This window comes from Aethalodelphis obliquidens, unplaced genomic scaffold, assembly GCF_003676395.1.
Source record: "Aethalodelphis obliquidens isolate GAN/ISIS:26980383/991018 unplaced genomic scaffold, ASM367639v1 scaffold72, whole genome shotgun sequence".
NCBI lineage: Eukaryota > Metazoa > Chordata > Mammalia > Artiodactyla > Delphinidae > Aethalodelphis > Aethalodelphis obliquidens.
In genome coordinates, this window is record NW_020838016.1 from 8,310,894 (window position 1) to 8,382,982 (window position 72,089).

A 72,089-nucleotide genomic window follows, 5' to 3' on the forward strand; every position below is an offset into this window, starting at 1 on the left:
AAGGCACCATACAGTGAGCATATGCTCTGAGGCTCAAGGTCTAGTGGAAGTCAACTTGTCTGCCATCTTGGACCCATTTGGTTCTAATCAGTTTATGCCATGTTCTTGGGCTAGTCATTCTTTCAAAGGTTGCACCCTGCCCCCTTCCCTCCTATTTCAGCTGTACCGTTTTGCATTTTCATCAGGAATGAATGACAGTTCCTGTTGATCCACATCCTCATCAACATTTGGAATTGCCAGTGTTTTGGATTTTGACCATTCTAATAGGTGTGTAGTGGTATCTCATTGTTTAATTTGCATTTCCCGGATGACATATGTTGTTGAACATGCTGATCTGCTATCTGTATATCTTCTTTGGTGAAGTGTCTGTTCAGATCTCTTGCCCATGTTTTAATTGGATTGTTCATTTTCTTATTTTTGAGTTTTAAGAGTTCTTTGTATATTTTGGATAACAGTCCTTTATAAGATATGTGTTTTGCAAATATTTTCTCCCAAACTGTGGTTTGTCTTCTCACTCTCTTGACTTGGCCTACCTTTTTGTATTTAAATATATCTGGAATTTAATTTTATCTAAGGAGTGAGATTGGAAGCCCAAGTTTTGTTTGTTGAAAATGGGATAATCTAGTAATCCCAACATGTTTTATCGAATAATTCATTTTTCCCCACTAATCTGCAATGCCACTTTTATACCAAATTCTCATGTGTATTTGGATCTAAAAAACAGAATGGTTTTTAAAGTCTGTGTCTAATGGCTACTTAAAACAAGTAGCCTATATATTACCTAAAACTTCTTCAAATGTGACAAAGTACCTAAGTCATTTTCATGCACGTGTTCACCATTTCCTGTTCTTTATTGGAAACCGTGGTTGTATAAACTACATTGGGCTGGAATTTGCCCAAGGACAAATCAGGGGCTCCCTGAGAACAGAGACCATGAGCCTGGGAGCTCCCTGACCTGTCTGCTTTCTCAGACTGGTCACTACCTAAGGGCAGCAATCCAGTTACCTCCTTTATCAGCAGGTCAAACACAGTAACATGTTTCCTCCTACTTGGGGGAAAAGACCCTTTTGCTACTATTATGATGAGGATGCCTCAAGAAAGAGGCTGTACCATCTCTGAAAATCACTGGATACCCACCCCACATACTGGCCACTCCCTTCTTCTTGTTGACTGTTTATTAGACCTGTTCCTAGCCCTGGGGGCCCCCGAAGAGAAGGTGGCAGTGTGTGCTGTGGGCTGAGTAAAAATAAAGACCACCTCTGTTGGGTGTCCATTGCTGACATTCCTCCCAGCAAGCAGAAAACCACTTGGGGGTGGAGGGTGGCCTAAGCTCAGGTCCACGTCCCCCCTCTCAGTGGTCCACGCTGGAAGAGGAGGTCTTCAGCTTGACCTTGCAATGTCCCATACCCCACCTCCTCCTGGACTGCTGCTCTCCCAGCATTGCCAACTGCCGCCCTTCCCACCCTGGGCTTCTTCTCCCTCCCTTTCTTTCCCTTTGAATATTTTGTTTTCCTTTTCAGAAGAGAGGATCATGAGATAGAGCTCAGCTCGAAAAACATAACTCGGAGGGTGGGGATGAGGGGAGGGCTCAGTATCTCCCTTTTTTTGTGTGTGCGGGATAGTTCCCTGACCAGGGACTGAACTTGCGCCCCCTGCAGTGGAAGCACAGTCTTTTTTTTTTTTTTTTTAACATCTTTATTGGAGTATAATTGCTTTACAATGGTGTGTTAGTTTCTGCTTTATAACAAAGTGAATCAGTTATACATATACATATGTTCCCATATCTCTTCCCCCTTGCATCTCCCTCCCTCCCACACTCCCTATCCCACCCCTCTAGGTGGTCACAAAGCACCGAGCTGATCTCCCTGTGCTATGCGGCTGCTTCCCACTAGCTATCTATTTTATGTTTGGTAGTGTATATATGTCCATGCCACCCTCTCACTTTGTCCCAGCTTACCCTTCCCCCTCCCCATATCCTCAAGTCCATGCTCTAGTAGGTCTGTGTCTTTATTCCCGTCTTACCCCTAGGTTCTTCATGACATTCTTTTTTCTTAGATTCCATATATATGTGTTAGCATACGGTATTTGTCTTTCTCTTTCTGACTTACTTCACTCTGTATGACAGACTCTAGGTCCATCCACCTCACTACAAATAACTCAATTTCGTTTCTTTTTATGGCTGAGTAATATTCCATTGTATATATATGCCACATCTTCTTTATCCATTCATCCAATGATGGGCACTTAGGTTGTTTCCATCTCCTGGCTATTGTAAATAGAGCTGCAATGAACATTTTGGTACATGACTCTTTTTGAATTTCGGTTTTCTCAGGGTATATGCCCAGTAGTGGGATTGCTGGTTCATATGGTAATTCTATTGTAGTTTTTTAAGGAACCTCCATACTGTTCTCCATAGTAGCTGTACCAATTCACATTCCCACCAACAGTGCAAGAGTGTTCCCTTTTCTCCCCACCCTCTCCAGCATTTATTGTTTCTAGATTTTTTGATGATGGCCACTTTGGTGTGAGATGATATCTCATTGTAGTTTTGATTTGCATTTCTCTAATGATTAATGATGTTGAGCATTCTCTCATGTGTTTGTTGGCAATCTGTACATCTTCTTCGGAGAAATGTCTACGTAGGTCTTCTGCCCATTTTTGGATTGGGTTGTTTGTTTTTTTGTTATTGAGCTGCATGAGCTGCTTGTAAATTTTGGAGATTAATCCTTTGTCAGTTGCTTCATTTGCAAATATTTTCTCCAATTCTGAGGGTTGTATTTTGGTCTTGTTTATGGTTTCCTTTGCTGTGCAAAACATTTGAAGTTTCATTAGGTCCCATTTATTTTTGTTTTTATTTCCATTTCTCTAGGAGGTGGGTCAGAAAGGATTTTGCTGTGATTTATGTCATAGAGTGTTCTGCCTATGTTTTCCTCTAAGAGTTTGATAGTTTATGGCCTAACATTTAGGTCTTTAATCCATTTTGAGCTTATTTTTGTGTATGGTGTTAGGGAGTGTTCTAATCTCATACTTTTACATGTACCTGTCCAGTTTTCCCAGCACCACTTATTGAAGAGGCTGTCCTTTCTCCACTGTACATTCCTGCCTCCTTTATCAAAGACAAGGTGACCATATGTGCGTGGGTTTATCTCTGGGCTTTCTATCCTGTTCCATTGACCTATATTTCTGTTTTTGTGCCAGTACCATACTCTCTTGATTACTGAAGCTTTGTAGTATAGTCTGAAGTCAGGGAGCCTGATTCATCCAGCTCTGTTTTTCGTTTTCAAAATTGCTTTGGCTATTCGGGGTCTTTTGTGTTTCCATACAAATTGTTAAATTTTTTGTTCTAGTTCTGTGAAAAATGCCAGTGGTAGTTTGATAGGGATTGCATTGAATCTGTAGATTGCTTTGGGTAGTAGAGTCATTTTCACAATGTTGATTCTTCCAATCCAAGAACATGGTATATCTCTCCATCTATTTGTATCATCTTTAATTTCTTTCATCAGTGTCTTATAATTTTCTGCATACAGGTCTTTTGTCTCCTTAGGTAGGTTTATTCCTAGATATTTTATTCTTTTTGTTGCAATGGTAAATGGGAGTGTTTCCTTAATTTCACTTTCAGATTTTTCATCATTAGTGTATAGGAATGCAAGAGATTCCTGTGCATTAATTTTGTATCCTGCTACTTTACCAAATTCATTGATTAGTTCTAGTAGTTTTCTGGTAACATCTTTAGGATTCTCTATGTATAGTATCATGTCATCTGCAAACAGTGACAGCTTCACTTCTTCTTTTCTGACTTGGATTCCTTTTATTACCTTTTCTTCTCTGATTGCTGTGGCTAAAACTTCCAAAACTATGTTGAATAAGAGTGGTGAAAGTGGGCAACCTTGTCTTGTTCCTAATCTTAGTGGAAATGGTTTCAGTTTTTCACCTTTGAGAATGATGTGGCTGTGGGTTTGTCATATATGGCCTTTATTATGTTGAGGAAAGTTCCCTCTATGCCTACTTTCTGGAGGGTTTTTATCATAAATGGGTGTTGAATTTTGTCGAAAGCTTTTTCTGCATCTATTGAGATGACCATATGGTTTTTCTCCTTCAATTTATTAATATGGTGTATAACATTGATTGATTTGTGTATACTGAAGAATCCTTGCATTCCTGGGATAAACCCCACTTGATCATGGTGTATGATCCTTTTAATGGGCTGTTGGATTCTGTTTGCTAGTATTTGTTGAAGATTTTTGCATCTATGTTCATCAGTGATATTGGCCTGTAGTTTTCTTTCTTTGTGACATCTTTGTCTGGTTTTGGTATCAGGGTGATGGAAGCATAGTCTTAAATACTGGACTGCCATGGACGTCCCAGGTTCAGTACTTTGAAGATTGCCCTAAGTCAAAGTTACTCACTGCTTCCCAAACCTGGTGTTAGCAGGAGCTCATGATTAATATTTCACAGAAAACAAATGAATAAAACATGCTGCTAAATGTTCCTTTTTAGCAGCTCTATCTCATTAAAGGCCTGTGCGGCAGGTCTGTGAGCCTCCCTCTGCTGGCAGATCTGAGACGGGCTCAGCGGCTCAGAGAAGGTAAAGGAGCCAGCAGCCCTCCTCCGAGCCCCACAGTGAGCAGTGAGCAAAGCATCTTGGGAGGGCCCAGAGCAGGGGGAAAACCAGGGTACTGGGAGTTCGAGGGTGCATTTCCAGCTCTGATGCTCACCCGTGGTTTCACTAGAGCTTGTGTTTCCTCATCTCTACAATGATGGTGGTAATTCCCTCAAGGGGTTGTCATGAAGACGAGATGAAACTACACGTAAAGCAAGTATCTATCACATAGTCAAGGCTCAATGAATGGCACCAATCAAATTATCCAAGACTCATTGGAATAACTTTGCTCTATTCGTGGAAAGTGTTCTTAAATTAGCACATCTACTCACCATGATGATGAATCTTGGTTGAAAACTACATTTTAATGAAAGGTATCATGGACTTTCTTCATCCTCCCCATTCCCCTACTCTCCCCCACACCCCAGTCTACTCACTACTGCTGAGAGTGTGCACTCAGTCCAAGCCACCAAGGGCAACAGCCCCCTAAGGCATTTCCTGTTTCCTTTCTTGCCCTCCTTCCACCCAGCCTCCACACATTACCAGAGTGATCTTTTGAAATTGAAAACTGGGTCCCTTAACAGATACACACTACTATATATAAAATAGATAAACAACAAGGACCAAATGTATAGCACATGGAACTATATTCACTATCTTAAAATAACCTATAATAGAAAAGAATCTAAAAAAGAATACATACATATATATATATATGTAACTGAATCACTCTGCTGTACACCTGAAACGAACACAACATTGTACATTAACTATACTTCAATTAAAAAATGATTAAGAGAAAAAAGAGATAAAATACAATTGATGTTTTAAAATAATCTATATAGCTTTCAGTAAGAAAATTATTCAATGTATATTGATTGTGTGCTTAGTTTATGGCAATTACGTTAGGAGGCATAATTGAAATTATCATGATGTAAGGTGAGTATTGATATTTCATTTCTACATTTGAAATAGCTGAATGTCACAGACTGTTAATTAACTTGCTTGATATCACAAAGTGGTAGAAGTATAATTCAAACCCAGATCTTTCTAATTCTGAAGTCTGTATCTTTATTATTTCCCTAACCAAGTGGCTCTATTTGTAAGTTTGCAGGGTGGGGCAATGGGGCAGGGGAAAGTTACATAAAAGAGAGGAAACTGACTATTCCAATAAAATGCAGTATTTGACTCTGAGCCAAAAGAAAGAAAGGAAAAGAAAACTAGGTCCTTGCACTACGGGTGCTTAAAAGCCTCCAGTGGGTTTTCCTCTCACTTAGAATATGCAGACAAAAAATGTCGCCTGCCATATCAGTAAACAAAGGATGTTGCAGCCATCAAGCCAGCAGCCACTACCCCCAATTGTGCACCCTGAGGGGATTCAGGATGGAAAAAAAACAGGATACTGGCCCTAGATAGTTAAGGTGCTTATCAAAGGAATGATTTCAATAAGCCCAGACCCTTGCATCTTCCCATACACAGAAAAGTGCTAAATTAATTAAGATGTCCGGTTTTCTTTAATTAGCAGTAATCTTTTGATGTTTGACTACCTGTTTTTTGTTTGTTTGAACTCCTGCATATCCCGGCCCCTCCCTGATCTTTTCGGAGCAGTTCCTCAGAACTCTCTGAGAGGCTGAATCCCCAGGCTTAAGTCTTCAGTAAGGCTGCTGAATAAAACATAATTCTCAACTTTTAGGTTGTGCTTTTTTTTTTTTTTCTGTCGACAGACCTACAGGTGCCTACATGAGCTGGCCCCTGTCCACCTATCCACCTCCATCTCCAACCTGTCTTCTCTTGCTCACTCTGCTCTGCCCCACTGCCTTCCTTTTTCCTTAAACTCACTTAGAGCCTTTTCACTTGCTATGCCTAGAAATGCACTTCACCCCTGTTACAGGCTGAATTGTGTCCTCCCAAAATCCTTATGTTGAAGTCCTAACCTCCAGTACCTTGGAATGTGACTGGATTTGGAGATAGGGCCTTTGAAGAGGAAACTAAGGTAAAATGAGGTCATGTGGGTGGGCCCTAATCCAATAGGACTGGTGTCCTTATAAGAGGAGATTAGAACAGGGACACACACGGACTGAGAGACATTCATGTGAGGACACGATGAGAAGGTGGCCATCTGCAAGCCAAGGAGACGCCTCAGAAGAAACCAAACCTGCCAAAACCTTGGTCGTGGACTTCGAGCCTCCAGAACTGTGAGAAAATAAATTTCTGTTGTTTAAGCCACGCAGTCTGTGGTATTTCCTTATGGCAGCCCTAGGGAACTAATACAACCCCCATCTTTACACAGCTGGTTCTTTTTTATCCTTCTCAGCAGTCAACGTAAAAGCCATGTCCCCAGAGAGTATGTCCATGACCACTCAGTCTAAACTACATCTTCCCATCACTTAATTTTCTTCATGGTAAAATATTTCCACAGCATGAAATTATTTGATTTGCTGACCAGCGTATTGTCTGTTGTAAGGTAGAATATAAAATCTGTGAGAGCTGTCACCTTGTCCGTCTCGTTGCTCTGCTAGGACAGTACGTGGCACAGGGTAGCCACGTGGAAAATATTTATTTAATTGTTAAATAAAAAATATTTATTTTTTTTAAATATATAAAATAAATAAAATAAATAAATAAAAATATTTATTTAACTTGGCATCCACGATGCCAAGTGCCCAAGAGACTACATAGACAAATATGAAATGGTTCCCAACCTGGGGAAGCGTGGGGCCCGCGGTTGGCCAGGAATCCTGGCTCTCAGGGAGTGCACGAGCCTGCGGGGTGGAAAGGGCACGGTCTGGAGAGGCCAGCACAGAGCTGTGCAAGCACACAGCAGAGGAGGGAGGTGTTGGGACATTTCTGAAAGCCCAGAGGAGTGAAGCGACTGTGTGAATGTGGGCAACGCCAGCAGTTCAGCTGGCTTAGAGGGACCTGCGCTTATAGGAAGGGGTAGGAGAGTAGGGGGGTGGTAGACAGGGACTTCACCATTAAATGCCAAGCTAGGGGAGTTGAACTTTCCTCTCTCTCCTTTCGCCTCTGTCTCACTCTCTTCCTCCTTCTCTGTCTCTCTATCTCTCTGTCTCTCTCCCTCTCACTTTGCCTCTGTCTCTCTCGTTTTTCTGCCTCTTCCTCTTCATCTCCTCTCTCTCTCCCTCTCTCCCCCCTCCCTCCCTCCCTTCCCCTTTTCTTTTTTTTCAATTTTTTTTATTTATTTATTTTTGGCTGCATCGGGTCTTCATTGCTGTACGTGGGCTTCTCATTGTCGTGGCTTCTCTTGTTGCGGAGCACAGGCTCTAGGTGCGTGTGCTTCAGTAGTTGTGGTTCACGGGCTCAATAGTTGCGGCTCGCAGGCCCTAGAGCTCAGGCTCAGTAGTTGTAACGCACAGGCTTAGTTGCTCCGCAGCATGTGGGATCTTCCCAGACCAGGGATCAAACCCGTATCGCCCGCATTGGCAGGCGGATTCTTAACCACTGTGCCACCAGGGAAGTCCCCCCTTTTCTTATAAGTAGAAAAAAATAAAGAAATCCAACCTTATAGGTGTGCTGTGAGAACAGAATGATATAATATATGTGAAAGCATCCACCAACGTGTCAGATCCCTAACTGATAAAAATTTGTTGAATAAAAGTTAGTTGCATAACTGTAATAAATAACTGCATAAACTGTAATAACTATCTAGGGGACCGTACATCCAAAAGCACAGAATGCTTCCAGCTTTTTCCATCCTGAATTCCCCTCAGGGCACACTGGCACTGTGGGGTGTGACTTAATTCTCTTTATAAGGGGATGATGAGCAATGCTCTTTGTTCTTTTTGTTTACAGTTTTATATATATTTTTTGCCTGGATTTTCGTATTTCTGATCCCTGTTACTCCATTTTGTTTGAAAGTGAAAGTCTTACAGAGCCAAAATTATGGAAAAGCTGGGAAAACAACTTTAAGTATTTCCCAATCAATGAAAAGAGGAAAAACAGTTTCGCTGTGGCCAAGAAATTGGATGGCGATAGTTTCACAGACATCCTGAAAGAAGACATTAAGGGATTAATTGAGGAGCAGAGAGAAACATAAAGTAAAAGAAGTTCTTAGTACCTCATACTTCTGGGAGATTTAAAGGCTTTTCCAAGGTAATTCTGACTACAGGCTGTGGGGCTTTCCCCGACACTGATCTTTGACCTAACTCCAAGGTCAGTGAGACTTCCCAGTCCTGTTTTCTGTTTCTCTTCTGTTCACCCAACTACTATGCAGGGTAAGAGGGCATGGCCCGAGGTCAAGGATGGAGAAGGTGGAAAGCTGCTGAAGCAGTTCTGGGGTGGGGCGTGAGGGGGGACCCAGACTCAAGGGAATTGGTCACCTATGAAATAAAACTGTTATCACTCTCTTCGCCACCAAATATTTGCCAAGTGCCGCTTTGCACAGCGTTGCTGCCAAACCAGAAGTCTATCCTTTTAACTTTCGGCCATTGACTCTGGATATTGACCCAGTGCCAACTTCTTGCCAGGTACTGTTCAGGGCAGAAAAAATCAACTATACTTTTTGGCTTTGGGGGCTGAAAGACCCAAACCACCACACGAGAAACCGTTAAAGAACACTCCAAGGGTGAATTCTAGGTTTTCATTTACAGACTTAAAAGGCCCATAGGGTACCCAGCACAATGAATGAACAGACTCCACCACCATCATGGTACTTTGTGGTGAAATTTCCCAAAACCAGGGATAAAAGGAAGATCCTAAAAGGTTAAAATAGCAAAAAAAAAATGTTCTATATAAAGACCAGAGCTACAAATGGAGTCAAGCTTCTCAATATTAGCTCTGGATGCTAGAAACCAATGGGGCAGCGACTTCAAAAGTCAGAGTGGGGCAACTTCCCTGGTGGTGCAGTGGTTAAGAATCCACCTGCCAATGCAGGGGACACAGGTTCGAGCCCTGGTCTGGGAAGATCCCACATGTCGCAGAGCACCTAAGCCCATGCACCACAACTACTGAGCCCGCGCTCTAGAGCCCACGAGCCACAACTACTGAGCCTGTGTGCCACAACTACTGAGCCTGTGCTCTAGAGCCCACGAGCCACAACTACTGAGCCTGTGTGCCACAATTACTGAAGCTTGCATGCCTAGAGCCCCTGCTCCGCAACAAAGGAAGCCACCGCAAATGAGAAGCCCACGCACTGCAACGAAGAGCATCCCCCACTCGCCGCAACTAGAGAAAGCCTGCACGCAGCAACGAGGACCCAACACAGCCAAAAATAAGTAAATTAATTAATTTTTAAAAAGTCGATTAAAAAAAGTCAGAGGGAAAATGATTCTCAATCTAGAATCCCATACTTAGCCAAATTATCAAATATGAAGATAAAATAAAAGCATGCAAAATCTAATAATAACACCTCCTATGCAACTCTTCTCTGGCAGCTGCTGAAGAATGTACTTCAGCAGAATGAAGCCCCAAGTAAAGAAGAAGAACAAAAACCAAAAACCAAAAAACATGAGATCCAGAAAACAGGTAAGGGGATGTAAATCCCAGGATGACAACTGTGCAGTAAGAGAGTAACTATAACTAGTTCAGGTTGGAGCAGGAAGAGGGAAGAATCCAGGAGGGAGGTCTCCAGAGGGAGGCGGAAGAAAAGGGGATTGGCAGACTGATCTTAAAACCTTTAGAAAATAATATTTTTAACCATTGATAGATAGATATGATGTAGTATGTGGAAAAAATTAGGACAGGTAGAGAAAATTAAGCAAATAGAAAAAAAAGGGCAATTGTTAACCAAGAAAAGTAAAAAGCTGTGCAAGAACGGCATGTACACCATTTGGCTTTGCAGTGGACAAAATTTATATAGCCATAAGATGATAAATAATGGTCAATTTAACTAAAAAATCATGATACAACTATTAGGAAGATGAAGCAGGAAAAATGGGGAGTTTAGGAGTGGAGTAAGAAAGATAAATCTGCATCTCTGATAACCTGAAGTGTAATGGATAACATGTGAAATTAATACATCAAGGAAAACAGCATGAATTGCTATAATTGAGAAATCTGGAACTAAAGAAAAAGTAAAAAGTTGAAAGTGGCTACCTCTAGGAGCAAAAATGAGGAGACTGAGGAATCAGTAGGAAGTCTGAAAGTTACTATAACTTTTCTAATACTATATATTTACTTTTTTACAACCATATGCATTGCTTGAAGTATTTTTTTTATTCTGGTAAAATTTCCATAACATAAAGTTTACCATTTTAACCATTTCAGAGTGTACAATTCCATGGCATTAAGTACATTCACATTATTGTTCAACCATCATACTATCCCACTCCAGAACTTTTCCACCATCACAAACTGAAACTTCATACCCACTGAACACTAACTCCCCATTCCTCCCTTCCCCAAACCCCTGGGAACCACTAGTTTACTTTCCTTCTCTATGAATTTGACTATTCTAGACATCTCACATACGTGAAATCCTATCAATATAATTTGTTGTTTATCAGCTTATTTCACTTTAGCATAATGTCTTCAAGATTCATCCATGTTGCAGCATGTGTCAGAATTTCCCTCCTTTTTAAGGCTGAATAAATATTCCATTGTATATAACCATATTTTGTTTATGCATTCATCTGACGATGGACACTTGGGTTGTTTCCACCTTTTGGCTATTTCGAATAGTGCTGCTATGAACATTAATGTGAGTGTATCTGTTTGAGTCTTCGCTTTCAGTTTTTCTGGGTACATACTTAGAGGTGGAATCACTAAATCATGTGGTAATTCTATGTTTAAGTTTTTAAGAACCTGCCATAGAGTTTTTCACAGGAGCTGCACTATTTTACATTCCTACCAGCAATGCACAAGGGTTCCAATTTCTCCACTTCCTGGCCAACACTTGGTATTTTCTGATCTTGTTTGTCTGTTTTGTTTTGTTTTTATAGTAGCCATCCTAATCAGTGTGAAGTAGGATCTCACTGTGATTCTGATTTGCATTTCCCTAATGATTAGTGATGTTGGGCATCTTTTCATACTCTCTGAAGAAATGTCTCTTCAAGTTCTTTGCCCATTTTTTTGAATTGGGTTGTTTGTTTGCCTTTATTACTTTGAGATAAAAACAAAGCATTAATGTTAAAAGCAAAATTCAAATGCCAACAGGCAAGTTGGGTTGCAAAGCAGAGACCCTGGGGCTTCCCTGGTGGCACAGTGGTTGAGAGTCCGCCTGCCAATGCAGGGGACACGGGTTCAAGCCCTGGTCCGGGAGGATCTCACGCGCCATGGAGCAACTAAGCCCATGCGCCATAACTACTGAGCCTGCGCTCTAGAGCCTGTGCTCTGCAACAAGAGAAGCCACCGCAATGAGAAGCCCACGCACCACAACGAAGAGTAGCCCCCACTCATCCCAACTAGAGAAAGCCTGCGTGCAGCAACGAAGACCCAATGCAGCCAAAAACAAATAAATAAAATAAATAAATTTGTTTTTTTAAATGTATGTATGTGTATAACTAAATCACTTTGCTGTACAGCAGAAATTAGTACAACATTGTAAATCAATTATACTTCAATAAAAAAAACAGAAAAAAAAAAAAGCAGGGACCCTTGGTAAGGCCCTTAGATGGTTTCTTAAATGGGAGGCAGGGCACAACTTCTGCATTACCACACACCGTTGAGGTCCCAGGCATTGTCCACACAAAAGTGTGTTACACCCTATCTCAACAAAATCTATGCATTTCTTTGCAAGGTGTCACTACCCTTCTAATACTCCTGTCCTGGAGGGTAGGAAAAGTCGTATTTTGTTTTTTTGGGTTTTTCTCCAAGCCACCTGGGACACATTCCTAAACTGCTCCCTGGTGGACAGTGTTTCCAACAAGATAACTGAATCCTTCTGGGGGAAATCCATTTTCTACCAGCTCCTTATATATTTCCAGAGCAAGCTCTGCTTATCACCTGCGTATCTAAGGAAGGCCTTTAACCATGACTGAATTGAAATGTGACACAGAGTAACTGATGTTGCTGATGGGAGTGGTGGCTCAATGGGACATGAAACCTGCATTTGGGAGCCACTGCCCTCATGACTCCATCTGGGGCTCAGATATAAGCATACATTTCGTCCTCTGGGCACCACATCTCCTTAAGTTCTCTCAAAAGCCCCCTCTCCCCCACCCCATCCCACCCCTTATTTTTAAAACTATAGCTAATATTCTCATTCAACCAATGAACAATTGAGATGGTGTAGAATAGAGGATGAGAGTACAGATTCTGTAGCCCGACTCCCTAGGTTTCCATCCCAACTCAGCTACGTGCTAGTTGAGTCACCTTGACAAATCCTCTAACTTCTCTGTATCTCAGTCTCCTCGTCTATAAAATGTCCTTCATTGGGTTCTCCAGTTAAAATACATGAAAAGTGCTTCCAACAAGGCCTGGCACATGGTGAGTACTGTACACATCTGAAGCTCTTTGAGATGATTACCATCAAGGCATCAAGTACCCAGGAGGACGCTTACCCAACTCTTACCAATGATGTCCCCTGAGGAGTAGGATTTAGGAAGGGAGGCTGAAGTGACGATTTTAATTTCTAACTCATGCACTTCTGTATTGTTTGAATGTATTACTTTTTACTAATAGCAAAATAAGGAAAAAAATTTAATGGCATCTGTCTGAGAATATAAAACAACCTCTCCAACCTCCCACTAAAAGCTAAAAAGACACAAAGATTTTTTTTTTAAATCTTACCCAAATATTTAAAACTAATGTTGCCAATCTAGAACCCATATGAATTTTCTGTACCTACAAGACCAACAAAGGCTAAGTGGGGGGAAAATGGCATCGGTGGTCCATCTGTGCTCCACTTCCCCACAAATAGCTATTAAGAACTTTTCTTCAGCCCATAGCAATTAAAAAAAAATTGTTTTTAGTAGAATTTTACTTTAATATAAAATGGAAAAAACCACAAAAACCCAAAGCCCTAATAGGTTAAAACAAGTCGAACAACCATTCTACACAGATAAAACCTTCACAAAGGTCAACTGAAGTAATCCAGAGCTAAAAGTGAATTGTGCAGATTTCCAAGGAAGTCACCAGTCATGTAACATAAACAAAGTGTTTACACACTTGCAAGCCCTCTAAGAAATGTGCCCCAAGAAGCATTAACTTGGTTTTTTCGTGTGCCATCCTGAAGACCTGCACATTTTATTTTTCAGATAATTTAACATTTTTAATAGAGTGTGTTCTCTACCAAGTGGTAATGCTTTGGTACTATCCATATAGGACTGTTTATCCTAAAGACTTGACATTTCCCCAAGAGGAATTTCCGCTTTAGAAGTTTCATCTAAATTAAAACCTTTATCAAACATCAATATGGAGGGAGGTGACACGGGATGCAACATATACAGTCAAGTTACCTCTGTAGCTTTAGAAATTACTCTTTCAAGATATTCGCACCAGAGAGCTTAGTCTGTCCTGCTTAATATTCAGTAGTACAGGTTTGAATCATCAGAACCTTGGCAAGACCTTAATATTTCAAAGTTATTAACAACTACCTATAGGGGCAAGTCCATGTTTACTGAGTTATGACAAATTTATTATAACGAAGGAAAACAAGTATAGCCAGCCATCTTTAAAAAATGCTCTAACCACTGCTTCTGAATATAGAAAGACTAAAACTACATACATTTATCATAAAACAAATCCCCTCTGTCCCCTGAAATTCCCCTAATTTCATTCATTAGAAGGGGATTTTTTTTTTTAATAAATGTATACTAGGAAAGCCCAAGGGGATTTTTAAAAAAGACTTAAAAGCACTTTACAGCCTCATTCAGCTTTCCTATGAAATACTCAGCATCTGAAATATTGGGTTGGCCAAAAGTTTCGTTTGGGTTTTTCCATGACATCGTACAGAAAAAACCCAAACGAACGTTTTGGCCAACCCGATATTATGTACACTTTTTTTTTTTCTTTTAGTAAGCTAGACACTGGCTTCAGAGTTTGTGGAACTGAAGGAAAAATAACCCACTCAAAACTATCCTAAGGGCCTCCCTGGTGACGGAGTGGTTAAGAATCCGCCTGCCAAGGCAGGGGACAGGGGTTCGAGCCCTGGTCCGGGAAGATTCCGCATGCCGCGGAGCAACTAAGTCCATGCGAGCCTCTGCTCCTCAAGAAGAGAAGCCACTGCAATGAGAAGCCCGCGGACCGCAATGAAGAGTAGACCCCCCTCGCCACAACTAGAGAAAGCCCACGCACAGCAACGAAGACCCAACGCAGCCAAAAATAGATAAATAAAATAAATAAATTTTTTAAAAAACTCTATTAAAAAAAACCAACTATTCTAGAAATCGTCATTTGGCAGAATAGCAGGTATCCAAGTTAAAAATAGGAGGGTCATTTTGTTGCTTTGTTTTCCAAAATTTAAATTGTTTTTTGTTTCCTTTCTACATAAACCTGTCACCACGCAGGAGTGGAGATGGGCAGAGGCTCTGGCCCCTGTGCCTCCGGCTTCTCAGCAGCTGCTTTCTCATTGCTGCAGCAAGACTTGAATAGATGTGTGTCAGATGAGGACTTCCCCAAGACAGCCTTTATAGATAATGCCACAGCATATTTTCTGTCGTATCCAGTATGTGAGATCCAAAATGGAAAACACTGTTAGAGCCAGAAGCCATCCCTGTATCTGAGCCATCATCTGACTGGTTACTATAACAGGGAGATTGAGCTGGAAAAGCACTTGAGGTGGTACTGTGAGCATCAGAATTACCACGTTTAAATCCCTTTGGCAGTTTGCTGATCTGGTTGCTTTTTATCCTGTTTCCAGATAAGAGTTTTCACTTTCTCTGGTTTCAGTGTAGTCTTTAGACTGGGTCCTGCCCTTGCATCTACCACGTGATTCCAGTTGTTTTTTTTTTTGATCCTGATGGTAATTTCTTCCACCTTTTCACAGCAGGACACGGGCATTACAGGTGTCTCCTGATCAAGTCTCATGTAACCGAAAGCAGCTCTGGAAGTCCTTTTCATAGAGTTTACTGTCAGTGAATCGGGAACTGGAGGATTTAGCTCTGCAAATACAGCAGCCCTCTATACTTTGGTATATCTTTGGCTTGTGAAAACCAAACACCTCTTCTTCTGGGCAATACTCTTCTAAAAGCAGCCGATCCACATGCAATAACGTTCCTGAGGTGTGGAGTGCAGGAGTGCATACCAAACCAATTCCCCCCTCCAATCACTCCCTCCTCCTCAACTGCCATGTCTAGAACGATTGTCTCCTGCAGTTCAGCAGCAATTAAAATTTGAGGTTAGTACCAATCAGGAAATAAAGTAGCAGTCCCCTCTACTTCACAATGAGCTTATTTGTTTGTTTTGAGCCAAGTAACCAGTTGTGGCCACCCACAGTTTCCCCATCAGCTTCTCTTTCTACATTCAGTTAAAAACTACAGCTCCCAGAAGACCCCTCAGTAGGACTGGGCGGGGTCTGGAAGAGGTACAGGTGTGCCTGCCACTAAGGCAAGCTCATTTAGCCCCACCCACCCTGCCTTAATATCATTCTGAAAAAGCACCTAGAAGCTTGTTTGTTTAAGGGGCAAGGGCTCAAGAAACCTCATCGTGTGCTGGTCCTGAAGGAATCACTTAAAAGATATTAGCCAACAGCAACGAGGAAGGAAAATTATAAAACAGCTGGCAGATGACACAGTTCAGTGGAACCTCAACAAACATGACAGCCAACTAACCCTGGAATCCCCACAAAAATGAAGGCCTCAGCAACCACACCCCAGTGGGCAGCCCCAGGGGCTACCGGACGGAATGTGCAGGGGGCAGAGTCTCCTTCCACGATGCCATCTGAATGAGGTTCCAAAATGAACGGTCACATTATGAATTGCTATTGCTCTTACAGGAATAATTTACTCCACATAAGAACTTGGGCTCCCTCCTTACCAGCTTCAGAAGCTCCATTAAATGTAATTACCACAGCATTCACTATGCCCAAAACATGGAGCTACAGCCATTGTCTTACAAGAAATACATCTAAAATGGTGCAGGCACTCTGGAAAACAGTCTGGCAGTTACTCCAAAAGTTAAACATTGAATTATCATATGACCCAGCAATGACACTCCCAAGTATATTCCCAAGAGAAGTGAAAACGTATCTGCATCCTAGAACTTGTACACAAATATTCATGGCAGGATTATCCATGACAGCCAAAAAGTGGAAACAATCCAAATGGCCATCCATTGAGAATGGATAAACAAAATGTGATATAGGCATACGACAGACTATTATTCAGTCATGAAAGGGAATGAAGTACTGATGTGTGCTGCAACATGAATGAACCTTGAAAACATTATGCTTAGTGAAAGAAACCAGACACAAAAGGCCACATATTGTATAATTCTATTTATATGAAAAGTCCAGATTAGGCAAATCCATAGAAAGTAGATTAGTGGTTGGCAGAGGATAGGGAGAGAGGAGAATGGGAGTGACTGATAACAAGTGTGGGGTTTCTCTTTGGGTGAGGAAAGTGTTCTGGAATCAGGTAGTGGTGATGGCTCTACAACCATCAGAATATATGAAAAACCACTAAACTGTACACTATACACAGGTGAATTTTATGGCATGTGAAAGATTCCTCAATAAAACTGCTGTAAAAAAAAGATAGAACTAACCCCCCCACCAAAAGTTAATACAAGGGTTTGGGGGAAGTATGGCCAGAGTGTCAATTTTTATTCCTACTTTTTGGAGTTTCGTTTGTTTTTTTTCAAAATTTCCCTCTCTAATGTGCAGCTATTACTTCAGTAACTGAAGCTCTGGGATCAGAGAGATTCTGCTGGATTCAAATCCAATCTCTTTCTGGATGAACTGGATAATCTTGGGCAAGTCAATTATTCTAAATCTCAGTCTCCTCATGAAAAATTGGGGGAATAATATCAATGGCCTCATAGGGCAGTTGTGAGAGTTTAATAAGAGAATGCTGCAGATCAGAGCCTGGCATATTAGTAAGTGCTCAAGCAATATTAGCTGCTGCCAGTTTTGCTATTAAGAATACAATGCAGTAAAATAATATTACTAATTATCATAGGTAGCACTTACATAGCACTCCTGTGGTGCTTTACATAATTTTAAGGTGTTTAGTCCCCACAACTGCCTTGTGAGGTAGGTATTCTTATGCCCATTTTACAGATGAGCATTTACTGTGGAGTAGATGCACACTTGCCAGTGACACGCAGTCTGTACATTTTGTGGGAATTTAGGAGCAGGTAATGAGCATAGAGAGCTAAGGCAACCAGGGAGGACTCCGTGAAGGAAATGGTCTTGGAAGGAAAGGAAGGTGAGCCCTGGATAATCCCACATGGGTGGGAAAGTGTGGTGAGGACCCTGCAGGTGAAATGGAAGTTACCAAACAAAGAGGTGGGAAATATCAACATTTGTTCATTGTGGGTGATGAATACAGATTATATTATATTATTTCCTGCACTTCTGCACCTTAGAAATAATTACTAATTAACAAAAATTTAAAATATTTAATCATGTTGCAGAGGGATAAAACATTTTCTTTCCCTCAGTCTTTGACCTTCTTGTATATACATACAAGAAAAAACTTGCTGGTTAGAAATATGAGTAAATGCCAGTTTCTTTATTCTTTCTAAAATAAAGAATATTTATTCTACACTAATAGTATACTATACTAAGCATTGTTTGTAAACACCGTACTGTTGTTTGTGATCCTGTACGAGTGTCTGTATAAGCCTTTCCATGCACTGAGTGCTACTCTGAGGTAGACACCAGGAAGCATAAATGCTGGGTCATAGACCCAATTATTAAAACGTGAATCAAGCAGGGGCCAATGGGTAATTTCTGTACCTCCCTTTCAATTTTGTTGTGAACGTCAAACAGCTCTAAAAAAAAATAGTCTAAAAAAAGTAAATCATAGACTGGGCAGGCAAGCGTCCCAACTCCGCTTGCTTACCGGGCATCCAGGTCGTTTCTCACGTGGTCGGGGCCGGGAGCGTGAAGTTCGAATCCCCATGTCTGCGCGGGCCCAGGCTGCACCCGGTGCAGCCCTCCGGGAGTGAGGACTAAGTGCGAGGACCTGGTGACCCACTACCCTCCGGGCACGCGCTCTAGCCCCGCCTCCCGGCCCCTTCCATTGAGAAACCCCTTAGCGATCACGTGAAAGAGGCATGCCGGCTGCTTCACGTCACGCAGTGCGGACCAATGGTAGCTTCTGTTTATATCGCGGGGGGGGGCAGGGTCGGAATATTCACGCCCCCGCTGCCGCCGAGTTGCCCTCTAGGGCGAGTGGTGAAACCTAGCCAGGGTGGGAGGCGGCGTGGCTGCAGCGCGCCGGGGAGGGCCGCGCCGGTCGCCTTCTGCAGCCGCGTCTCCGTCAGTTCCCGTCGCCGTCACTGGGGCGCCGTGCGGCTCCAGTCTGGAGCGGAAGCTGCGGCCGTCGCGGCGGCCGGAACCGCGTCCCGCCTCAGCGCCCGGAGGACATGCGGGAGAGAGAATGAGCCAGAGGGACACGCTGGTGCATCTGTTTGCCGGAGGGTACGTCCCAGGAGGGGCTTGCAGACTGGGGCTGAGGGCGCTGGGCTGAGGCCGAGGGCCGTGGCCTGAGACGCGGGCGAGAAGGGAGAAGGGGCTTCAGCCCCGGGAACCGAGTGAGGCCCGGGCGGGGAGGGGTGAGGGGACTGGAGCCGGGGGAGCTGAGGGAGCCCACGGGACTGAGGCCGAGGCGGGGAGGGGTGGGAGGGCGACGCCGTTAGGACGTCAGGCTTTGGGCCCGCGGAACCGGAACGAGGCCTAGAGAGTGGCCGGCGGGGCTGGCGTCCACGCAGGCCCAGTTCACGCGCCGCGGCCTAGCGGACGTCGGGGATGCGGGGCCGTGGAAGGCCAGTAACTGCAGGCCTCACGTAGGTTGCTCGGCCGGGGCGGCGTTGGGGGGGAAAGCGGGAAGTGCGGAGGCCGAGCACAAAATGGGCGCCGGGCCTCCTCCTCCTTCCGTCCCTGGCGCGCGGGCTGTGGGGCTGCCTCACGTCGCTCACGCCCCGCCTCGGATCTCCGGCAGCTGATTTCCGGGCCCTCCTCGGCCCCGGTGGGTCGTCAGGGGGCTTCCGGCGCCAACTGGAAGGCTTTGGGGTTCTGTCGCCCGCAATAGCTGTAGGTTTCTAGGTCTTGGAAAATTTCCTTTCTCCAGGTTGCGAGATGCGCTACAAAGCGACAGTGCTTCTGGGATCGGATTCTGTTCCTGAGAACCAGGCGTCTTGTACACCCGCTGCTTTTCGTCAGCTTAAAAGGAGAAAGTGGGGGGTAGGGGAGAAGTCAGAAGCTTTGGCAGTAGTTACTGTGTGTACAAGATTAAGACTAAACTTAAAGTCTCAGTTCCCTGATTGCCAACTTGAGTACTACAGATCTTTTGTTCACCCAGTTTAGTCTCCTTTTTAGGTGGTTCTTTCCAAATTATTTGGAGAGTCGTAACAATTTTAAATTTAGGAGTTACTTTTTATCTGTAGGATCACAGTCTTATCAAAAATAGCTACGGCGAATTATGCTGAGGCGCTTTGCTGCCATTATGACCATATAAAGTCGCATCCCTTTAAAGCATACAGTTTGTTTTTAAATCGATTACTTTAAGAATATTAAAGTAATACATAGGCGGTTCTATGCACAGTGGCTTGATTGGAGTTAAACGTGTGGACTCTATTGCCAGTGATGACAGTACTTTCCTCGAGTTGGCACATTCATTGAACATTTATTGTACACCAGTTATGGGCCAGGCACTGTTCTGGCATTAAAATACTTTTCATTTAATACTGTTCGTTTAATTCGTGAGACACGGTTTAGGCAGGGTTTGCTTTCTATATTTCTGATACGTAAGAATAATCTCGGCAAATTAAATAATTTTTTAAAAACGATTAGCCATGTAGATGTTCTTGTAAAGATGTGCAAATAATTGGGTTCCCTCCTATAATTAGATCATAAGGTAATTTTTGAAAGTTAGGATACCACGCATCTACTTCTGACCACTATTTTGGGTGAAAAATGGACACGCTTTTTGATTTTAATTCATCTTCATCTGTAAAATGAAGAAGTTGTACTAAGTGATCTCTAAGGCCCTATTCTAGGTCCTAACATTTTTATTGCTCTGCATTCAAGATTCAGATGTCAAGTTTTGTTTAAAATTTACTTGAAATGTTAGCTTGATTGCACTAACTTCCCAGTTTGGATTAGGATCATCAGCCACGTTGTTGTTACTAATGCCTGTCAAGGCCCTTATGGTTAGCGTTTTCTTTAAAAACAGAAATGGGGCATTTTTGCAGCATCTAAACCCAAATAGATTTAGGAGCGCCTCTACCCCCCAAAAAAGAACCTAGCATATGCAGGTTTTTTAGAGTATTAAATGAAGTACTTGTTTATAGGTCCTGACACAAGATAGGTACTCAGCCTTATAAATTTTCTTCTTTTGCATCCCATTTCGATTTCATGTTTATATGTGGTCTCATAAGTCATTTCAGTAAAACTTGGCATACCTTTTTTAGAGAAACAGTAGAACTAGGAAGGATGGTAAAGATCATCTGGTTTTGCCCCTTCAAAATATGGGAAAATACCAAGGTATAAAAAATTTACCCAACATTAAACAGCTTTTCATACATGTAAAATGAGAGTTAAAATAATCTCTGAAGAACCTCCCAGCTCTATATTAAATGAAATCATTTAGAATAGATTTCTGTATGAAATTTCTGTAGAATATTTTGGAAGTCTGTATGCTAAGCATTATGGAAATGCAAACTGAATTGTGGGTAACATTGTTCTTAATTGAAGATGTCTAGTATATCTCAAAGTTGCATATTTAGGCAATCATTTTTTGGACGTTCTTCATAGAAAACTAGATTTCATTTTTTATCATGATAGAATTATGTAAATTAGGAGTTAGGAAACTTATTTTTTTACTTTAATAATAACAAGATAGAGAAAAAGGGAGAGATCTTTTTATTAGCCGTTGTGCAATAACCAATAACCTTTCACAGTGGCATTTAATCTTTAGACAAAAATTGTCTTAAGGTGGAGCCTTTGGATTGTTTTCCTGATGGTTATAATCGTATTTATTCAAATATGTGTTTATCAAGATCTCAGATTTCTAGTAGCCTTATAGATGTATTATTAAATCAGGAAAACTTGAAACAGACTAGCACTGGACCTTGGGTCTGGGTGACCGACTCACATGCATAACTCGTGCTTTCTTTAACACACCCTTTGGTCCCATTATGTTTTTGTCAGGGTTAATATTCAGAGTTTGTAAGGTCATCGGTTAGGTTGATTGAGTTACGGAGGCTACTCACAACTGCCCCAAAAGGGTGTAAATATGATTTAATTTTAGCTATGCTTTTAATAACACTATATGTTTGTGTATGAAGACAAAAGCAGTATGTTTTTAAATTCTTTTATAGATCTACATTGTTTAGTTGTGTGTCAGCTGCGTATGTCCACCAAGAGGCAGTTTGGGTTTTTTTCCATTTGAGAGAGAGATTGCCTCAAATGGGAGGAATAAACCTTCAACATTTAAGTGGATGAATTTCCTTCCTTTGTAGCTCCTGTGACAGCTAGAGCTTAATACATATAGTTAGTAATTTCAGATTATCTAAGAAATGGTTTATTTTTATATCCTGGAATTAATCCATTCATTTATCAAATCATTTATTTTTCATTTATTCAGGAAGAAACTCCATTTGGGTGTCAGATAATGTTGATTCTGTAGAAATTTTGTCATAATATTTGTTAAATTACTTGCACCTGTTTCCTTGTAAAATCAGGGCAGAAGTAAACTACTTAAAAGTATAATGTGGTTTATTTACACTTTGTCTACATTTTTTATTAGCCTTATTTCCATAATTTTTATAAGCTTTTTCTTTTTTTTCTTTTTAAAAATACATTTTAATTCTTACTAATAGATTGCAAGACTAAGGTAATTTGCTTATCCTGATGTATTCTCAAACTTATTTTCCTGTAAGGGGTTTAGTGTAGTATAGCATTGTGGGTCAGGGACGCCTGGGAGTTTCCAAGACCTTTTTGGTGGTCTGGGACATTAAAGCTCTTCTCATAAAAATACTAACACATTATTTGCCTTTTCACTGTGTTGACATTTGGACTGATGGTGCAAAAACAATGACTGGTGAAGCTGCTGTTACCTTAGCATACATCAAGGCAGCATCACCAGACTGTGCTAGTAGTCACTAGCACTTGCAATTTAAAAACACAGGGTCTCTTAATAATGTTCTTGAAGCAGTAAAAATTAATGTTTTAAATCTTGACTCTTGGGATTTCCCTGGTGGTCCTGTGGTTAAGACTCCACGCTTCCACTTCAGGCAACGTGGGTTCAATCCCTGGTCAAGGAACTAAGATCCCACATGCCACATGGCACGGCCCCAAAACAAAAAATCTTGACTCTTGAGTACACATCTTCATTTCATATTCTGTTTGGCAAATGGGAAACATGAGTAAAGCATTTCTACAATTGTTTCATCCTCAAGCTGAACTAGCCTCTTTTTTCATGAGAACCAGTCTTAAAAGAACAATTGATAGAGAGACTATGACAATTCAGACTTGAATATTTGTCAGATATTTTCTCAAAAAATGAAAGAAGTGGGCCTGTTGGTTCAAGAAAAACCACAACAAATAACATTTGTTGCCATATGATAAAATTTGAGTTTTCAAGCAAAAATTAGAATTTTTGAAATCTTTTTATTTTTATCGTTTATTTATTTATTTATGGCTGCGTTGGGTCTTCGTTGCTGCATGCAGGCTTTCTCTAGTTTCAGTGAGCGAGGGCTACTCTTCATTGTGGTGCGCGGGATTCTCATTGAGCGCAGGCTCAGTAGTTGTGGCGCACGGCTTAGTTGCTCTGCAGCATGTGGGATCTTCCGGGACCAGGGCTCAAACCCATGTCCCCTGCATTGGCAGGCGGATTCTTAACCACTGCGCCACCAGGGAAGTCCCTTGAAATCTTGAATAGATAGAAAATGTAATTTTTAAAATATTGTATCACAAAACGTATCTACACTTGGAAGACCTGTGTAATCCAGTGAACCAATATTTTTCAAATAACCAATGCATGATGTTATAAAGTAGTGCATAGGTAAAAGATTCAGAATGTAAAATAAAGCAATGGATTTTAATGTAACAATATGAGAAGTTTATTGGTATAGTTCAGATTCCATATTGCAGCTAATTTCAAGAGCCTACCACATGCCCAGTTTTACTGTAATATTGAAAGATATCCACAGTTATCTGAAAGGGGGCGTTGAATTGTTACACTAAAAGATTTCAGTGCCATGGTTGGGGAAAAAGTGGAGTAGGATAAAGGGGAATAATGGGGGTGCACTGTAGTTCTAAGTAGGAGGATAGTGGAGTCTTTGAGAAGGTGGCTTTTGAACGAAGACCTGGAGAGGAGAGAGTTAACTATTCAGAGGGAACAGGCAGTGAAAAGATCCTAAGTAGGGTAGGAGCACTGAAATGAGGCAAGTATAGCCAGAGTAGTAGGCTATTGTTAGGCCATTGAAGATCTTTGGCTTTTCTGAAATGGGAAGAGTCATTGCAGGAGTTTTAAAGCCAAATTCTGGTCGTACCATGCTTAGAATAGACTGTACATAGGGCAGGGCCAGAAGTAGGGAAACGATTTGGCTACTGGAGTAATCAAAGTGAGAGGTAACGGTTCTTCAGAGAAGGTTGTAATGTACTGTATGTGGTGTGTGAAGAAAAGTCAAGAATAACTCCAAGGTTTTTAGTTTAGGCACCTAGAGGGAGGGAATTGCTGTTAACTGAGATGGGAAGGAAGGTTGTGGATGGAATAAGGTTGGGGGAAGATCAGTATGTAGTTCCATTTAAGACGAAAATTTGAGAAGTAGAGAAGCAAAAAGCCAGTTGTTTAGGTGGCTGGTTGTATTAGGTATCTCCAGGAAGGAGCTCTGGACTAGAGATAACACATTTAATAGTTAGTGGAACATAGATGATGACATGAGCCTAGACGAGGTCAGTAAGTGAGTGAATATAGAGCAGAAGAGAGGAAATTTCAGCAAAAGAGATCAGAAGCAGAGCAGGAACCAGCAAAGTAGACTTAAAAAGTGCCCAAGAAAATGTGTTCTGAAAGTCAAGTGAAGAAACAAATATACAGTATTTAGGAAGGACATATGTTATTGTCCATTAAGATGAGGTCTGAGAGCTATTAATTATTGAATTTAACAATTGTGGAGACCTTTGGTTACCTTGATCAGCAGTTTCCAAGGCAGAGCAGGGGGAGGGAAATCTGATGGGAGCAGGAGAGAAATTAGAGACAGTAAATAGGATTTTGAGATTTGTTACAAAGGGGGATCAAAGAAACAAAACAGTAATTTGGGTGGGCGGTGTTACTTTTACTAAAACTACCACATACCCTCAGCATATTTTGCTTCTGTAGTGAATTTTAGTCATGATATCATTGTTTTTCCTTACGTTGAAAACTGTACATCCACATCTTGGGCTGTATCATAATGGCTTACTTCTGTGTTTCCATGTTTATCAAAGTTGTTGGTTAACATTTTCTTTTTTTTTTCAGTTTATCAGTGTTTTGATTTTGCTTTAGTATTTCAAATAAGCCTAGCTTGTTAATTTTTTTCCTGCATGAGAAACACTACATGTACCCCCCCAGCCAAATACCATTATTTTCAACCACTCTCATATCTGACTTTTCAACCACTCTCATATCTGACTTTTCATAAGTTAGTCTGTCGAGTATGTAGAATATGTCCTTCATTCTTCAAGAACTTGTTTCTTGCCTGAACATTAAAGCTTCAGAAGAAATAACCTCTACAAATATACTATCAGAAAAACAATCTTTAGTAAGACTTTCTAAATGATTTTTATGGAATTTCAGACACAGGCTACATGTTTTGAGATTGCAACTCTATAGCTAACATTTTTTTTTAATTTTTTAAAATATTTATCTAATTTTGGCTGTGTCGTGTCTTAGTTGCAGCAGGAGGGCTCTTCGTTGCTGCACGCGGGCTTCTCTCTTAATTGTGGTGCCCAGTCTCCAGAGCATGTGGGCTCAGTAGTTGTAGCACGCAGCTTAGTTGGCCCATGGCATGTGAGACCTTAGTTCCCTGACCAGGGATTGAACCCTTGTCCCCTGCATTGGAAGGCGGATTCTTAACCACTGGACCACTAGGGAAGTCCCTATAGCTAACATTTTAATGAATCTCTTTCTTAGTGGTATTTCTTAATATGATTAATGCCCTAATTAGGAAATTACAGGGGAGTGTTACCTGCAGCAGAAAAATGACAAAATATTTTAACCTATTCACTTTGCTTTACAAAGCTAGACACTGCAGTTGTCTGACAAAATAGTTTTGTTTAATGTTAACAGAAATATATTTCTAAAGTACCTGCATATACATATATATGTGTGTATATACATACATACACATACACACAAATATTGTGGACCCAATTAGAATAGATTTTGTCCATTTATAAATTAACCTTGCCTATTCAGAACAAGTGTCCTGATCCATACATGCTCAAAAGGTCAGAATCAAAGATATATGTGTAACAGCCACAGTCTTAGAATCCCATTTCTTTTCCTTGACCCATCCTTTCCTTAGCAGAAACCTGGGGCACCTTAAATTCCTCCTTAGGTGTGGCTAGTTAAGTTCTTTAAAGCCAGGGGAACTGAATCTAGTGGTTCAGGCCCTTGGGGCTATCCTGCTGATCAGGTTTTGCATCTGCACTGACCTAGGGATTTATGACTCTTGGCATCATGGCTGAACTGATCTGCTTGTTACTAATATTTACTTAGTGAACAATTTCTTTTTCCCCTTCCCTATCTTCCCCCAACCTCCCACATTTCTGATTCTTGTGTTGCTGTAACTTGGGTGAGGGAGAGTATCTTAGGGCCCTCAGAGTCCTTTCTCTTTCTTAAAGATGTTTTCCCAGATTGTTTCGTTTTGTTTTTTTTTAACCAGTTTCTTGGTTCCATTGTGCCTAGCTTCAAAAAAAAAATTTTTTTTTCCATTCTAAGCAGCTTTTAGCCATTGCTTTACTCAAGGGATCCATAGCCCTTGAGTAGTTAGAACCCCTGGCATGTCAAAAAATTTTATCTTCATTATATACAGTAAACAAGTAGAAGCCACACTTGAAAGTTCTGACACATTTACTCCCAAATTACCATAGGCTAAAAATGTGTCTACATTCCAGTAAATTCCTGGGGTGACTTGATTTACTTATTGTATAATTTCTCAAACATCATGAAAATAGAATAGTTTTAAATGTCTTGTAAAGGTGTTTCGTGATAACCATGTTAAACAATTCTTAAATATTCTCTAAAATCAATGCATAGTTACATGATAACCTGACTCTCACCAAGCAACCTTGGCCTCATATCTTTAAAAGGTATGACATTTGCCTTTGAAACTTTAAAATTGGCATTGATCCAAATAGTTTTACGAAGAACACATAGTTGAGATTTTCTAATGTGGATATACCAAGGGTATAGGGGCATTTTACAGTTTTATTTGATTCATAACCTTAGAAACCCCCTTTCTAGATTTTTTTTTTTTTTTAAATTTTTGGCTGCCTTGAGTCTTCATTGCTATTTGTGGGCTTTCTCTAGTTGTGGCGAGCGGGGGCTACTCTTAGTTGCGGTGCACGGGCTTCTCATTGCAGTGGCTTCTCTTGTTGTGGAGCACGGGCTCTAGGCACATGGGCTTCAGTAGTTGTGGCACGCAGGCTCAGTAGTTGTGGCTCGCGGGCTCAGTAGTTGTGGCTCACCGGCTTAGTTGCTCCACGGCATGTGGGATCTTCCCAGGCCAGGGCTCGAACCCATGTCCCCTGCATTGGCAGGCGGATTCTTAACCACTGCGCCACCAGGGAAGTCCCCTTTCTAGATTTTTGATATTACAGAATAACACATTTATATGGTCTTCTGCTATCAGACTTGGCTGTTCTCTCCTTGGAATTCTTTGCTAATTGAAGCATTTAAAGCAAACGAATGAGAGACTTTGAATTGTAACTTTTTCTTTTAACAGTAAAGCATCCAACTTAATACTTTCGTTAGTAGCAAATTACATTGGTGACACCGTGCAATTGATCTTGACACATTGGCCACATCACTGGATCAGAAGGGACTCAGGACCAGCTAGAAGGCTAGAAATAAAATGAGGCCCTGCTTTAAGGCACTTGCAGTGTGGCTTGTGAGGGGAAATATAAGAGGAAGTTTAGAATGTAGAACGAGTGAGACTTGAGGATAGTCGGATATCAGAAGGCCTCTTTATCCTTTAATCTCCCTTCGAACTGATGATTGTTAGCCTCCAATACCGCAGGAGCATGCTTGGTGTGTTAAACTCTAATAATTAGAATTAGAGCAGAGGCCAGTATGTTTGGAACAGAGTGAGTGAGAAGGTGGATAGTAGATGAGATCAGGAGGAACCAGGGAAGATCAGATTGTGTTAGATCTTGTAGGCCATTGTGAGGACTTTGACTTTTATTCTGAATGACATAGGAAGTCTTTGGAAAGTTTTGAGCAGAGGAGTGACTTAATCTGACAAGATTTTAATACAGTCACTCTTATGTATTGAAGATACATTGGAGGGAGTGGGGTAAGGGTAGAAGAAGAGAGACACTAATTAGGAGGTTAGTCCAGTAACTTCGACAAAATATTGTGGCTTAGACCAGGGTGAAAATGGTGAGAGGTGGTCAAGATTCTGGATTTATTTTGGAGTTCTGAGTCAAAGACACTGGCGCAAATACATCATTTTTTCATGGAGTCCATTGGGTCCCAGAAACATCAACCACATTCTCCAGTTAAAAACCCGTGCTGTTTTTAAAGGATACTTACTGCTAAAATTATGATTAAACATTTATTTAAAAATAAAGAAGTTTATAGGTATAGTTTCAAAAAAAGCTGCTGAAATAAAAACCGTTTCCCTGCCCCCTTCCCCCATGTCTCCTTACCAGCGGGAACTTCTTATTTTATCTGCTTAATAGTTAGGTTTGGCATAGAATTCTAGAATAAGTAACCTTCTGCAGTTGTTGAGTAGTGTGATGCTATTATGACTTTTCCTGTGTTTGCGACCTTTTGTTCTTTCTAGAAATTCATGAGATCTTTGTCTTCAGTATAATGAAAGATTGCAATATTGTAACTTGATGTGGGTTTTTTGCATCCATTGTACCCGCTAAACCTGAGCTCACAGTTTGAGTTCGTGTGCTTCAGAAAATTAGCCTTCTGCCCTGGAATACAGTTTTACCCATGGTGGGGAGGAAGAGAATACCACCTGGGTATCCTAGCTTTGCTACATTACCCGTCAGCCAGTCCTTCTGTTTTAAATTCTTAGCCTTACCTCCATCTTGAGTACTTGGTGCACTTAGTCATTAGGCCTGTTGTAAGGAGTTCAGCAGGGCAAAACTGTTTGCTTCTCTTTGGTATTTGTTTCTGCAAGCCTTTCTTCCTCTTTGCCAAGGCAGTTAATCCTTCCCATTTGATTCATTGCTTGAAATCGTGTTAATTTCTCCTCTTTGTCCTTGTGGCATTTTCCTTTAGACAGTGAGTTTTGACATGGTGAAGAGATAAATCTAATGTAATTAATCCTGCTTTCATACATAGAGATTTTTAAATGTTTATTGACAGCAGTAGTTTTGTTCTCTACATCAATTATGATTTCAGTGTACAAAATAATTACTTTAAAATGACTAAGATAAAAAGCAGCATGAGAAACACTGGAGTGTCACTCCTGTACTACATACCTATTGCATTTTATAATGTAAAACTGCTTCAGGACAGTGTAAGTGCTTGTGTATACACCCACTTACACCGCCCTCCCCCCGCAGCTCTGTACAGTTTAGATCGTCATGTATTTTATTTATTGAAGTGTTTTTTTTAGGAATCATAGTATATATGTCTGTCGTCTGCCATAAAGTATTTGTAATAGTTCTGTTAAAAAATTTAGTTGCTGGGCTTCCCTGGTGGTGCAGTTGTTGAGAGTCCGCCTGCCGATGCAGGGGATACAGGTTCGTGCCCCAGTCCGGGAAGATCCCACATGCCGCGGAGCGGCTGGGCCCGTGAGCCATGGCCACTGAGCCTGCGCGTCCGGAGCCTGTGCTCCGCAACGGGAGAGACCGTAACGGTGAGAGGCCCGCGTACTGCCAAAAAAAAAAAATTTAAAAATTTAGTGGCTATAATCAGTAATAGATGCTGACAACTTCAGTAGCTAATGCTTATTGAGTACTTTCTATGTGTCATGTCATGGGTTATATCGTTATCGTATATTATCCTTACAACAAGCCTGTGAGGCATAGATACTGTTCTTCCCTGGTAGGTTGGTTGGTTGTTTGTGTAATGTGTTTATTCTCTCGGAACCAGGAATGACTGAGTATGATATAGGTAGTCATTCCTGTGAATGTGCTAACTTTGCTTTTTGCTTTTGTTTATTTTAATTATGCAAGTAATTCATGTTCATTGTGAAAACCAAGGACATATTCTTTAGGTTTTACAGAATATAAATTTGCATGTTTATTACAAATTTGGGGTCTATTGGGGTTTATGTTCAATAAGCTTATGTAAATATATTAAACAGCTTTCAAAAAGCTAGGCAAATTTGAATTAAAAACAAATATGAGTTACTATAAATAAATCACTACTGTAGTGTGAATACAGTGTGGTCTACCATGTAGGCTCTCTTGAGTTCTGTAGTATATACTAAAGTGTATACTGTGATGATTCATATCTCTTACTATGTAGCCTCAACAATTAACATAAATAAACTATGGCTTCTGTTTTTAAGATTCTCCTTGGGCCTTATATATAATTAGGGGGTTTTTTTGTTGTTGTTTTTTTAAGAAGATGTTGAGGGTAGGAGTTTATTTATTTATTTTTGCTGGGTCTACTTTTCTGTGCGAGGGCTTTCTTTAGTTGTGGCAAGCGGCGGCCACTCTTCATCGCGGTGTGTGGGCCTCTCACTATCGCGGCCTCTCGTTGCGGAGCACAGGCTCAGTAGTTGTGGCTCACGGACCTAGTTGCTCCGCGGCATGTGGGATCTTCCCAGACCAGGGCTCGAACCCATGTCTCCTGCATTAGCAGGCAGATTCTCAACCACTGCGCCACCAGGGAAGCCCTATAATTAGGTTTTTAAGCCTATTTCATAGCTGCTTAAAAATATCAGTTTCTTATTCATTGAGTGTAGAACTCTCCCTTGGCCTGCTTAATTTTGTTTCAGATCTTTTATGGCCCTACTATTTGCCTAATTGACGCTTGATTTCTGAAAATATAATCATGGTTTTGATCTTTTCTTTGGGGGGATTAAATTTTTTAATTTCCTATTTAAAGTCATAAATGGAATTTTTGAGAAATACTAATTTTTTGGTTTCCCAGTACATAAAAAGGTTTGCTTATACTATACTGTAGTCTATTAAGTGTTCAATAGCATTATGTCTAAAAAAAACAACGTATATACCTTAATTTAAAAATACAGATGACCTGGGGACTTCCCTGGTGGCGCAGTGGTTAAGAATCCGCCTGCCAATGCAGGGGACACAGGTTCGATCCCTGGTCCGGGAAGATCCCACGTGCTGCGAAGCAACTAAGCCCGTGTGCCACAACTACTGAGCCCGAGCACCACAACTACTGAAGCCCGTGCGCCTAGAGCCCGTGCTCCGCAATAAGAGAAGCCACCGCAATAAGAGAAGCCACCGCAGTGAGAAGCCCACACACCACAACACGGGTTTGAACTGCACAGGTTCACTTATAGGCAGATTTTTTTCAGTGAATGCATACCATAGGACTACACAACCCATGGTTGGTTGAATCCACAAATGTGGAGCCACGGATACAGGAGGGCTGACTATATAGTTATACGTGGATTTTTGACTGTACAGAGGATCGGCACCCCTAACACCCAGGTTATTCAAGGATCAAATGTACTTGATTGCTGGGAATTCCCTGGCTGTCCAGTGGTTAGAACTCCGCACTTCCACTGCAGGGGGCATGGGTTTGATCCCTGGTTGGGGAACTAAGATCCTGCAAGCTGCGAGGTGCTGCCAATAAAATAAAATTTTAAAAACCCAAATGTATTGATACTTGATTGCTAAAAAATGCTAACCATCATCTAACAACACAGCTGCCACAGACCTTCAATTTATTAAAAAACGCAATACTTGTGGGACACAATAAAATGATGTATGCCTATACTATAATCAAAACATAGGACATTTCTGTTATCCCAGGAATTTCTCCATGCCCTTTGCGGTCAGTTATTCCCACCTCAGCTGCCTCTTGGTGACCACTGATCTTACTTCTGTTCTAGTTTTTTTGCCTTTTACAGAATGTCATAAAAATGAAAATGTTACAAAATGAAAGCCTTTTGTGCTGTTTTTTTTCAGTTAGCATAATGTTTTTGAGATTCATCCAGGTTGCTGCTTTTTATTACAGAGCAGTAGTCCATTGTATGAATAGACCACAGTCTGTTTATCCTTCATCAGTTGATGGACATTTTGGTTGTTTCCAGTTTTTGGCTATTAAGAGTAAAGCTGCTGTAAACGTTCATGGACAGGTCTTTGTGTGGACATATACAGGCATAGCACGTTTTATTGCACTTTGCTTTATTGTATTTTGAAGATAATGCCTTTTTTTAAAAAAAAAACAAAGGTTTGTGGCAACCCTGTGTTGAGCAAGTCTATCAGAACCATTTTCCCAACAGCATTTTTATTTCTTTGCTCATACCCTTTTTCTGTCCTATCACATTTTCCCACGATTTTCCATTCTTCATCAAACCTAGCATAAAAATGCTCAGTTTTAGCCACTTCTTAGGGTCTTCATTTTCTTATAAAGTTTTACACATAAAACTTAAATAAATTGTATGCTTTTCTCTCTTTTTAAATTGAAGTATAGTTGATTTACAGTGTTGTATTTCTTGTGTTCGGCAAAGTGGTTGTTATTTTTATATATATACTTTTCAGATTCTTTCCCATTACAGTTTATTACAAGATATTGAATATAGTTTCCTGTGCTGTACAGTAGGACCTTGTTGTTTATTTTATATATACTGGTTTGTATCTGCTAATGCCAAACTCTAATTTATCCCTCACTCTCCCTTTCCCCTTTGGTAACCATAAGTTTATTTGTAAGTTCATTTGTAGCATTTTTTTAGATTCCACATAGAAGTGATATCATATATTTGTCTTTTTGTCTGACTTCCTTCACTTAGTATGATAATCTCTAGGTCCATCCAGTGTTGCTGCAGATGGCATTATTTCATTTTTTTTTTTCATGGCTGAGTAACATTCCATTGTGTATATAATACCACATCTTCTTTATCCATTCATCTGTTTATGGACATTTAGGTTGCTTCCATGTCTTAGCTATTGTAAATAGTGCTGCTATGAACATTGGGTGCATGTATCTTTTTGAATTAGAGTTTTCTCCAGATACATGCCCAAGAGTGGGATTGCTAGATCATATGGTAACTCTATTTTTAGTTTTTTAAGAATCTCCATACTGTTCTCCATAGTGGCTGCACCAATTTACATACAACGTAGGAGGATTCCCTTTTCTCCACACCCTCTCCAGCATGTATTATTTGTAGACTTTTTGATGATAGCCATTCTGACTGGTGTAAGGTGATACCTCATGGTAATTTTGATTTGCATTTCTCTGATAAGTAGTGATGTTGAGCTTCTTTTCATGTGCCTGTTGGCCCTCTGTATGTCTTCTTTGGAGAAATGTCTATTTAGGTCTTTTGCCCATTTTTTGATTAGGTTGTTTTTTTTTGATATCGAGTTGTATGAGCTATTTGTACATTTTGGAAATTAATACCTTGTCAGTTGCATCATGTGCAAATATTTTCTCCCATTTCTGTAGGTTGTCTTTTTTTTTTTTTTTTTTTTTTTTTGCCGTATGCGGGCCTCTCACTGTTGTGGCCCCTCCCGTCGCAGAGCGCAGGCTCAGCGGCCATGGCTCACGGACCCAGCCGCTCCGCGGCATGTGGGATCTTCCCGGACCGGGGCATGAACCCGTGTCCCCTGCATCGGCAGGCGGACGGACTCTAAACCACTGCGCCACCAGGGAAGCCCTGTAGGTTGTCTTTTCGTTTTGTTTATGGTTTCCTTCACTGTGCAAAAGCCTTCACTGTGCAAAAGCTTATAAATTTGTTGTTTATAGAATGGATAAACAACAAGGTCCTACTCTTATAGTACAGGAACTGTATTCAATATCCTGTGATAAACCATAATGGAAAAGAATATGAAAAAGAATGTAAATATATATGTATGACTGAATCACTTTGCTGTACAGTAAAAATTAACACAACATTGTAAATCAACTATATGTCAATAAAATAAATTTTAAAAAGAAACTCATCTGTTTTTTCAAAGCAAAAAACTTACAAGTTTGATCAGCATTTTTAAAAATTAAGATGTACTTTTTTTAGACATAATGCTATTATTGCACACTTAATATACTACAGTATAGTGTAAACATAACTTTTATATGCACTAAAAAAGCAAAAAATTCATGTGACTCAATTTATTGTGGTAGTCACTGTATTGGGATGGTCTGGAACTGAATCTACAATCTCTCTAGGTATGCCTGTATGTGTTGATTTTTCCCAGGTCAACACCTTAGGAGTGGGATTGCAGGGATGTACAGCAGTAATATGTTTAACTTTGTAAGAAACCACCAGACTTTTTCTCAAACTGTGACTTTTTTTTTTTCTCCAAAATCTACCATTTTGTGGGAATTCCCTGGTGTTCCAGTGGTTAGGACTCTGCACTTTCACTGCTGGACCGGGGTTCAATACCTGGTTAGGGAACTAAGATCCTGCAAGCCACACAGTGTGGCCCCCCCAGAAAAAAAAATCTACCATTTTGCATTCCCACCAGCAGTGTTTGAGGTTTCTAGTTGTTCTGTATCAACACTTGTTATTGTCAGTCTTTTTAATTTTATCCATTAGTAAGATGTGCAGTGTACCTCACTGAGGTTTTAATTAGCATTTTCCTGATGAAAAATGATTTTGAAAAATCTTTGTTTATTTGTATCCATATATCTTTGTTGAAGTATCTGTTCGTCTTTTTTTAGTTGTTTTTATTTTTGAGTTTTGTTTCTGAATATAAGCACTTACAAGATAAGTGTTTTGCAAATAGTTCTCTCAGACTGTGGTTTGTTTTTTTCATTTTCTTAACAGTTTCTTTCAGAGTGTGGAAATTTTAAACTTTGGTGAAGTCCAGTTTATCAGTTTTTTTCTTTTATGATTCATGTGTTTGCTTTTTGTTGTTCAATCTAAGAAATATGTGCCTAACCCAAAGTCAAAAAGATTTTTCTCCAAATGTTTCCTTCTAGAAGTTTTGTATAGTCCATTTTGAGTTACTTTTTAAAATATGATATGAGGTAAGAATCAAGTTTCATTTTACATGTGGATGTTATCTGTTTTTCATTTGTTGTGTTAATTTTTCACTTTTATTGCATAAAGTTTGTTTCAGTTTTATTTTCTTGATGGCATGTACTGTTAAATTAATATGAAATACTCTTATTAATGATTTCTTGTCCTAACTTTTTTTGGAATGGTATTGTTTTCATGCCTGCTTTCCTTTTATTATATCTTTTGTATATACACATTTTTTAAATTCTATACGTAGAATTGTTTAGTATCTTTGTGTGGTGGGCTGTTTTTCTTCTTGCTCTAATGCCTGTTTTGGAGGTCCAGGTTACTTCTGACTCAGTCTGCTTTTCTCTTTCAATGCAGTAAGAGGTCTCTTGAGTGATTTTCCTCTGGTTAGAAAACAGTTCTCAGAACTCCATTGAGTAGCTATTAATGCTTTAAGAGAAAATTATTTTCCAGTCTTGCATTTAAAAAGAATAAATTACTCAGCCTGTCTCTTATATACTTTCAAAAAGTTTAAATAATATCCTTTAAGAGCTTTTATTTTGTTGTTGTTTTGGTGATCAGTCCTTATATTTAAATTGGATTCTTCTAGCTAAGCCTACCTACTTTGCACAGATTCCCACATGGTGGGCCTAACATTACAGATTTTGAGACTCAAATTCCGTATTTATTTGTAGGTGAAATGCCTCTGAGTATTTGGATATTTAAAATAAGGGGACATGTATGATTATCCATCAGTGGTTTATTTCATATTGCTCTCAAGACCATTTCTTGAATTTTGGAAGATAAGATAGGAGTTTGAGAAATAGGATATACTTCAAATAATGGTCTAGGTTTCAACACAAGTAATATCTGGGCAAGGAGTACCAAATAAAGCCCTAGAACAGTGTTTAAAAGCTATGATGTGACGTACCAGTAAATTTCAGTAGTAACACCCACTGTTTGGAATCTTCAGCTAATTATTCTTGCTAGGTAGATATTAAGCTCAGTTACTTTTAACTACTAAAGGTGTTTGTATACAGTCAAATAAGTGAAACATTTAAAAAATTATTTAGTCTTCTAAAATCAAAAATCGTAAATTTTAGTACCTTCACAAAGCCCCAGTTGTTCATTTGTTTCATAGCTCTGCGCATGTGTACTAATTTGTGAATTAAGTAGATAAGTTTTGTTCTTTGCATTTTTTTGTAGATGTGGTGGTACGGTGGGAGCTATTCTGACATGTCCACTGGAAGTTGTAAAAACACGGCTGCAGTCATCTTCTGTGACACTTTATATCTCTGAAGTTCAGCTGAACACCATGGCTGGAGCCAGTGTCAATCGAGTAGTGTCTCCTGGACCTCTCCATTGTCTAAAGTGAGAGCACAGTATTCATGAATTTTTGTCGGCTTTACCTTAGTGATGCCCATGTTTGTTTATTTATATTCTGCCATATTTAAAAAGGTTTTTACAAACTTAATGACAGAATTACTCCCATAAATTCAGTAGAAACAATAATCCCTAATGGAGAGGAACAGTAAGTTGGATAATATGTACGTTGGATAAAATGTAATATTATTTCCAAATCATGTGTATTTGGAGTATTTTTCTACATTTATCCAGTGGATTTATTTTCTCAAGACATTATAGGTATTTTGTTTTGTTTAAATAAATTCATTTATTTTTGAAATGTGATCATGTTAAATGCTAACTCTTTATGTGTATTTTTAATTTTCAAAGTGCTCACACAAGTAAGTACATCCAATTAATGTCAGTCTGATTTTTATATGACCTAAATATAACTAAGGTTTAAAGCAGAGTTCTACTGATTTTAAAATGTACTTCAGTGATCGGCATTTCTTAATGGTTTGAAAAAGATGTGTTTTTACATTTTACCATACTTCATTGTGTTACAAATTAGATTTGAAATTTCAAAACTATTGAAATTGAGTTTTATATGTTTAAACTTAGATATGTAACTGAATGCCCTGGGCGTCTGTCTTATCAGCTCAGTTGGGACATAATCTATTTGAGCTTAGTTCAGTAGTGTTTATTTTGTAGTAGCAAGTAAACTCATACTGTGTGTTTTTCACTACCAAAAGATTTCATCACTCTTTTCTTTTTTCAAATTTACTTAAGTACATGAGTAGGTAGAATAAAATTGTTAACAATTTGGGGTTAAAATGCCATTGTTGTAGATATATACTTCTATCTGCTTAATAATAGAGTATTTTAATATCATGATTTTGACAGTTATTACCGAATGTAATGCTCCTCTTCTTAAAATTCTTCCTTTGACCTTTGTGACAATACTATATTTTTTAAATTCTATTTTTCAGTGGTTTTGCCTTCTCTGACTTTCCTCAGAGGAACTGTAGGAATCCCTCTGGGCTCTGTTTTAATTTCTCATTTAAGAGTCAGTTTAATATTTCACCTGTCATCGGTGTCCAGATGGCTTCCGACTCTGCATTCTCTTGCCTTAAACTCTCTTGACTCTTATTCCCATTTTTTCCCTATTTTGGGGCTCTGTCCTAATCAATCTGTTTCATGGTTTCTTCCTTTGGTTTTTAATTTCCCAACATCTCTTGAGAGATAATTTACATACCATAAAATTCACCCATTTAAAGTGTACAATTCAATTGTTTTTAGTATATTCAGAGTTGTTCAAACCATCACCATACTCTAAATTTAGAACATATTCATCACCACCACAAAAAGAAGCCCTTTCCTGTTAGCAGTCACTCCTGTTTTCTCCTCTTCCTCTCCCCCTAGTCCTAGGCAACAACTACTAATCTACTTTCTGTCATTATAGATTTGCATATTCAGGACACTTTACATAAATGAAATTATATAGTATGTGGTCTTTCACTGGTTTCTTTCATTTAGTGTGTTTTCAAGGTTCATCTACGTTGTAACAAATATCTTTCTGTTGCCAAATATTCCATTGTATAGGTACGTACCACATTTTATTTATCCACCCATTGGTTGATGAACATTTGCATTGTCTCCCCTTTTGGAGTATTACGAGTAATGCCATTATAGGAACACGTTTTATTTTTCTGGGGGATATACTGGTAGTGGAATTGCTGGGTTGTATGGTAACTATATTTAACACTTTAGGGAACTGCCAAACTGTTTTCCAAAGCGGATACATCATTTTACATTCCCACCACCAATGAATGAGATTTCCAGTTCCTTGCCAAAAAATAAAATAAAGTGTAAAATAAAATTCCTCACCAACCTTTGTTTTACTCCATCTGTCTTTCTGATTATAGCCATCCTAGTGGCTATGAAGTGTTTCATGGCTTCTTAACCTGGAACTTTAGGAATTCCCCCCAGGCTTTGTCAATTTCTTAGGGGCTCTTGGATGAGCTTCAAGAGGTCTGTAAATTAGGTGAAATTGTATGCAAAATTGTGAGTGTTTGCAAATGTGTTTTTTTTAAAAGGACACTTACCTTTCTTTTACTTCTCAAAGGGATTATTAACAGAAAGGGCTAGCAAACATGGAAATTTTCAAAATGTGCTCTACAATTTGTCATTCTTAATTCTGCTTCTGTCTAATCTAGTTTTATCAAAAGTGCTTCTGGGGACTTCCCTGGTGGTCCTCTGCACTCCCAATGCAGGGGGCCTGGGTTTGATCCCTGGTCAGGGAACTAGATCCCACATGCATGCTGCAGTGAAGATCCTGTGTGCTGCAACTAACACCTGGCACAGCCAAATAAATTTTCTTTCTTTCTTTCTTTCTTTTTTAAGTGCTTCTGTATCACCTGTGTCAGTCATCTGGTGGCATGGTAAAAATGTAGATTGCTGGGCACTGTCCTGTACCTACTGAATTAAGAATACTTTGAGGGTGGGATCTAAGAAATTTGCATTTTCAACAAATGCTCCAGTAATAATGATAATAGTAAGAGTTATCAAGTGCTTACTGTGAGCCAGGTACTCTTTTAAGCTCTTTTTTTTTTTTAATTTATTTATTTTTGGCTGCGTTGGGTCTTCGTTGCTGCATGCGGGCTTTCTCTAGTTGCGACGAGCAGGGGCTACTCTTCATTGCGGTGCGCAGGCTTCTCATTGCGATGGCTTGTTGCGGAGCACGGGCTCTGGGCACATGGGCTTCAGTAGTTGTGGTGCTCGGGCTCAGTAATTGTGGCCCATGGGCTCTAGAGCGCAGGCTCAGTAGTTGTGGTGCGCGGTCTTAGTTGCTCCATGGCATGTGGGATCTTCCCGGACCAGGGCTCAAACCCATGTCACCTGCATTGGCAGGCGGAGTCTTAACCACTGTGCCGCCAGGGAAGTCTTAAGCTGTTTTTTTTAATTAACTTATTTATTCCTTATAGTAACCACCACCCTACCTGCCCCCTTCCCCCAAAAGTACTGTTTTTCTCTGTTTACTGCTGATGAAAATAAGGATAAAAGTCATTACTTACCAAAATTGAGCTCTTTATATTGGGAAGTCAGGCCCCACAGTTCAGGCCCTTAATTAACCATTCTGCTCAGCTGCCTTTCAAGAGATCATTCTTAAGTGTACAGGTGCTTCAGAACCACTGGCGCAGTCTGTTAAGTCTGAATTAAAATACCTACTCTTCCTCAATCTTTCTTTCTTACTCCAAAACTTCATTTAGTAACTCACCTTCAGAAAGCCTTCCATGACTTGGACGTGACTCTGTTCCTTTTCCTACTGGGCATATATATCTAGCTTGTATAGTATTTGCTTATTGATATGGTCTGTTAAATTATTTATTTCAATGTAATTCTTTTTTCCACGACTGGGTAGCAAACTTCTCAGTGGCAGGGGCCTTACCCTCTTTTCTGTCTCCTTACTCTGCTTAGTCTTTATACAGTACCTATTCAATATAGTAAATGTTAACTAAGTAGAGGAAGGAATAGTAGCAGACTAACCATTTTAGTACCCTAAAGGATGTTAGGGTGATAAATTTTGCCATGGCATTTCACTGGAATGGTTGGATAAGATAATGCTGCAGTATGAGGGAGTTGTCCAATATCAAGGAAAGGACCTCAAATACTAGGAGGGAACTACATTTCTAATTGGGAATTGAATTTGCTGGTAAAGGTAGTAAAATGGAGGAGATTGAAGATAAGAGTAGCATCATATGAAAATAAATGTAGAAATCTATATTGATAATTATGTCTTGAAAACTTTTAGGAAAGAATCTGAAAGGAGTTCTTTTTATTATTGCTACTAAATCTGTTATCAATCATTATTAATTTATACTTTGTCAAGAAAAACAGATTTTTATAAGTGAGCAACACTGACAAGAGTATAACATATTATAGTGCAAACATGGGGAATTTAGACTCTACATTTGCTATATAAATAAAGTACCACACTTTGAAGGACATTTCTTTCTAAATAATATTTTTCTCTTTCAGGGTGATCTTGGAAAAAGAAGGGCCTCGTTCCCTGTTTAGAGGATTAGGCCCCAATTTAGTGGGGGTGGCCCCTTCCAGGTAAAAAAAATACATTTAAGTTAATCAAATTGTGGTAGTCTTTCTTGTTTCAAGCTTCATGAGGGGGGATCCTGAAAAGAAATCAAGATAAAGCACTATGGTATAACAAATGGGTATCAGTAGCCATCTAAAAGGATAGGCAGATTGTATCGTGTGCAGGTGCAGAGGACCTCTTAGTGAGATCACTGTGAAGCAGTTTTTGCACCACGTTCAAAAAACCAAGAAGGCCTTAATATGATGAAAGGCCAAAAGGCCTTTCTCTATGATTTCTTTTTATCTTAGATTGACTTCTTCCATGATAGAACACTGCAGAGTTCACATGATAGAACACTGCAGAGTTCACATTCAGAGTGAAAATGTGTACCCAGCTCTCTGTATTCAAACAGTGTAGTAGATCCATATCTTATTTATTGGGTTTCAACTTTTTATGGGCTCTTTCTTGTTTAAAAATGATCCAAAATTTCATTCTTACTGTAAAGACTAAAAAAAGTGTAGTGTAAAGCTTGACATATTACCTTAAACCCATCACCTCTCACCGTGTGCACCTTTCCACAGTTACTCCTCTTCCCTCCCCATACATAACCACCATTGATAAGCAGTTGGTTATAGTCTTCCATTAATTTTTCTGGCTTATGCACATAAAATGCATAATATGTAGACTTATTATTATTTACGTAAATTGAATCATGTTTCACCAAATTTGTTTTGAAGCTTTCTCCATGAAAATAAGTGAAGCTTTTAAAAATTGTATAGTATGACTGATCCCTTATTGATAACCCTTTAGATTTATTTCCAGATTTTTGCTGTTAAAAACAATGGTTTTGTGAACATAGCTGTACCTTTATCCTTGAGTATTTAAGCAAGCATTTTTCTTTAGGATAGTTACCGAAAAGTAGAATTTCTGGATAAAAGGGCGTATGAACATTTAAACTTAGTGAACATTGCTCAATTGCCTTCTGAAAAGGCATGCCATCTTTTTATTCTCAGATAGGGAATTAGTTGCTCTTTATCCACATTTTACCAGGGTTGGCTACTATCCGTGTCTTTTAATACTTGTCAAATAGACTAAACATGATTTTTCACTGTTTTTTTAAAAATATACATTTGTTTTATTTTGTTGCTTTCATGTCCTCCTTCTTGTAATTATTTGTCATTTGTATCTCCTGTGAATTACCTATGTATATTCCTTGCCCATTTTCTCATTAGGATGCTTTCTTTTCTTATTCATTTCTAGTAATGCATTATTTATTCCCCTTGCTAATTTGGTATCATTCAATGTATCCTTTTTTTTTTTTCTTTTTCGTGAAGTAGAATGTTTCATTTTCAGTCATATTAACTTCCTTTTTTTCTTAAGCACATTAAAAAAGCACAGCAGTGATACTCTCCCCATTTTTACTTGTTTGTTTACTCTTCCCCTTATTGGACAGATAATCAGGATTGTTGGGCAATAGCAGGATATTTGATACAGCAAGCAACTCATGCCTGGAAAGCTCAACAGTGAGGAGGTAGTTGGGATGCATGAAGTCACAGTCAATGAGTTAACAGGGAAAATATTTACGAATTTAATGGGATGTTTACAAATGTTAGGAAACAAGATCTGACCTGATGGGACTGATTTCTTTTGCAATTGTTCTTTTAAAGGGTGCTGTGAACTACTCTTTGTGTAGTATAGATTGGTATATAGCACAGTATCTCAAAATTGTTTAACATATACTTTGATCACTTGAGTCAGTTCTACCTTCCTCTCTTCAAAAAAACATAAAGTACTCATATCACGTTTACTTAACTCAGTGTATTTAACTTAGCCTTATTAACATTACATAGGCCTGCCAAAGTCTTACACTTTTTCAGTTAGTTGCTGTCGGATTATTGGGGTAGGACTATCTGAGGATGCTTTATCTTTAATGAGTTGATACAAAAAGTACTTCATGGTCTTCATGAAGAAATATGTATGTGATGTTACATGAGAATGTAAATAAAAACTAAGGCATTATGTTTTTAGATTTCTGGAATAATAAAGATCAATTTATATGTCTTTTAAATCTTAAATCTTAAATCAACATGCTTATTGACAAAATTTAAATCTTTATTTTAGAGCAATATACTTTGCTGCTTATTCAAACTGCAAGGAAAAGTTGAATGGTTTATTTGATCCTGATTCTACCCAGGTACACATGATTTCAGCTGCAATGGCAGGTATGAATATATGATATTAAAAGACAAAAAATTTTCTGACACCTAGAGACTTAATATTGAATTTTGATGAATTTAACCTTGTAAAGTTAAGGCAGTTAATGTGCTTTTCATTGATTAGCATCTGTAAACATGATTTTTACATTTATTAGTATACAATAAATTTGATTAGGTGGTATATGTAAAATCTTGTCAGTTGGCATTTTGGTATTTAGGAGTTTGTGATAGCATGCAGGTAATATAATATTTACATTGTTTTGTGTAGTACACTGAATATTTAGTGATCACTTTTAACAGTTTTAAGAATCCAACCATAATTACACTTACAAGTTACAGAGCTGTAATTTACTCTTTTCTCCTCAATTTCTGTTAGTGCCTTTTCCCTTTTTGCTGCATGTTTTGGCTTCTGTCTGAAATGTGCCGGCAGTTCTTGGTAAAGTATTCATTTTGTCCTGTGCTCAAATGCTGAAATTTTTGTGAGTGATATATTATTGATAATTCAGAGTTATTGCAACGTATGTATTGAAAAATATGTTTATCATTCCACATAAATCGCACTAAGATAACACTCAAAATGTAGGTACCAGATATGTGTACATGCTTGCTCTAGAAATGTTTCCAGGAACTCTTCTATCATCATTGATGAGACTATATGATTCTGAATTAAAACAACTAGTCGTGGGCCTCTGCACTGCCTTAAAGATAAACTGGAAGATTGGTTTGACTAGTGTGGTTCTGGAATCATTTGCTGCCCTGCATGTTAGACAAAGCCATGACCTTTGGTTCTCATTAGAAAAATTCTGTATAGTTTTCTGAGATTTGTTCTATATTTAACCATGTCTCATATTTCCAAAATATGCTGTGACTTTATAAAGCAAATTATAACTACTTTTGTCAACTGTTGATCAGTATATTGAGTTTCAATTAGATGCTTAATAATGAGTGCCTTAAACTGTTAACCATTTTCTGTTTAGAAATAAATTGGATCAATTTCAACCACATACTTAATGAACTAAGAGTAAGTTTGAAATACTAATTTCTGAAAGGTCAATAGCCATATAATAAATAGCATGTACCTTAAAAATTATTTTCATGGCTTTTTATATTTAGTAATTGTTGACTGACTCATTGAAGTTTTAAAGCTGGAAGGTAAAGCTTTAAAGATCAAGGTGGTGAAATACTCTTTACCAATGAAGAGAGATCTTGGGCAAGTTAGATAATTTATGTGAATCTCCATTACCTTATTCTTGTAATGAGTGGGTTGCTCTACATAGGTTTATGTTCTGAGAATTAGTTCTTTAATACCACAGAGATCATCTAGTTACAACTAGAATTTTTTTTAATGTACTTTTACAGATGTTGAATACAACTAGATATGATTTTTCCCTCTATAAATTTGAGTGTAAAGTTAGTGGCTAATTTCAAACTACATAACCACTGTATTAGGGTCTTTAAGAATATATTTCTGGATTACCAGTGTTCATGTTTTTGTTTCTTAACCCCAGAAAATTGTAAAGAAATGTTAATCTTTCTTTTTTGAAAGAATTGATGCCAAGAAAGTAGGTAAGCAATTATTTTAAGTTGAGGATAGTTATATATTCAGTATTACAAATTTAGAGTTTCAGAATATCTTAATTCCCACTGGAAAATCTTTTTTCATTGGCATATCTAATCAGAATTTATTACTATATTTGTATCACATTGCAGAGAATTTCAGTGGAATTGCCATTTTCTACTTTTTTTCTCAAATGTGTACAAATGTTAACTCATAATTTTCAGTTTTTATTTATACATTGATACTATTTCCCAACTTGAATTTCTTGAATTTTGGTAAATTGATAGTCTATACTTGTTCAGAGAGTCTTGCGCTATTCATTTATTGTGTAATTTGAAAATACTTCTTCCATTTGTTTGCAGTTAGATTTTTCTGGGAACTATGCCTTCAGAGCTTCCTTGCACTATTCATGAGCAATAACATTTAGCTTTGCAGTTTTTATACATAGCTACATGGTTGGTGAAACTGAATGGTCCCATGCAGACTTAAGGTAGCCTTTTGCTCCTTTCATTCTTGTAAGAGTCTAGACCAGACTGCATTGGTTTTTCTTCAGGATAATTTTTAGAGATCTTCAAAATGTGAATTGGGGATGCAAAGTGCTTAGAGGCAGTCATGTGAAAACTTGTTTTTTAACTGGCTGTTCAAAAAAAAATGCTAACCTTGTCACTTTATCGTCAAAAATGCACTAAAATACACCATTAATGATAGTGTCTGCAAGATTTTGCCACATCAAGTAGCACATGCATTAAGCTTTAGTAACATACCTTGTACGTAGTTTTTATTCCAAGTAACCTCAATTCAGTTGCATTTTGTATTTTATTAATATGAACTTGAGTGTTTTAGATACTAAACCTTTTTAATTAAAAGGACAGTTTGTTTAAAGGCCATCTTGTTTTCTTTTGTTTTAGTATTTCAAGGGAATAGTATAAGAATTTGTAAACCTCTCAATTTGAGCTATGAATTTTCATACATTGAAAAATTTTTTTCCAGTTGTGAGGCTATTTAATCAAATCAAGTAATGGTGACTCTGTTTTACCTGCCTTCCCCCCACCCCCTCCCCGTATGACATTTGCCAGACTAAGTGTGTCTTAGCTATTGAGGGTATTTATTTTCTTGAGGGTTTCTGTGTGTATTTGTTAAAATGAATTTGCGTATCCCTCTGTATACACCTGGACACAGGCGTGTATACAAAAAAATATAGTATTACATTTCTTCTTTATAGTAACTCCCAATTTTCAAAAGTTTTTATCTGGGTTGTATATACTTTTCTGTACAACGGTACAGATTTAAAAGAAATGAATTCTGATTTTTATTGGATTATATATTCACACAGTGATTGCTTAACTTTTTCAATACTAACAATGTAATTGTTTAACATTTACTACATACCTAGTGGGTTTTATTTGCTTATAGCATTCACTGTTATTTTTCAGGATACATTTTCTATTTGACTTATTATTAAAGGTTAAATTTTTACTCATTAAGTAGAAATTTTGTCTTGCATTATAAAATATTCTTTTAAATAATTTGTCCATGGCAGTTTATTTAGCCAAGTGGATGGCTAGACGTTTTGTGTGTTTGTATGTAAACATTCTTCCTGTTTTTTTATTTTGTAGAGCACAAGAAACTGAATACAAAATAATCCAAAATATTTCATAAAAATGGATGTGCAATATTACTGATCATAGTGCAAAAGGTGAAAGGTACTATTGTAGCCACCTATACTTTATTTTTTTTAAAAAATTACAGTTACAAAATGAAGTTACTTGAATTTTCTATTTTTGTTTTATTTATTGATTTATTGATTTTAATTTTAATTCTTTTGGCCATGCTGCGCAGCTTGCAGGATCTTAGTTCCCCCACCAAGGATTTAACCTGGGCCCACAGCAGTGAATATGTCGAGTCCTAACCATTGGGCCACCAGGGAACTCCCCTGTTTTTGTTTTTTTTTTACTAAGTAGGCTGATTGTTAAGGAATAGAAAATTGTGATTTCAGCTCTGAGCATGGTAGAATGGTAGGAAAATGGGATATGATAATCCCCTCTAAATATTTTCTTAGATTCCCCTTTGACAAGGTTAGCATTTTTTCTTTAAGGCAAAATTGATCTTATTTTAGGTAAGTATTTGGACTCTGAAACTGCTACAGATGGCAGAATTTTCAGTACTCGGTACTTTTTAAAAAAAATTATGGCCCATTCTTATATTCCTTTCTTTTTCTTTTTTAACTTAAAATTTTCAAAAAGTTAGATCTCACAGTAAATATTTCTCAAATCCTTCCAATGGGATTCATTTTGTACACATGTTTCTGATGAGGTCACTGCTTGTTGTTATGATACAGAAAAGCCTGTGTCTATTTTAGGCATTTACTGTACATTTCTCCCGAGAAAAGAGTGAGATCGTGTCATCTCATGCTCCCCATCCGCAGGTCACTTCCTGTAGAAATATGGACTAACTTAAACCTCGTGAGTACTGATCTGAGCATCTCTTGCAGCCTCTAGTTATAAGAAACACACCCTGGGAATTTATAATAGCTGTGGAATTAATAGAAGGCGGGAAATGAATTTTTATTTCCTGAATTTGTGTGTGCATTATCTATTTTATAAAACTTTAATTCTGATTCCTTTATAATATTCCTTCTAGAAGGAAGAATTGGGTAACTTTTCAGTCATCGTGTACTAAAAGCTTGGGGTCGTTAGCTTGGCCATAGTAGCCTTGACCTCCAAAGAATTCCTTAGCAGTATTTAAGATTTACATGGCTATTAATGGTATCATGCCGTTCGACAGCTTTTAGAAAAAACAGTAGTTCTCTTCACTTAGCATAACGTTTTAAAAGTCTAATACAGTGCTTTCTATTCTCTTGTCTGTTGATACTTGGCTTTCTACTTTCTTACAAAAACATTGATCTTAATACCTACCGTTACTTTCCAAATATGGGACAAGAATATATGGGATCTTGTTTGTTTTAATCAGGTTTTTTGGGGGGTTTTTTTAGTAGTTTTAGTATATTTTTCTTAGAAGGTTAGGTGGGCTTTGTTCTTACAGAAGTTAATTGAAATAAAAAGTACTGAAAAAAAAAAAAAAAAGTACTGAAAATGCAATACTACAGGTATCACTCACTTAATGAAATAGACATTTTCAGCAAGTTTACTATAACCAGGATTTCTGTTAATCTGGTTTTTAATTGGTTTACATTATCAGATGGAATATTAGATGAAACAGAACTTTAAAAATTGCATTTTAAAAGTTTTTTTTAAACTTTCTAATAAACTATTAACTATACTACTAATAGTATGGCCAGTATACTGCCATTTTGCTTTAACTGACTGTGGAGCAGCAACATTAATTCTTCTTAACCTACAGGTAGATTCTTCATATACTTCTAAATCAGTTTTAATGTTTAATGGGGTGCTCAGAATATTAATATGAAATAGCATATTATCAAAATGTCACAAAATTTAAATGTTAAAATAATAAGTAATAGGAAGTTTCTAAGTTTCAGGGGCACCATCCCCAGCATCTTTGTTTGTCTTAAAAGGAGTAGGAAGATATGTTTAACTTTGACTGTTTGTCAACTTCAGACTGCCTTACCATATATAATTCTAAGCTAGTAATAAATTTTTATTTCTTCCTGCTTGTTTCATGTTTTGAATTAATAGATTATATTTTTCTAGATTTAATTAGCCTAATACTGTCTCCATAAGTTTATACTTAGAGTGTCTTTGGTTAAGAGGATGTAATAGCATAAAATCCAAGGACCAGAACTGGTAAAGGACCAATAGCTAAAAACCCGTGGATTATGCCTTGATTCTTTTGTCTAACTTAATGGTTTGCTAGCAGTTAGGCTAGTGTCTTTATTAAGAACTAGCTTGTTACTGGGAGAGTTGAGCCCCAACTGTAGTAAGCACAAGCTGTATAGATATAAGATGATTACATTCTCTCACTTACCTAAATTTTAATGTGTCATGTTCCATAGGTCAATCTGTGTCTGGAAATGAATTTTAGTTAAGTGAGAAATACCTGTTGTTTGCTTCCTGTTTAGTTTATTAACATGTACACAGCATTATGGGTATTTAAAATTTTATTCCTAGTAATATTTATAAATATGTGTTGTAATATTTTAAAGTTTACACATATGGGGGTTTTTTCAGCTTCTAATTGAGGAATTTGAGACTTAGAAGAGTGTTAATAAGCTTGGGTCCTGAGCTTATATTTTTAGACATAGAACTTTTACTTTTTTTAAAAAAAAAGCTTTGATGCTCATCTTCTTTTCAAGTAAAGTATAATAAATTGAATGAGATTTTTACCTAGATAGACTGCTTTTTTAAAAGTTGGATATAAGCATTCCCAGTTTTAGGCTTTCAAAATTTAATAAAAAGCAAATGGTTTTTTCCTAAAATTTCCACATAATAATTAATAAAAACCATTGTGAGTAACGCAGAGTGTTTTGTTGGTTTGTGCTGCTGAGCAGCTTTTTACTAATAAACTCCTAACATTACTGTATAAACATTCAGCTAATGCACATATTTAAGTTTAAAATAAAGAATCATTAAATTAGGCTTATGACCAGAATTCTGATGTCAGGTGCACATTTGCTTTAGAATATAATTTGAATATCTTTAGTTTAACATTTTCACTGAGAAGAATGGGGTTCAAGAGAAAAAAAAAATTGAACTCCATAACTTTATTCTCAGTTAAGCCAACATGCAAGAAAAATCTTTTCCAAACAAAATATTTAAACTGATCTGGTTTCATATTTTTCTTCTCTTTCCTTTTATCAAGAATATATGCATGAAAAGAACTTTTTATTTGAAACATCTTCCTGACACCCTGTCCAACACATTAAATTTTTATTATTTTAGTACTGGCTGATGCTTACAAAATTGTTGGTCCCTTCCTAGTTTTATATTATGTATGTATGTAGTATTAAAAGCACTTGAGAAATGGAGACTATATAATCATGACAAAATTATTGAAGGAGTTATTAAACCAAACTTATTTCAGTTATTTTGCTTCATAATAGAGTCAGTCTGAGCATCTGTCTGTGAAACATCTGGCTGTTTCCACAGTATTAATATAGTGGATTAAGGGAGTAAAATTTGAGTTGGCTAAATTATCTGACATTATAGAAGGGAAAAGAACCTGTGAGACTAAATTCTACTTTGTAAACAATTCAGTAAAATTATTTTGCCTTTGTAGATATACCCATACTAACTTTGAAAGCGAAAAAAGGTTTATGATTAGTTCTCCACTATATGTTAACTAAAAAAACAAATTACTCCTAAGTGTACCACAGCATTTTTGTTCCTGAAAGTACTTTACTAATATTAAGTGTGCTGGTTATATTTCAAAACCTTTCTAAAAATAATGTGCTTGACCCACTAGTATTTGATAGCAAGTATTTAAAATTAAGATCCTTAGACATTTCTGCATGTAAGTTTTCACTGAATTTAAAGGCCAAATGAATAAATGTAGGTTGATGTAAGTTATATCAAGTTTGTGTAGTGATCTTAAGTGTTCACAAGTATTATATGAAAATCCTGTTTTGTATAGATGAAGCAATCTTCATAAATTTCCATCATCAAGATTGCATTTCATGTGCTGCTATTTTCCCACAGCACTAGGAAGATAGCAAGTAAAAGATATGCACTAGCCTAGAAACATACTGTTCCAGAGATCTTACTTTACTACCTGGAATGAGCCATCTTAGGGGACCACCCTTCTTGATAGTTAATACATAGTACTTTAGTTTTAAAGTAAGATAGAACTACCTTCTACTTTAAGTTTCTCTCTTCAGTGTCTATAAAAGTAAGAGGGAAGTTCTGATTTGTAACTTTTTGAACTTTTAAGTTTTTGTATGTTTTTAAGTGGATGAAAAATAGATCTGTCCTATTAACCCTAACAGAACCCTTATCTCTGTGATACCATTATTTTAAGAGTATTAGTAATTGTGTGCTTATATAAAGTATTCACAAGGCCAAACAACAATTCTTTCTGTTGTACAATCAACTTAAGATCAGATATTGGTAAATGCTGACGTTTATGTAGACTCCATTTTGAACATAGTGGTTTGTGATTTAGTTGGACCCCAAGTAGCTATTGTAGAGTTTGCATGCAAAAAAGCCCTAGAATACACAAGATTTCTATGTTTCTTTGTAGAAATGGGTTTCTGAATTTAGCTTAGAGAGTAGAGTGCCACCCATAGGATATTCTGAATATGTTGGAAGAGGAGTTTATATATAATCATATTTTGCTCTTAAAAGAATCTTTTAGTTATGGTCAGAATTTGAGACTGATTTGGAAATAAAAAGTACAAATGTTCATGGTTGAATGGATTTGTAAAATAAAAGTGTAAAGCATACATCATTTGATAGTTTAAATATTTATTTTCTTTAATATAGATTTATATAGTTTTTAAAATCTTGAAGTTAATAGTGTGTTCTTAATTTTTACCAGAGTTCATTTTAAACATGTTTGTTTAGGTTTTACCGCAATCACAGCGACCAACCCCATTTGGCTTATAAAGACTCGGTTACAGCTTGATGCAAGGTATGTTAATTCATTAAAACAAAATTTGTTAAAGTTGGCTTCAACTAAATTTCTTCTATAAATTTGTATCAATGAGATCTCAGTGCCAGGTATCTAAACATTTTTTCCCCTCATTTGCTGCTGATTTTTTTTGTTTTGTTTTTTGGTTTGGTTTTTTTGTTTGGTTTTAAAACTTGGCTGCACCATCAGAGGCAAAAATGACATTAATAGTAGGCAGTATGACAGTTTCTAGGAAGGAAAGTATATTGTACACTGTGTTTTTCAGTAAAGGAAGAAGAAAGAAAAATGACTTATTAATCTAGCCCGAGCTGTGATACTTTCATTCACTCCATGTGTGATTATAATCGGCCTCCTGACACCTAAATAAACAACATGATCAATGAGTCTAGACTGAGTCTTTAAGGATCATTGCTCAAACTCATGAACCTTGTACCCAGAGCGTTCTGGCGTGGAATTTAGCTCTTGTGTATTCATGGACTTCATCTGTTACCGCCAGCCACTTTATAGCAGCAGGATCATTCATTCAATATATCTATAATGAGCAGGTACTGGTAGGTTCTAGAGATATCCCAGGAAACAGTTGGGACCAACTTTAAATGGAATAGTCAAGGGATGGTTTTTTGAGCCCATTTTTAACCAGAGGCAATAGTGCAAATCTCACATATCCTAAGTTTAGGGCCTTTGATGTGTTCTGGCAGCTGAGACAAAGCTAGAAGCAGTGTGGCTTAGAGTCCTGCCATCTCAACTCCTGTTGGCCTTCAGAATGGAGGACAGGGAAAAAGTAACACTTCTAAGTAGAGCAATGACCTTATCTGATGTATTATAATAATAATAATCACGTTGATAGTTTTGAAACTGTTTAGCCTTTCAGTCTGGAGTAGACTGTGTATAACAATTTTCACTGTTTTTTATATTTTAGGGTTTGGGAAGTTTAGTGTAGATATCATAGATTATAAATAAAACTGATCTAAGAAATCATTAACAATTATGCCTGCTTAAAGCTCTGTTTTCCACATCCTGTCATGTGGAATTGTATGCTATTTGGAGACTTGAAAAGCAGTGTCTAATTCTTGTTTCATCTAGAATAATTTTTAATGAAATGTTAAGTGTTGCAGCAGGACTCAGAGTTTATCTCCTAAAGCCAGAGATCTGAAAGGTAATGGTAGGTAAGCCAACCCAGAGGTTAAAAAGTGTGAGATGCCAGTCCCTCCTGTACTGTGATAAACTACCAGGGGCATGCTTCAGTATGCTATAGGGTGGATTGTAGGTGATCCCAGAAAAGCATGGATTAAAACTCTTTAATGTTGTAAGTGAAAAAAATAATAATCAAGCCAGCACAATTTCCTAGGCTTAGGGGTGGGGAAATGGGATGGGGCTGGGGTAGTAGTGAAAGGTTGATTTGAGGACGCTCCCTTACAGCACAGATCAAGAACAGGGCTGATGTGTTTGCATATTGACCTTGAGGACTCACAGCCCTTGACTTCCTTGTAAGAAAGGATATGACAGCAGAAACTAATTACAGTTCGTTGCATGGATCATTCAACTGAGAAGCTATTTATTCAGTACCATTAGTTGAGGATAGTCATTGATTCAAGACAATTATTAGTTTATAAAATTGGAGGAATCTGTAGGTTATCAGGTAGGGTCTTAGTTGTGATTTTATTTTGTTATGTTATCCAGTTGTATATAATTTATAAATAGTTAAGTTTTCTATTTCTTTTCCAGTGGGTGGCATTTAAACCCATTTCTTACAGATAAAGTTGTATTGGGGGAATCATGATGAAGGTAGTAAATATTTTTACAAACTCAAAATTATATACTTGTAAAAGAGTAGATGCTGCACCCTTAAGTAGCACTAAGAAAGTTTTCTTGGGCACAATGCTTCATAAATACTTGATAACTGTAGAAGTCCTCATTCAGTATTTACTGAGGTGAAAGATATGGCCATTACCTTCAAAGGATCATAGGAAATTTGATTTAAAGTCACCCAGTCACTTTTGGGGAAGAACTGGGTGGGCTTGGAAGAATCCCCCAGGTACACAGAAATTAGCCTAATTATACTCCTTGCTTTGTGATATTCTATTATCATTGGTGTCTCAGTCTTTTTTTTTTTTTTTCCCCCTGTATTGGGTCTTTGTTGCAGTGTTCAGGCTTTCCCTCGTTGCAGCGAGCAGGGGCTACTCTTTGTTGCAGTGTGCGGGCTTCTCATTGCGGTGGCTTCTCTTGTTGTGGAGCACGGGCTCTAGGCTCGAGGGCTTCAGTGGTTGCGGCACACGGGCTCAATAGTTGTGGCTCGCGGGCTTTAGAGTGCAGGCTCAGTAGTTGTGGCGCACGGGCTTAGTTGCTCCGCGGCATGTGGGATCTTCCCCAACCAGGGCTTGAACCCGTGTCCCCTGCATTGGCAGGCAGATTCTTAACTACTGCACCACCAGGGAAGTCCCAGTCATTCTTTTTATATATTATTAAATGCGAAAAGACTCAGCTTACTTAGAACTACATTTAATATAATGTGAGGGGTTTTTGTTTATTTTGTTCTGTTTTTATCTTGAGCTGCAGTCACAGTGTGTTTGAACACAGTCACAGTGGATTTTGTTGCTTATTCATACAGTCAGACTTCAATGAAACTGAAGATTCAAAGTAGTTATTTTGCATTCAGTAAAATAAACTATGTTACCTGTCTAGTATGACAAATTTGGGACAGAAGAATAGGAAATCTAAAATGAATGTTTTAAAATTCTGATTTTACTTCCTCATGAATTAAAGAGGGTTATTCCTTAGTAGAGTGGCATATTTCTATATATTTCATTTACTTTATTTAAAAACCTATACTACTTTATTTTTGTTAATAAGGTTTTTCCCTTTTGCTTTTCAGGAACCGTGGGGAAAAGCGAATGGGCGCTTTTGAGTGTGTCCGTAAAGTGTATCAGACAGATGGACTTAGAGGATTTTATAGGGGCATGTCTGCTTCATATGCTGGCATATCCGAGACTGTTATCCATTTTGTTATTTATGAAAGTATTAAGCAAAAACTACTGGAATATAAGATTGCTTCTACAATGGAAAATGAAGAAGAGTCTGTAAAAGAAGCATCAGATTTTGTGGGAATGATGCTAGCTGCTGCCACCTCAAAAACGTGTGCCACAACTATAGCATATCCACATGGTAAGAGGACTTGAATGTATATGAGTAATCTTCTGTTAAATCAGAAATATTTTCCCACCCCAGCCAATGGCCAACTTATTAGAGTATTTATAATTTTACTGAATTACAGTATAACTAAATACAGTTAACCGTAATGGGTTAACCGTAATGGGATTAAACCTGTATGAGTCACATAAGGCTGTTTTAATAGGTCAGTGCAGGTATGCTACAGTAGCATGGTGGCAATTAGGCATGGGCTCTGGACAGTCAGATTTCAGCCTAGAGTCAGATTCCAGCCAGGTGACTTGGGCAAGTTTCTGTTTTTTAAAAAAGTATGGATGTAGGTGCCATACTAGATACTTTATTACTACATACATATATACAGTATACATTATTGCTAATCTGCACAAATATCGTGCAAAGTACTTATAAGTCTAGAGATAATGCCAGAACATAACCAGAATTGTTTTCATTTTCAGATGGGAAACCAGAAATGTTAAGATTAAGTAACTTGCTCAAGGTCACATAGCTTAATTACTCAGTGGTGGAGCTCAAATTTGAATTGAAGTCTGTAATCCCAAAGACCAAGTTATTTTGTATTGTTTCATGTTGGCAAATAAGTATATATTAATGATTTTTAAAACTTCTGTTTTTTAAGTTTTATAATATTAGCCTTTTTCATTAATAACTAAGAAGACCACTTAAGAATTTCTCTGTAACACGCTGAGGGTTTTTTTGTAACATTTTTGTTGTTTTGTTAAAGTGTAAACTTTGATTTTGGTATGTTTGAGGGTTTAGTTTGGTTTGGGTTTTTCATCTAAGTGCTTCGCTTTTGTTATGCTGATTAATGTTTACAGTCACGTATGTAAAGCTAAGGCTATGTGATTAAAGCTCTGTCAGGAAAAATGAAATAGCTAGAAAATGAGTATTTGCTCTAAAACGTAATTTATGAATAAAAACAACTCTTGAACAAAATGGGACTGTCAGCTTACCTCCAGTTTCCTGAGGGCCATTCCTGACTTCTTTAAGAGAAATCAAAAGAGGACAGTACCAGCAGCATTGGGTAGGTTCTGGCCTCCTATGGGACGGTGACCTGCTCAGGTGAGAGAGAGAGAGGGTTTTGGAGTTGCAACCACCCTGTCTCTTCAAGTGAGATGATATCATTATAAGAAGGGGTACAGTTTATAAACAGTATTTTGGAGTGAAATATATAAATGACATGAATATTTAAGACAGGACGTAGGAGATTTCAAATGTTAACATTTGCAGTGAAAGTTACTTTCAGCCATTTCCCTCAGGCCCATCAGGAGCATTGTGTTGAAAAAGTTTGAAAAATAATGGGCGTGGAAAGAACAGATTCTTCGGTTGAAACTCTTAATTCTTGTCCCAGCCTCTGCCTTCAGCTGACTAAAACTTCTTAGTAGCCCCCATTTCTTTCTTTACCTTTTAAAATGAAAAATTAGACTAACCTTTAAGATCCTTTACAGCTCTAAAGGTTTATGATTTTTGCCTGGTTGCTTCCCAGATGTGGCCTTTTAGCTGACACTAACTAGTATTTTAAGCATTTTCAGACTCGTCCACATGAAATTTCATGTTGGTATATGTGGACCATTGTGAATAAATTAATAATTCTACTTTTTCATTGTAATGTCCACTTCTTAAAAATCTTTCCTGCTTGTTTCTCACTGTATCTTTTTGTATTCATCTTTGATACCACCTCTATTCTCTTTCCAACTTTACCTTTATTTATCACATCTATTCTCCCTTTTATCTATATCCAGTATACAGCTGATATTTTTGTTTATTCTGTCTTTTACCATTCAGGAACCTATGAAATTTTATAATTAGTATATGTGATTTTAGCCAGCTAGCTTAGGAGTTTGGTGAAAGACATGGCTATGGTAACTAGTTTCAATAAGTTGCACATTAAAAATTACTCCTCATTTATCCTGAGCTTACACTTACAGTCTGATAAATGGGATTTGTCCAGTATTAGGAGGGGTATAAAGATATCACACTGGTGTTTAAATAAAATGACTTTATTTTTTTCCCATACAGAAGTTGTAAGAACAAGACTGCGTGAGGAGGGAACAAAATATAGATCCTTTTTTCAGACACTGTCTTTGCTTGTTCAAGAAGAAGGCTATGGGTCTCTTTACCGTGGTCTGACAACTCATCTGGTGAGACAGATTCCAAACACAGCCATTATGATGGCCACCTATGAATTAGTGGTCTACCTGCTCAACGGATAGCACCACCAGGCTGCTGTACTATAAAGAGGGAAGACCAAAAGATACAGTGGACCATGGAGTACCGAAGCCAGCTTGGTGGACAGAAGGAAAATAGTGTGGGAACATGGAACTATACCTAAGTGGAAGTTTGGTTGTAGGAATTAAAGTAATCATAACCACATTACTTAGTCTTTTTAGTAATGTGAAAAAAAACCTTGGCTGCCTCCAAGAAAAAGCCTTTAGAAGCGCTCGTTCTTCAAAATTGCCATTTTCTCTACCATGTCCACAGGACACAGTTGGTATTTTGTTGATTTATGGCAATCAGAGTATAGTGTTTATTCCATGAGCACTTTTCCAGTTTTCTAGACAGAGCCATCTGTAACTGTATAACTATCCAAAGATAGTATTGCCAGTCATAAATTTCTAACTTCTGCATAATTCCTATAAAATTGAAAACAGTGATAGTATTTTCGCATTTCCTTGAGAGGATCTGGCACTATATTTTAAAGTTAATCATTTGGGATTAGTAGTCACTGTTTTTGACGACAAATGAAGTAGTGTCTAAACGTGTTTATTTTTAGCTTTAAAAATGTTTTGGTTTCCACTGCTCACAGGTGCTTTATGTTTAGCATAATGTGAACACTTAAATTGTTTGTTAATGTATCAACTCAAATGGTAATAGTTTGGGACACAACCAGTAAAATGTTGATTCTTGGCCATTTCAGTAACTTGAGCATGTCCTCTTATCTTTTCTAACCTAATGATACATGAATGAATGCAGTGTCTTTTCAGTGACTAATTAATTATGAACTTGAATTATCCCCTGCCATACCTAGGTATCATTTTCTTAAAATGGAAAAAATTTACTGCTTCTGAATGTTTCTTTATTTGGTTTCACATTAAGAATTTGAACCTTTGAATTATTTCCAGAAGCTCTGCATACATTGTATTTATTTAGTAGAGAAAATGGTAATTTTTAGCTTTGTCCTTACAAGGTGTTTTCTTTTTTTAAGATGATGTTATAAATACCTGGGGCAGCATAAACATTATAGATGAAGGGCCCTCTGCAATCTGATTGGGCAGGTAATGATCCTAATTAACTTAGTTTTATAAATGAACAAACTGCTTTGGACAAGGAATTTATTCCATCCGAATTTCTTGAATGGTAAATCATAGAAAGATTCAAGTTAATTCAGATTAAGCGTGTTAACAGGATATAGCTTTTACATTTTGCTGTTGAGTTCAACTGCACCTTTTAATACTTTAAATGTATTATATGTATGGCCCTTATGAAGATATTTACTGTAATTCAATTAAAAGACTTTCGCTTATGGATGTTGCTATACTGGTGTATGAAACTTATACAATTAAACTCCAGTGTGGTAGTCATTTCAGTATACATGAACTGTACATTTTGTGCAATGGCTTTATCTTAAGAATGACTTTTTGTGAATGCACTTTGTGGCCTTTTGGGGGGGAGGGTGAGAGTAGGAGAGAATTCCCAAGATTACTTTTTTTAAGTATTGGTTATGTATTAGGCAGAAACAGTGTTCATAACATTTTTCTGGGATTTAGGTATATTTTGGAGATCTTTACTATAAATGTTTTAAGTATTCTTATGTACACTGTAGTGCCCCTAACATATAAAAAAATCATAGCATGTCATTGCAAGCTTTCTCCACTGTCACCAGTGAGACACAGTGCCCTCTTAAATTCCTACACCTTAACTTCCTTGCAATCAACAGTAACTGGATGTTTTTGAGGTGCTTCGATTGGAATTTAAAATATTCCAATCTCTTTGGAGACCAAAGGCAAATTCAGTTTCATTACCTTTGGGATTATTAATACCTTTTATGGTGAATTTCAGCTTTGACATATATTGTGAGGAACATGCCCCCCACCCCCAAAAACAAACAGTAATGGGGTTTGTAACTTAAATCTGTAAAGAAAGTGTCAATATATAGTGTTTTCATTTTCATGTGCCACTTATCCTGCCTAATACAGTGCAATTTGCCTTGTGAAGATCTGTAAACATTAGTTGTATTGAATGTCAGACAGAGACTCTCTAATCTTAGTGATCTGAATACCCCACAAATGATTAAGAATGATATAAAAACCAGCAGCTAAGGAACATCTTATCTAGTTGTAGCAAATTCATAACAAGTGTCCTTCAAGGATGAACTCGTATTCTATTCCTGTTTGTATTTGTATTGACCCTTTAGTGCATTTTTTTCAGCTTTTAAAAGTGAATATATTTACGTGCTGGAAGGAAAAGATCTTAGAGTCTCAGACTTTGTTTCTTTGTGCGACAACTGGAAAGGAGCAATGAAGTTTATTTTGTTTTTTCCCCCCAAAGTACAATCTGCCGTAGTTTATGTATGACAAAGATAATTTAAAAAGAAAACTTTATATAAAAATTGTACATAAAGTTTGTCTTTGAAACATTTCTTTGGAGATTTTTTTTTAATTGATGCAAACGTTTAAAAAGAAAAAAAGAAAAACACTTAAAAAGCATTGGACTTCTTTTTTAAACTGTTTTATTTTCATCTGTTTTCTATCAGATAGCTTTTTATTTCTAGTGTAGAGGTAGTCAGCACTCTTCAAATTGGTATGTACTTTTATTGGAGAATTGTCTCACAAAATTGAACTTTTCAGGTTAAAGCGGTACATACTGAAAGAACATACTCATAGAGCAGCAGATAGGAACTCTGGTACTTGTGGCTTACAGAAACAGTTTACTAGATTTCAAAGTCAAAAATCTGAGAATGACCAACCTGTGATTGTGGGGTACCATACAGTGCTTTTAAATCCAGGGAAAAAACTGTATCACCAAAGCTTTTGTCTTGGTTTTCCTTATGTATGTAATTTCGTGGAACCAATCTTACTAGATGGAACCCTCAAGCAATTGATTTTTTAACTCTGACACCAAGAGAGAATATCATTAAATTATTTAATCCAGACTTTTGTCTCCTAAAACCAAATGCCCATTGTGGAATAGCATTATTCTATGAGGACCAGCTGAGTTTGGGTTGTTAAGAATAATGTGTGTTTACTCTTTACTGGAGTATAAATACGTCACCATTTTTAGATTTTGTTTTAGATCACTACAAATACTGATTTGATCTTGAAGGACTTAAGTGCTAGGAATCAGTTTATCCTTTATTACCCTTCCAGTGTTGTTCGTGCTGTCTTTTGTTGTTTACACGCTTTTCTGCCTGGACTGTTAGCAGTATAGGGACCCCTTTGGGGCTGGTAAATAATAGTTCAGCCTTTTTCTCCTCTAGTATTGATCATGACTTTAACATTCCTAAGAATATAGATGTTTCTAAATGATTTAAATTGGAAGGGGATTTTAACTATATAAAAGTATTTAATACAATATACTAACTTTCGGCCCATACAAATCTCCATTGTGCCCTTATATTTCTCAATCTACACTCTGCTTTTTATGCTACTCCTTTTAGAAACTGAAAATTCTAGTTTTACTCAGTTTTTGTGTTAATAAACGTTTTGAATGTGTACCCCTGCATATGTGAACCATTAAATTATGACCTGTCAGTCATAGCTCAATAATCAACTTCAAAGAGTTGATATCCTTTGACCATCTATGTGACGTTTGCTATTGAATTCCTGTATGTGGCTGTAAATTATGTGCATTTACTCTGTATTTATGTTAACTAGCTGAATTTTATTTGAATTGTTAAAATTCCAAAAATTAAAATATGCATATGAAAATCCAGTGTTCATTTTTCAGTTTTTCTATAATGTATCCTAATACTCTGGTATGGTGAGAATGTAATCGTACTTTCTTAGGATTAATGTGTAGAACAAAAGTGCATGGCCATTTTTTTCAAGTTAAGTGTTAGGGTCCTACCTGCTAGACCTAGTGATAGATACCTCTAGGAATTGAAAGGTCAAATAATCCCACTCCCTCATAGTTCAGGAAGAAATTTCTTTTCTTGCATATTTTCCACAGGTTTGTTGATCTGTAAATCCAGGACATTTCATGTATCAAAATATCTAATTTGCAAAGAATATTTGAGAAATTGGAGCCTGATTAGGTTATTTGATTGATTCCTCCCTAGCTTGTAATTTTTTTTTAACAGTAGGAGCTTTTGTTTTAATTTCAGCCTTTGGGAAAGCTAAGAATATTAAAGGTAAAGAGCTGGAAACTTGTTATAATAACCAACTGAATCCACATATGATAGATTGAAATACAAGTGACACAGGTATAAGTGTTATGTAGTGCCTACCCACTTTATATTTTGTCTGTTTTGTTTTTTTAGGTTTTCCCAAATTGTAGCAACCGTCAAACCACCTAGTTTTGTTAGGAAACCAGGACAAATTTGTCATGTTCCATTTGTCAACATAATGCTGAAATTGGCCTCCTGACAGTACTCTTTCCACTGAAGACTGAAATGGTGGGTAGAGTGAAGATATTGGCAAAATAATGGTATGACTTAGCTCAAGTGTCCCAGATGTAAATTGTGTGGATGTTACCAAATATCAGGAGCTGTGATAGAAGAAGGAATCTGTGAGTTAATGATTTCTTAAGGTTCAAGTGTGACATCTGTACAACTGATACTCAGGCAAGCAAGCAAAGTGTAGTTAAATGATTTCCTTTGTTAATTTTTTGCATTGCACAAACCAGCTGACTACCTTTATGTATGGAGTCAACTCAGTAAATTTGTAGAGTGCTATGTTTATACAGTGATTTCATGTGATTTCCCAACAGCCTGTATATTGGGTGAATAGACACATGATATTTAAAGGGTTGTTAGTTACAGCTGGTCTTTTTCAATTTGGGTGTTTGTGTTTACTCACTACACTAGGTTATTCATCAGCACTTGAGATGACCCTGAGATGATTAAAAAAAAAAAAAAAAGCCTTCCCTGGTGGCGCAGTGGTTGAGAGTCCGCCTGCCGATGCAGGGGACATGGGTTCGTGCCCCGGTCCGGGAAGATCCCACATGCTGCGGAGCGGCTGTGCCCGTGAGCCATGGCCGCTGAGCCTGCGCATCCGGAGCCTGTTGCTCCGCAACAGGAGAGGCCACAACAGTGAGAGGCCCGCGTACCGCAAAAAAAAAAAAAACCTAAAAGATAGATGGGGATTGGCTTAGAATGAAACATTGGGGAGTCATGAGAAATGGAGCTCAGTAAGTAAACTGGAACAACATGGCCTGTCTGTCTTTGAAACTGATCTATATAGAGCTTAGATTACGTCCTGAGGCTACTGGAACGGCAGTGGATTTTTTTTTCCGAAGCATCATAGAAAATCAGACTTAACAAATAGGTTCAGTTTGTTTTAGATGGGTAGCCCTCAATTATACTACCTGTGAACCTCAGGGATGTTGTATTTTCTCTGAAGTGTCGTGATTAATTCTGTTAGAAAAATCTGGAAAGGCTGCCTGGAAAAAAATAGTATTTTTACCCAGACTTTGAAACAGGGATGGAAATATGGGCTGATACAGGGAGGGGTGTTCCTTGAAGTAAAGATCAAAGTTTTCTAATAGCCCATTAGGAAAAATAATCCATTTTCTTTTATTCTTTCCTGGGAATTGATTCAAAAGTAACTGTCTTGACATTTTGAAAACTAGTGGTAGATCCAGGATTCTAAACCTAGTCAAATTCGAAGGAGCTCATTACATCTAGCCCAACAAAATTTAGTGCTAGACCCTCCTTTTCTGTTATCCAGTTCCCTACTTTTAAAAGCACCTCATAGGGGCTTCCTTGGTGGCGCAGTGGTAGAGAGTCCGCCTGCCGATTCAGGGGACGCGGGTTTGTGCCCTGGTCTGGGAAGATCCCACATGTCGCGGAGCGGCTGGCCCATGAGCCATGGCCGCTGAGCCTGTGCGTGTAGAGCCTGTGCTCCGCAACAGGAGGGGCCACAACAGTGAGAGGCCTGCGTATGGCAAAAAACAAAAAAAAAAACACCTCATAATTCCTCCTTGAGTCTCATTGTCAAGAATAAATAGCCCATTTTCAACTGCTACTTCTGAACCTTAGCTTTCAAGATGATCCAATAAGATTGATGAAAATTGTATGAACTGCGAGTTTTAGTGGCCCAGGTTATTTGATCTATATCTTCCTAAACTACATACTGATTTTTTGTTTTGCTTTTTGTCTCCACACCCCTGATAAGTATGCTAGGGCAACTAGACAATAATATGAATAAAAATGAACAATTACATCACCATACACAAAAGATGGATGATAGGTCTAAAGGTAAAAATTAAAATTGTAAACCTAGAAGAAAATATCTTTGCAACCTTGGAGTAGGCAAGGATTGAAATTTACCAAAAAAAGGCACTAACCATTAAAAAGAAGAAACATCAAAATTTAAAAGACACCATTAAAAGTAAAAATGCAGCCACAGACAAAATATTCACAGTATATCTGACAGGACATTTAATAAGGAAAATTTTTAAGGTAAAGACCTGAACAGCCACTTTACAAAAAAGTAGGCATATGAGAAGATACTTAACATGATTAATGAATTAGAACCAAGGAAACACTACAGTGCACCCTGTACAATGACAAGTAAACATCATACCGAGGAGGTTCAAACAACTGGGACTCATACATTGTTGTTTAGAGTGTTAAAATGGTACGGCTACTTTGGAAAGATGCCATTTCTAGGAAAATTTAAAACTATATCCACTGTATCACCCAGAATTATTACCAGGTGGGGAGGAAAAGTTTCCCAAGAGAAATGAAAAGTTGTCCTCAAATGTTCATAGCAGCTTTATTACTAAAGGTGGTCATCAAGAGAAGGTCACTTTATGTTCATACAGTGCAATACTGCACAGCAAAACAGAAAGCAAGATGTGAATTACTGATACATGCCATAGCATGGATGAGTATCAAAAACATGTTAGATGCAAGAAGCCTGGCACAGAATAGTATATCCTCTATTCCATTTATGTGAGGGTCAGGAACAGGCAAAACTACTCAACATGATAGAAGCCAAATTAATGTTTACTGGAAGGTGTGGGGGAGGAGCTGACTAACAAGGGGGCCTAGTGGAACTCTGGAATAATGGCCATCTCTCACATGTTGATTTGGGTAGTGGTTAAATAGGTGTGTACACAATATGAAAATCATTAACTGTACATTTAATATTTGTTCACTTTAAACATGTATTTAAAAAGTAACGTGAAATAAAGATACTTAAGGAAAAGAGTAAATTTTGAGTGAAAGCTACAGAATGAAACCCATGAAGACTTCAGATACTGGAAGTATCAAAGTACAGTTCATAAAGTAGTCATGCTTAATATGTTTCAAGAAATATATAAAATGGAGGTTTTACAAGTGAATATCTGATTGTGGTATCATGAGTAAGCTGGACCTCTGAGCAACTCATCTCTTCCGTGACAGCTAATCTTAGAACATGCTTCTTAAGGCATTGCTGGCAAAAAAACAGAAGGGTTCCCCAAGGACTTTTTCCCCTCCACTCCTCTACCCCAAGCCCAAAGCTAAACTATTAGAGTAAATCTGGATTAATCAGGGTAGGGACTGGTGCTGCAGCTTAGATGACCAGGAGCAGTTAGTTATATTTGGGGTCTGGGGCTGAAGAGTAGGGGAGTCAGAGCAGGCTGAGGTGCTTCCAGGATGGGGATACCAGTAGAAGTAGAATTAAATCGTTAGAGGAAAACTTTACAAGTTAGGCCTACAGAATTCTCATAGCATTACTTGATGATCACCAAACACGTTAAGACCAGCCACTATGAGTGATAACAGAAACACAGAAACAACACATTTAACACTGTCAAACACTTAATAGGTTCCAACTGACAAGACAGAAAATGCAGAGTAGCTGTAATTACTGAGATGAGCATACAATAAGAAACATAAGGGATAAACAGACCAAAAGTTAAAATACAGGAACTGACATCAACTCAATAGATAAGTCAAAAATGGACTAGACATAAGTGAAGTGATTTAAACTGTAAGGTATATCTAAATCATTGACCTAGAAGACAGCAAAGAGAGAGAAAAGGACTGTATGAATGAGAAGTTAGGAGACATGGAGGATGGAATGAGAATGTCTAATACTACATTATATTAAAGTAATGAAGAGAATAGAGAAGAGGCAATATTTTAAAAGGTAAAATTCCCAGAGTTGATAAACATGGATCCGTAGCTCCACGAATCACAGTGTATCCTAAGTAGGATTAAATCATGCCTATACACATAGCGAAACTGAAGAACGTCAAAGCAAGATGAAGATCTTGATTTCTGCTACTTGCATAATGGGCTACGTTTTAGGGCCAAAGCTTCTAATGAGTGCAATTAAAATACTAGATAAAATACTTCAAAAATCTTATCATCCTAGAGTTAATATAATAATGAGGAACAAGCAGGCCAAAATCCAAGATACAGCAAGAACCTATAAAGTTGATAGGCACTTAGACGTGTTTGCTGATCTAACTATAATCTTGATAGCCTTTCAGAACAAGGGAGACAGAAGCAGATGACCAAGCAGGCCTCCCCTAAGTTGAGGAGCCTAGTAGACCCTTCCCGTTAAGCTGGGACCCCAGAAGTACATTTGGATTCTTCTTTCTGCCCCCTTGGGACCAGACAAAGTTTCCTTGGTGCTGAGCAGAACTGAGAAGAAAAATTGAAAGAGGTAAAGAGGCTATCCCTGAAACTGTAGATCAAGTACTGACCCTTGAGCAGAATTAAAGCCCAAATCTGCATTATTAGAGTGGGGAGGGGGACCCTCGGGTCATGAATGAAAGTGGTTCCAGAAATATAAATCTCAAGTGCACAATAGAAGCAAATCCCATTCATTCCTGGAAAAAGCAATCCTCATCCCTCATCCCAGGTCGTGGTAAAACCACATCCAGAGTTTTCCAAGGCCTATGAGACTGCACCACTGGGGAAAACCCTCAAAACAGAAGCAAAAACAGCCTGTCCTCCCCCCACCAAAAAAAACAAAAACAGATTCTGGAGGTATCAAATAAAGATTGCCAAATGCAAACTAGTACATTTTTAAAAATATAAGGCCTACTTGAAAACAGAATGGGCCGCTTAAAAATGGTAGAACAGATTCGAAAACCAAATATAACTTCTAGAAATGAAAAATAAAATTTAAACCGCAGTTGGACAACGTTGAAGGAGAATTGTGGAACTGGAAGATGGAGCAGAAGAAATGCAGCAAAGGGGAAGAAATTACAGACGAGAGAGTAAGATGCAGGCAGGATACACAGCAAGTCCAATAGATGTTTGATTGGTGTCCCAGAGAAGCAGAGAGAAAACGGATCATAGAGATCATCTGAAGCTACAAAGGCTGAGAATTTTCTCAAACTGATGGGAAGAACAGTACTCCACAGATTCAAAATCCCAGGTAATCCCAAAGAGAATAAATAAAAATGGACCCCTATCTATACACAAAGTGTCTAGATAACCAAAGGCAAAGAGAAAAATTTGAGAAAAAAGCATCCAGAATTTTTCCTTTGACAGAACCTTCAAAGCAATGACAGCTAGGCTGACAACTAACTCCACATTAATAACAGAAGACAATGGAACAATTCCTTCCAGGGTACTGCCAAACTAGGATTTTATACCCAGTAAAAATCTTTCAGAAATGAGAATAGAATAAAGAAATTTCAGAAAAATTAAAACTGGGAGTTTGCTATCAACAGAAGCTCACCAAAGGAAATCCTAAAAGATTTAGGCAGAAGGAATCTGAGACCAAATGGAAGGCCTAAAATGCAAGATAAAATGGTAAACAAAAAAGCAGTAAGTTAGGCAGGTAAATGCAAAAGGTGTTTAACCATATGAAAGAGATAATTGTGGCTTTTTTTTAAATAACAGAAAAATACAGCACATTACAATTTTTTTTTAATGTTTTAATTTTTGGCTGCATTGGGTCTTCATTGCTGTGCGCAGGCTTTCTCTAGTTGCGGCGAGCAGGGGCTACTCTTTCGTTGCGGTGCGCGGGCTTCTCATTGTGGTGGCATCTCTTGTTGCGGAGCACAGGCTCTAGGTCTGCGGGCTTCAGCAGTTGTGGCATGCGAACTCAGTAGTTGTGGCGCACGGGGTTAGTTGCTTCGCGGCATGTGGGATCTTCCCAGACCACAGCTCGAACCCGTGTCCCCGGCGGGATTTTCCCAGACCAGGGCTCGAACCCGTGTCCCCTGCACTGGCAGGCAGATTTTTAACCACTGCGCCACCAGGGAAGCCCCGAGCACATTACAATTTTATGAAAGTGAGGAAGGAGGTAAGTGGGAGTTTGAACATTCTATGAACCTTGTATTAACCAGAAAGAAGACAAAGATTTTGATTCATTTAAAATTTTAAATATACATTGTAAGACATAGGATAACCAATGAAAGGCCTCTTCCCCATACTAGTAGAAGGGGAAAACATGAAATTCAGTTAAAAAGAAGGCCAGAAAGGAGAGACAAAAAGCATGAAATAAGATAGTTTTAAATCCAAATATATCAGTAGTTACATTAAGTGGAAAAGGACCAAATGTTCCAGTTTAAAGATTTTCGGGCTGAATTTAAAAACAAACAACAACTTTGTGAAAGACATGGCTAAACCATAAGGGCATGCTAAGGTTGAAAGTAAAAGAATTGGTTAAGGTGTAAAAATACTACCCAAAGGAAAATAAGTGTAACTATATTGCTACCAGAGAAAAAAGGCTTTCAGGCAAGAAAACATTCCTAGAATTCAAGAAGGTTAGTCACCACATATTAATAAAAGATTTGTTTCACCAAAACACAATGATTCAATGATTTAAAATTTTCATGCATCTAATGACATTTTCTCATTGTATAAAGCCAAAATGGAAAGAACCACAAGAAGAAACAGACAAACCCACAGCAATAGAGGTAGTTTTTGACAAAGTTCACTCAGAAATTGATAGAACAAGCAAATAAAAACAGTAAGCATATAGATTTCAACAAGGTGATTAACAACTCTGACCCAGTGGAAACACATAGAACACTGCATTCAACTCTACAGAATATGCGTGTTTTTTCAAGCATACACAGAATGTTGATAAAAATGGACACAACAAAGCGAGAGAGAGGCATGGACATATATACACTACCAAACGTAAGGTAGATAGCTAGTGGGAAGCAGCCGCATAGCACAGGGAGATCAGCTCGGTGCTTTGTGACCGCCTGGAGGGGTGGGATAGGGAGGGTGGGAGGGAGGGAGATGCAAGAGGGAAGAGGTATGGGAACATATGTATATGTATAACTGATTCACTTTTTTTTTTTTTTTTGCCGTACGCGGGCCTCTCACTGCCGTGGCCTCTCCCGCTGCGGAGCGCAGGCTCCGGACGCACAGGCTCAGCGGCCATGGCTCACGGGCCCAGGCGCTCCGCGGCATGTGGGATCTTCCCGGACCAGGGCACGAACCCACGTCCCCTGCATCGGCAGGCGGACTCTCAACCAGTGCGCCACCAGGGAAGCCCTGATTCACTTTGTTATAAAGCAGAAACTAACACACCATTGTAAAGCAATTATACTCCAATAAAGATGTAAAAAAAAAAAAAAAAAAAAAATGGACCCAAGCAGTCTCATCGAACTTCAAAGTATTAAAGTCATACAGAGTTGTTTCTGGGACCACAAAGCAATTAAACTGGAAATCAACAAGAAGACTGAAGAACTTTGTAAGTTTGGAAATTGAGAAACATGCTTCTAAAGAATCCACAAATCCCCTCAGTCAAATGGACAAAATATTTTAAACTGAATGATAACAAAAAGTCTAAATGTCAAAACTGATAACTTTTTAAGCAGTCCTTAGAGAAAAGTTTACCTTTTAAGCCCATATATTATAAAAGGAAAAAAAGGCTGAAAATTAATGAGGTAAGCATTTATATTAGTTAGGGTAGGCTAGGGCACAGTAGTTTAGAGACTCAAATACGTAATGGCTCAACCTAATAGGAATTTATTGCTTGCTCATTTAAGGATCTTGGGCTGAGAACAGGTTGGTTCTGCTCTAACAGTCCTTTAGAGACTCAGCTAACTGAGGCTCTGTGATTCTCAAAACTCCCCTTCCAAGGGTACACTGGGGCTGTGGTTCTCATACTTCAGCATATATCCAAATCATGCAGACAGTTTTGTTTTTCTGGTGTTGTCATTGTTCTTTAAAGTGCAAAATGTTACCTATCTTAGAGAAGCTATAAATCGGTAGGCAAAATTCCATCATTTGGGGAAATAGTTCAGAGAATAGAACTTTTAGATGTGTTTTCCCCATACTATTACAAAAATATTTTCCCCCCAGCCTTATTGAGATATAGTTGACATATGACATTGTATACGTTTAAGGTGTACAATATGATGATTTGAAAGTACACTTTTGTGTGCAAAATTGTTGCAGGAAAGAAGAGTGGGGCACGAGAGGATGGTCACATCCCAGGTCACCTCTGAGTCCCTGGGATAGCCACCAAGTGTGGGTTCTTGGCTTCACACAGGAAAGAATTCAAGGGCGAGCCATAGCAAAGTGAAAGAAGGTTTATTCAGGGAGAAACACACTCCATATGTCAGAGTGTGGGCCATCTGGGAAGGGGAGAGAGGCCCCAGGGTATGGGGTGGTCAGTTTTTATAGGGGTGGGTAATTTCATAGGCTAAGGAGTGAGAGAAGTATTCCAGCTATTTTGGGGAAGGAGTGGGGATTTCCAGGAATTGGGCCACTGCCCACTTTTTGACCTTTTGTGGTCAGCCTTGAAACTGCCATGGCGCCTGTGGATGTATCATTTCGTTTGCTGAAGTGTTACAATGAGCATATACTGAGGCTCAAGGTCTAGTCATCTGCCATCTTGGACCTATTTGGTTCTAATCAGTTTATGTCATGTCCTCGGGCTATGTTATTCTTTTAAAGGTTGTGCCCTGCTCCCTTCCTTTCTCAAAATGATTACCACAATAAGGTTAGTTAACACCGCCATCCCCTCTCATAATTACCATTTGAGTGTGTGTGTGTGTGTGTGTGTGTGTGTGTGTGTGTGTGTGTGTGTGTCTGGTAAACCATTTAAAATCGGACTCTTAGCAACTTTCAAGGATATAATACAGTATTGTAAGTATCGTCACCATGCTGTGCTTTAGATCCCCAGAACTCATAACTGGCCGTTTGTACCCCTTGACTAAGATCTCCCCAGATCCCCTCAATCCCAGCCCTTAGCAACTACCATTCTATTCTCTATTTCTATGAGTTCAGCTCTTTTAGATTCGTATGAGATCATACAGAATTTGCCTTTCTCTGTCTAACTTATTTCGGAAGACGTTTTAGTATGATGTAGTCCCACTTATTAATTTTTGCTCTTGGTGTCATATCTAAAAAATTGTTGCCAAGACCAATGTCAAGGAGATTTTCCCCTATTTTCTTCTAAAACTTTTACGTTTTCAGGTCTTACATTTAAGTCTTTAATCCATTTTGACTTAAATTTTAATCCATTTTGACTTAAGTTTTGTGTAAGATCGGAGTTCAATGTCATTCTTTTGCACATGACTATCCAGTTTTCCCACCACAATTTATTGAAGATACAATCTTTTCCATATTGAGTGTTCCTGTCTCCCTTGTCAAATATTAGTTGACTATATATGCATGGCCAGTATCCTGTTTTTCTCCATCCTGAATCCCCTCAGGGTACACCAGGGAAGGAGTAGGGGGCAGCAGCTGTAGTGGCTGATAGCTTTAAGACCTCCAAAACATCCTTTGTTTACTGAAACGGCAGGCGACACTTTGTCCACAGTAGATTATGACCAAATTGGGATAATCCCAACAACACAAGGCTAGTTTAACATTAAATAATGTATTAATGCAAATTTATCACATCAGCAGATTAGTGAAGAAACACCATATGATCATCACAGATATGGAAAAAGCCTCCAGTGAAATTTAATATTCAGTCATGATAAAACTCTTCACAAACTAGAAGTAGAAGGTGAGTTCTTTAACCTGATAAGAAATATCTCCCAAAAACCTATAGTAGCCATCATACTTAGAAGTGAAATGTTACTATAGTTCCTTTGAAATCAAGAACAAGTCAAGAATGCTGCCATTACCACTTTTTGACATTGTACTTAAGATCCTAGCCAGAAACAATTAGAGAGGAAGAGACTAAGTTATTATGATTATCCACATGGAAAATTCAAAAGAATCTATAGATTAATTTTTAGAATTAACATATGTTTAACAATGTTGCTAGGTATATAGAAATAATTGTGTTTTATTGAAGCAACAAACAAAATATTACAAACTTTAAATAATACCATTTACAATAGCAACAGTGAAAAATAACATAGGTGGACCTAAAGCTCAGAAAATATGAAGAAAATGATACAAAATGATACACTCTTTTGGAAAACTATTAAAGAAGTCCCAAATAATTGTAGAAATACAACATGTTATGGGTAGGGAAACTTAGAGCAATAGCAATTGTCTCCAGTAGACCTATGGATTTTATATGATTTAAGATCAACAGCATTTTTCTTAGAAGTTAATTAAAGTAATCATTAAATGTACATGGTAAAACAAAGGACCAGAATAACCTAGATGCTTCTAAAGAAGGATAAGATAAGGTGACTTTTTTTTTTTTTTTTTTTTTTTTGCAGTACGCGGGTCTCTCACTGTTGTGGCCTCTCCCGTTGCGGAGCACAGGCTCCGGACGCGCAGGCCCAGCGGCCATGGCTCATGGGCCCAGCCGCTTCGCGGCATGTGGGATCTTCCCGGACCGGGGCACGAACCCGTGTCCCCTGCATCGGCAGGCGGACTCCCAACCACTGCACCACCAGGGAAGCCCAAGGTGACATTTTTATTATAAAGTTAGAGTAATTAGGACTTCTGGTATTGGCACAAGAATATACAGCTGAAACAATGGAGCAGAAGACAGAGCCCAGAAACAGACACACACCTAGACAGAGACTTGATTGTATCTGAGATAGCATCACAAATCATTGAGAACTGGATGGACCATTCAGCATGGTGCTGGTTCAAGTTTATCCATATGAAAAATTATAAAATTGGATATTCATATCCAGTTGGTGGATACCTTATGCCATACTAAAAGAATCCATTTCAAATGGATTAGATGTAAATGTGAGAGGCCAAAATTTTACAATTTTAAGAAGAAAATATAGGAGAAAATCTTTATAAACTAGTGGGAGAGAAAGTTAAGCAAGACACAAGAAGTGTACATCGGATGGGAAATGATTGATAAATTGGACTACATTAAACCTTATAACTTCTTTTCCTCAAAATACTTCAAAAAGAATGAAAAGATAATGCCAAACGAATATATTTGCAACACATGTAATTGACAAGGTATAGTATCAGAATGTATAAAGAACACCTGTGAATCAATCGGTTCAAGACAACCCAATAAAAACCTGGACAAAAGTCATAAATAAGCATTGTGCAGGAGAATAAAACCTGATCTGCAAAAAGCAAGTGAAAAAGTGTTCATCTTAGTAGTCATTAGGGAGCTGCAAATTAAAATCACAAGAGGTCATTTTATAACGATCAGAAAGGATGTAGAACAGAGGAATTCTTCTGCACACCAGTTGGGAGTGTAGAGTGGTATCATCCCTTTGGAAAACATTTTCATTATATTATAAACTTGAAGATGCTTATACCTAAGCAGCCCTTCCACTCCTACGTGTCTACACCAGAGAAATCCTGGCTCATGTGTTCCAGGAGTCATGCCCAAGAATGTTCACAGCAGGCCGGTGGCAATAGAAAATCACTGAAAACATTCTGAGTGTCCAAGGACAAAAGAGTGGAGAAATTCACATCAGTGAAAATGAATGAACCACGTGATCAGCATGGTTCAGTCTCAGGAGCTTAATTTTTAATAAATGCAAATCACAGAAGCATATGTGTAACTGGATTTATATAAGATAAAGTTCAAAAACCTGCAAAACTCAACAAAATGTGTTTAGGCAAACATATATGTGTGTTTTTTAAAAAGCAAGGGATGGGCTTCCCTGGTGGCGCAGTGATTGAGAGTCCATCCGCCTGCCGATGCAGGGGACACGGGTTCGTGCCCCGGTCCGGGAAGATCCCACATGCCGCGGAGCGGCTGGGCCCGTGAG

At 38.1% G+C, this 72,089-nt stretch overlaps 1 protein-coding gene and 1 pseudogene across 4 annotated transcripts; one reads left to right on the plus strand and one right to left on the minus strand.

Annotated features, from left to right (window-relative positions):
• Positions 1 to 14,803: 14,803 nt before the first annotated feature.
• On the minus strand, positions 14,804 to 15,761 carry LOC113612081 (SIN3-HDAC complex-associated factor pseudogene; annotated as a pseudogene).
• Positions 15,762 to 18,838: 3,077 nt separating this feature from the next.
• Positions 18,839 to 59,776, plus strand: SLC25A36 (solute carrier family 25 member 36). Of its 4 annotated transcripts, none has more exons than XR_003429733.1 (8): positions 18,839 to 19,082; positions 36,122 to 36,286; positions 40,298 to 40,375; positions 42,471 to 42,571; positions 46,483 to 46,585; positions 50,603 to 50,669; positions 53,542 to 53,831; positions 55,869 to 59,776. XR_003429733.1 is itself a non-coding variant. In XM_027091769.1 (7 exons), the coding sequence occupies exons 1-7, from the start codon at positions 19,042 to 19,044 to the stop codon at positions 56,060 to 56,062; spliced, it is 936 nt and encodes a 311-aa protein (XP_026947570.1). In that variant the 5' UTR covers positions 18,849 to 19,041; the 3' UTR covers positions 56,063 to 59,776. The 4 variants fall into 4 exon arrangements, 2 of the variants coding, with proteins under 2 accessions (XP_026947571.1, XP_026947570.1); XR_003429734.1 differs by having other exon boundaries at positions 18,840 to 19,082; positions 46,549 to 46,585; XM_027091769.1 differs by lacking the exon at positions 46,483 to 46,585 and having other exon boundaries at positions 18,849 to 19,082.
• The last annotated feature ends 12,313 nt before the right edge of the window (positions 59,777 to 72,089 follow it).

Coding starts and splice junctions, on each gene's coding strand:
- SLC25A36 (XM_027091769.1), top strand. CDS start 19,042: ATGAGCCAGAGGGACACGCTGGTGCATCTGTTTGCCGGAGG. Junction 19,083..36,121: donor GTGCATCTGTTTGCCGGAGG/GTACGTCCCAGG, acceptor ATTTTTTTGTAG/ATGTGGTGGTACGGTGGGAG. Junction 40,376..42,470: donor GTGGGGGTGGCCCCTTCCAG/GTAAAAAAAATA, acceptor TCTTTATTTTAG/AGCAATATACTTTGCTGCTT.